The sequence below is a fragment of the Bufo gargarizans genome, chromosome 6 (genome assembly GCF_014858855.1).
Source record: "Bufo gargarizans isolate SCDJY-AF-19 chromosome 6, ASM1485885v1, whole genome shotgun sequence".
NCBI classification, from domain to species: domain Eukaryota; kingdom Metazoa; phylum Chordata; class Amphibia; order Anura; family Bufonidae; genus Bufo; species Bufo gargarizans.
The window spans coordinates 238,362,086-238,434,174 of record NC_058085.1 but is presented as its reverse complement, the minus strand read 5'-3'; the positions used below and the strand labels follow the sequence as shown (position 1 = coordinate 238,434,174).

The window sequence follows — 72,089 nt, the reverse complement described above, 5'->3', positions numbered from 1 at the left end:
ATAGAAAACTTGTGGGGTGACATAAAAAAATGCAGTGTCTTAGGCAAAACCAAGAAATAGAGAAGAACTGTGGAATGCAGTCCAATCATCCTGGGTTGGAATACCTGTTTACAGGTGCCATGGTTCCAGGTTGACTCCATGCAACACAGATGTACAGCAGTTCTCAGAAACAGTGGTTATACAACTAAATATTGGTTAAGTGATTCAAAGGAAAGCAAAATCTTCTAAATTTTTCAGTTCATATAGTGAATGTTTGAGTTTGTAAAGAAGAATACAAACACTGCTTTTTTTGAACAGTCTAATATTCACTTTTCTTCAATTATTGTAGAGGAACAACACAAATTTGATATATTTTTCTTCATGTTTTGATTTTGAATAGAATGTGTAGTGTTCCTAATGCATTTGTGTGTATGGAAATAAAAGATATTAGAAGGATTTTGAGCTTTATTCACTTTTTTAAACACACTGCTATTATTTTGAACACAACTGTACCTTATGGGAATAAAAGGTTAAGGGAAAAGAAGAAACCAATGTGGATGAATAGAACTGTAAAGAAAGCAATAAATGACAAAAAAAAATCATTTAAATCACTAAAACAGGAGTGTAGTGAGGAAGCACTGAAAAACTAGAATATGTAAAAAACAAATAAAAGCAGCCAAACTAGAGACCGAGATATTAATTTCCAAAGAGAGCAAAACTAACCCTAAAATGTTCTTCAATTATATAAATGGTAAAAACTATAAATCTGAAGGTGTTGCCCTATACAGAGTGATGAGGGGGGAGTTGCAGAGAGTGATGAGGAGGAAAATAAACTGTAAGATGAAATGCAGAATGTAAAGGTTAATTCCCCATTAAAAGTGCCCTGTCTGACCCAGGAAGAAGTACAGCGGCGTCTCAAATAGATTAAAATAGACAAATCGCCAGGACCGGATGGCATACACCCCCGTATCCTAAGAGAATTAAGTGATGTCATAGCCAGACCCTTATTTCTGATATTTAAGGACTCTATACTGACAGGGAGTGTTCCACAGGATTGGTGCATAGCAAATGTGGTGCCAATATTCAAAAAGGGTCCAAAAACAGAGCCCAGAAACTATAGGCCGGTAAGTTTAACATCTGTCGTGGGTAAACTGTTTGAAGGTTTTCTAAGAAATGCTATCTTAGAGTACCTCAGTAAAAATAAGCAAATAACGCCATATCAGCATGGCTTCATGAGGGATCGGTCATGTCAAACTATTTTAATCAGTTTCTATGAGGACACTTGACAGCAGTGAATATGTCATGCACATAGGAAGGAATAATGCAAATCACCCATACATACTAAATGGTAAAACACTGGGTAACACTGACATGGAAAAGGACCTAGGAATTTTAGTGAACAGCAAACTAAGCTGTAAAAACCAGTGTCAGGTAGCTGCTGCCAAGGCCAATAAGATGAGGCCAATAACATAGATGCCTGTGATGAGAACATAGTCCTACCACTTTACAAATCACTAGTCAGACCACACATTGAGTACTGTGCACAGTTCTGGGCTCCTGTGAACAAGGCAGACATAGCAGAGCTGGAGAGGTTACAGAGGAGGGCAACTAAAGTAATAACTGAAATGGGGGGACTACAATACCCTGAAAGATTATCAACATTAGGGTTATTCAATTTAAAAAAGAGATGACTGAGGGGAGATCTAATAACTATGTATAAATATATCAGGGGTCAGTACAGAGATCTCTTCCATCCTCTATTTATCCACAGGACTGTGACAAGGGGACATCCTCTGCGTCTGGAGGAAAGAAGGTTTGTACACAAACATAGAAGAGTATTCTTTACGGTAAAAGCAGTGAGACTATGGAACTTTCGGCCTGAGGAGGTGGTGATGGTGAGTTCACTAAAAGAGTTCTGGGACACAGCAAGATATAGGTGAAAGTTGGGAGTGAGGCAGGCTCTCTCTCTTCCTGCCAGCCACTGGAACAACAGCACTTCAGGAGCAAGCTAAGTTATATGTGTGCGTATGTGGGTATGTATATAAGTATAATATCCCAGTAGACTTTATATGTGTACATATAGATATTTGTAGTCGGCAATTGCATTACCAGTTAGATTATATATGCTGTTTATGCAGGAGTCTCTATATGTACATGTACTAATGGTCAGGTATTGGATGTGAAGAATAGATCCAGTAGACTGTATATTGATGGACTCTGGATATACTGTATATACATATACATTATTAGCCACATTTGCTTAGTATCCGGGGTGGGCAGGAACTGAGGTGGCTGTGTGTGGTGGTGTCCTCTATGTATTGTGTTATCTGTATCTCTATGTATAATGTCCATCGCTTTGTCATCTTTATGTTATCAGTAAACTATTTTTATATATAAGTATCTGCGAGGGTTGTGTGTTGCTCCTGGGGTATATGAAGGACTGGAGGAGGTGTAATTATACACAGGATATTCGGGTTGTATGGGAAACAACTGCAACATGCTAGGAATAGAATAGAAGGGATGGAAAACGGAGATATACATAAATCTCCATTTTCCAAGAAGCAAAAATCCCCTCTTCAATTTGTATAATGAATCTCAGCAACAAAGTACACTAGGTGAATATAGTGAGGAAGCTCTGAGGAAACTGAGGGGAAACATGTCTGAATTGTTCTGGTACAGTTGAAGAGCAATGGGGAATAATTTTAGTATACTCGAAGGTTATAAGACAGCCAAAACATTGGTGAAGGAAAGAGGAGGTAAAGAGGGTCTGAAGAATGTGGACAGTGTTGGAGAAGGCAGGGATGAAGTATGGGAATCTTAACCCTAGGAGTACTAGTACGGTGGCCCCCTGATTTAGGGAGGAAGATTCAAAAGGACACTTTATGGTTGGATAAAGGATCGTGGATGTGAAGAAGTTGTTGATATATGGATAAAAGTAGCTTGCAAGGTTGAAACTGAGGGATGGAGAGGAGAGGTTGTGCGAGGTACATTGTTGTATACTCAGAAACAGAAAGGCAGTACCATTCCTGGTTGACACGGGGGCAGCCACAACAGCAGTAGACCAGAGTTTCTTGCGGCCACATCAGTTAACCTAACGGCACTACATGTGCAGATTTTGGGGCCCAGAGGAAATATTATGTCCCTTAATAGCGACACTGGCCCTGCCTGAGACTGAACCATCAGAATTAACCCTTGTAGACCAGGCTGTTCTTGAGGGGGTACCGAAGGATTTATGGGCAACATAAAAAACAGACATAGGGAAATTCCCTGTGTCTCCGGTCACTGTGCATCTTAAGCCAGGATGTCAGCCCCCTGAAGTAAAGCAGTACCCCCTCAGTCATTCCCAGGAGATAGCAGTGGCCAGTCAAATTGATGCTTTTCTCCAGGCCGATGTATTGATAAAAACAGTATCTCCCGCTAATACCCCGCTGTTCCCAATAAAGAAGAAACCAGTTAAAGGACAGCCTGTCAGTTACAGGATGGTTCATGATCTTAGAAAAGTTAACAGGGGCACAACCCTCTTTAAAGTGCGTTTCCTGGAAACAAACAATGTGTACCTTCTGATGATGGAGGTGGTGCAGTACCTGAGTTCTTTTTTCATGGGTGTTGAGGCCCTTCACATTGAAAGATGCTATCTTGAGTGACGTCATATCTGTAGGGAGGGAAGAACACAAGGAACACGGGGAAGGGTGACGTCCGGAAAGCAAGAAGAGAGTAAAGAAAAATAGGAAGAGGAAGAGCAAAAGAAGGACTTCTGGACTGTGGGTCCATGTAGGCTGCTCTGCAGGAGCAGGCAAGGAGGTCACTGAGGTGTATTGGCGTCTGCCCGCTTGCAAAGGAAGGCTGTCGGGCACTGCAGGGAGCGCTTCTGATGTCCACGTGGCGTAAGTGCCTGCGCCATTTTATGAGCTCATGGTGTGGCCATTAAGAGCAGTAAACTACTGCATGGGCACACGGCAGGGCGCAGAAGGAAAGGAACGCCATATGGTTTTTGGAAGGCAGATTTTGCTGGACAAATTTTTTGACACCAATGTCCCATTTGAAGTAGAAACTTAAAAAAAGTGACCCCATTTCGTAAAGTACGGGATAAGGTGGCAGTTTTGTTGGTACTATTTTAGGGTACATATGATTTTTAGTTGCTCTATATTGCACTTTTTGTGTGCACCGTTTTTATTTTTTGTTATTTACAACATTCATCTGAGAGGTTAGATCAGGGATAGGTAAACTGCAGCTCTCCAGCTGTTGTAAAACTACAAATCCCATCATACCCTGCTGTAGGCTGATAGCTGTAGGCAGACTGGGCATGATGGGATTTGTAGTTTTACAACAGCTGGAGAGCAGCAGTTTGCCCATCCCTGGGTTAGATCATGTGGTATTTTGATCAGGTTGTTACGGATGCGACAATACCAAATATAACTTTTTTTTGGCTGTTTGTTTCAGTTTTACATAAAAAAGCATTTTTGAAAATAAATTATTTTTAGTGTCTCCACAATCTGAAAGCAGTCTTATATAGGGGCTCACTTTTTTCGGTATGAGATGACTGACTGGTATTATTGTGGGGTGCATATGACTTTTTGATCGCTTGCTATTACACTTTTTGTGATGTAAGGTGACAAAAAATGGCTTTTGACACCGTTTTAATTTTTTTATGGTGTTCACCTGAGGGGTTAGGTCATGTAATATTTTATAGACCCGGTCATTACGGACAAAATCTATTATGCATACTTGTTTACATTTATTTAAAGGGAATCTGTCACCTGCTTTTACCATTTTAAGCTGTCACCATTGCTATGTTCACTAAAGTACCTTATTTCCAGCAGTTCTTCTTTTTACTTTATTTCGTTTTGTCCTTTTGATATCAAATATATCCTTCTTCCTGTCGGCGGCCAGAAAACCCGCGCAGGCGCAGTACCGCCTGCGGGATCAAAAGTCTGCATGCGCTGAGCCCAGTGATGTAACCTGAGCGCTGTTGCCCTGAGGAGGTTGATGATCGCGCAGGCCGCAGGTGGTACTGCGCCTGCGCGAGTTTTCTGGCCGCCGACAGGAAGAAGGATGGGGCATTTCTAGAAGGTAGACTATGACGTGGGGAGGGGCGGAACCGTTTGCCGGGGCTGTGGGAGGTTATTTGAGGATCAGGATCAGGAGGCGTTCTTGGGCACTGCAGGTGGGCGTCACTGGGCACCGGAGAAGGAAAAAAACGCCCCGCTGAGCACCTTGGAGTCTCATTAGCATATCATAAAAAGCACTTTTATATCAAAAGGACAAAACGAAATAAAGTAAAAAGAAGACCGCTGGAAATAAGGTACTTTAGTGAACATAGCGATGGTGACGGCTTAAAATGGTAAAACCAGGTGACAGATTCCCTTTAAGTTTTTACACAAAAATATTTTTGAAACAAAACAAAATTATGTTTTATTGTCTCCATATTACTAAAGCCATAGTTTTTTTATGTTTTGGGTGATTGTTTTTTGCGGGATGAGGTGACGGTTAGATTGGCACTATTTTGGGGGGCATATTACTTTTTGATCGCTTGCTATTACACTTTTTGTGATGTAAGGTGACACTGTTTTTTTTTTTTTTTTACGGTTCACTTGAGGGGTTAGGTCATGTGGCATTTTTATAGAGCAGGTTGTTACAGATGCGGCGTTACCTAATATGTATACTTTTTTTATTTACTTAAGTTTTAAACAATAACAGCATTTTTTAAACCAAAGTATGTTTTAGCCTGAGAGCCAAAGTTTTTAATTTTTTGGTCGATTGTCTTAGGTAGGGTATCATTTTTAGCTGGATGAGGTGACGGTTAGATTGATACTATTTTGGGGGGCATACACCTTTTTGATCGCTTGGTGTTGCACTTTTAGTGATGTAAGGTGACAAAAAAAACTTTTTTTGACGGTGTTCATTTGAGGGGTTAGGTCATGTGATATTTTTATAGAGCCGGTTGACACAGACGCGGTAATACCCAATATGTCTACTTTTACAAAAAAAAGTTACTGTATTTTGGGAAAAGAACGCATTTTTTTCGTTACGTGAAACTTTTTATTTTTTTTCAAAACCTTTATTTTTTTACTTTTTTTTTACTTTATTTTTTGTTGGGACTTCAACGTTTGGGGGTCTGATCCCCTTTACAATGCATCACAATACTTCTGTATTTTGATGCATTAGCTGTAAGTGTATTACAGACTGTACGGCGCAGTCCTTAAGTCACGGACATCTGCGCCATACATGTACGGCGCAGGTCTTTAAGGGGTTAAGGGTAACCTGTATACTTAGACTGTCCTACCTCAGGTTGCTCAAAACTCCCCGACCATGTATACACAGGCTCTTCAATCTGTCCTTACAAACTGGGCCACGCCCGGCACAATAGTCCTGTTATAATACGTGGATGATTTGCTCCCGTGTGCTGAAACCAATTAAATTTGCTCCAAGGCAACTATATCTCTTTTAATTTTCCTATACCAGAATGGGTGTAAAGCCTCAAAACAGAAGTTGCAGTTTTGTAAAAACAAGGTTGTATTTCTAGGACACTGTCTCTCCCTTGGAGCTCTAACTCCAGATAGAAAGGAGGCTGTTGAAAGGATACAAGTGCCCAAAGGAGCACAAAGCCTAAGGGTGTTTTGGGGTCTGGTGTCATACTGTCGCCCCTGGATTAGAAATGCCTCCCTGTTAATGCAGCCTCTGTATGATTGGCTGTCATCTGACCCATTTCACCTTACAGAAGAGGTAGTTTATAATTTTCATACATTGAAGCTGTGCAGAACCTCGGCCCCAGCCCTGGGTATTCCAAAATATGATGAGGAATTTCACCTGTTCTGTTCAGAAATGCAAGGTCACAGCATGGCTGTACTGACTGAGAAACATGGTGACCGCCAGCAGCGTACTTTTCAGCTAGATTAGATCCCGTCACCAGAGGTGCCCCCTCCTGTGTCAGGGCGGTTGTGGCAGTGCAGGCAATGATACAAAAAGCCTCTGAAATTATGTTAGACTACCCGTTGATTGTACAAACACCTCATGACATACAGAGAATATTTCTATGGCTAGGCAACTCAGACTCCAGTGTGCACTCCTCATGCCACTAACATTTCTTTCAAAAGATGTGCTACTTTGAATCCTGCTACTTTGTTACCAATCACAGATTCAGAAATGGGGGAAGGGGGCATAGAAGGTACAGGCAGCCTCCTAAATGTCATGATGGAACATAACCCCCATGACTGTGTACAATTAATGTAACAAGAACCCCTGATAACCCTGATTTTGAGTATTTTGTAGATGGAAGCAGGTTGGTGGGAGAGGACAGCTGGTTCCACACTGGATATGCAGTGGTCACACAGCATGAGGTAGGGATAGCTGAACCACTGCCACCTCACATGTCAGCGCAAGAGGCAGAGCTGAAGGCACTCACTGAGGCATGTAAATTGTCAAAGGGGAATAAGGTGAACATCTACACGGACTCAAGGTATGCTTATGGTATTGCACATGACTACGGACCCATATGGCAGGCTAGAGAATTTCTAACATCAGCAGGTCAGCCAATTAAAAATAAAGACTCTGTACTTGAACTTATGAAGTCTCTGTCATTACCAAAGGAGGTTGCTATTATTAAGGTAAAGACTCATACAAGATGTACCACGGTGGAAGCAAAAGACAATGATCGAGCAGACAAGGCAGCCAAACGAGCTGCACTCCAGCCACTAAATGCTGACGCCACCCTGGTGAGAGCCTTGGGACCTGAGGACATTTCAGTAAGTACATTTCAAATATTGCTCGAACAAGCCCCTCCTGAGAAAAAAGAACTTGGGGTAAAACAAGGGGCCAAACCTGATGAACAGGGAATTTGGAGAAACAAGGACAAAACCACGATCTCTATACCCAGCTATGGCTCACGGGCCCACTCACCTATCAAAAGGTGCCATGGTAAATGTGGTTAATGCAGGGTGGATTTATCCAGGATTTTCTACAGTAGCCCCTCGGTTTGTACAAGGATGTATGGTGTAGGAGAGTCCCTGGGATAATAATGGACGGACGATACATGGCGCAGCGTGTCTGGGCCGGTTCTTACTGGGAACAGGTAAAGAGCTGGGGGGTGCCTGTTCCCCACGGCCAGCCCAGGTTTTTGGTGGATCTGGGCCTTTTAAAGAACCCAGCCTGCTGAAGATGGGGGTGGGGTGTGTCTTGCTGTGCTGGAGATTTCCACAGACAGAGTCAGTGCTGGTGAAGGAAAGTCTGGGCCCAGACTGGGGGTGGGGCTAGAGAAGGTGTGTCGGTGATTAATGGCGTTGTCCAGCGTCCAGGCGCCGATACCGTATTTCCTCACTTGGCCTATAATCAGGACCTGTTATACAGGGTAGACAAGGTGAGGCAGGAGGTGGTGGAACAACTGGTGGTGCCTCAGCCTTACCGGCGAATGGTCTTGGATTTAGCGCATGCGCATGTGTTGGGTGGTCATCTGGGGGTTAAGAAAACGCTGGAGCGAATTCTACAATGGTTCTATTGGCCTGGGATATATGAGGAAGCCCGGAGGTTCTGTTAGTCCTGTCCAGTGTGTCAGGTGACTAGCCCCCAACCTCAGTATCGCAGTCCACTGGTACCTATGCCCATTATAGAGGTGCCCTTCGAAAGGATCGCCATGGATCTGGTAGGCCCCATTATTAAATCAGCCCAAGGTCACCAACACATCCTGGTAGTGTTAGACTATGCCACTCGGTATCTGGAGGTGGTCCCATTGCGCCATACGTCGGCCAAGGTAATAGCTAAAGAGCTCATGAGTATGTTCGCCCGAGTGGGTATACCAAAGGAGATTCTGACGGACCAGGGGACACCCTTTATGTCCAAAATAACAAAGCAATTGTGTAAGCTATTACATATTAAACACCTGCACGCGTCCGTCTACCATCCCCAAACCGATGGGTTAGTAGAACGGTTTAATAAGACCCTGAAGTCCATGCTAAAAAGAGTCGTGGCTAAGGACGGGAGAGATTGAGACTTACTGTTGCCCTATGTTTTGTTTGCGGTACGGGAAGTGCCACAGGCGTCCACAGGGTTCTCGCCCTTTGAGTTGTTATATGGGCGACATCCCCGTGGGCTACTGGATATCGCTAAGGAGGCATGGGAGCAACAGCCTACGCCTCATAAAAGTGTGATAGAGCACATAGGAAAAATGCAGGACCGGATAGGGGTCGTGTTGCCGATCGTCCATGAGCAGATGGAAGCGGCACAACTGGCCCAGAGTCGGGTATATAACCGATCCGCCCAGGTAAGGACATTTCTCCCGGGTGACCGAGTTCTTGTACTCGTGCCCACAGTCGAGAGTAAATTCTTGTCCCGGTGGCAAGGACCCTATGAAGTTAAGGAGAAAGTGGGCCCAGTTGATTACAGGATATACCAGCCAGGGCGGCGAACAGGTATATCATGTTAATCTACTAAGACCTTGGAGAGACAGAGAGAATTTGTTTGGAGACGGCCCGCCCTCTGTCTGGACAGCAGGGAGTGACCCGTGGTCACCAGGGGTTCCGGAGAACGCCGCTGGGGTGACAATAGGGGACGGACTGTCGACCAAACAGGCACAAGAGGTGAGAGAATTTGTTAGTCGGAATAGGGACGTATTCTCTGACCTTCCTGGACGTACCACCTTGATCGAGCATGACATTGTCACCGAGCCCCGGGTGAAAGTCCGGGAACAGGTAAAGAGCTGGGGGGGTGCCTGTTCCCCACGGCCAGCCCAGGTTTTTGGTGGAGCTGGGCCTTTTAAAGAACCCAGCCTGCTGAAGATAGGGGTGGGGTGCGTCTTGCTGTGCTGGAGATTTCCACAGACAGAGTCAGTGCTGGTGAAGGAGAGTCTGGGCGCAGCATCGTTGAAGGATAGCCCTGGGACCTGTGGTACTACTAGCCAAAGGGACTCTGTCCTGAGGGAGACAAAGGAAGGTAGCTTACAAGCCTGCAGGACCGCTGTGGTCTGTCCAAAACAAGGTGACTCAAACCTGCTGTTTATTTTCTATGGAAGAACTTTTGTTCTATGCACTATGTGGATATGCACCTGTGTGGTCTGCACATTGCCTGTTATGCCTTTGGTGTGAATAGGTGTGAAAAAGTCCCGGTGTATCACAAAGACTGTCGGTGATTGCCTCAATACTGCCGCCGCTACTGTAGCCTACCACGAGCACATCCTCACAATGGTCTGTACTTTGAACAATCCCGGTCAAGTGGTGTGAATTGAACAATCCCGGTCAAGTGGTGAAGACTCCAGGCAAGCACGCCCCCAGGCCCCTTTACCCTTTCCAGAGACTGCAGATAGATTATATACAACTGCCTAAGGTAGGAGTATATGAATTTGTCCTTGTGTGTGTTGATCTCTTTTCAGGGTGGCCGGAAGCCTTCCCAGTAGCAAAGGCAAATGCAAAGAACACAGCAAAGAAGCTAGTCAGTGAACTGGTGTGCAGGTATGGTGTCCCTGAAATTATTGAATTAGACAGAATTATTCCTATTTGAGATTCTGTTTGGGAGCGCCCGCAGATTAGGATTGTATTTTCCACAACAGTTGCAAATGAACAATGATAGCCTAACAAGCTACATGCGAGCCCTCACAAAGAGGCTTGAGCACACCCATAAACAAGTGCTTGCTTCCCTTTCAGATTCAGTAGAAGGAACACACAATCTGCAACCAGGAAGACTGGGTGGTGATAAAAAGATGTGAAAAATGGCCTTAATCCCAGATTTGATGGTCCTTTCCAAGTCTTGTTGACTACTCATACAGCAGTAAAGGTTGACAGAAAGCCTAACTGGATACACGCTTCTTACTGCAACAAAGTTCCGAAGCCCAAGGATGAGGATCCTCTTTCTGATGGCCATCCTAATCCTGAGAACAATGGCCCTGTTTCAACTGAGGGATGATTGGGACAATGCACTTATCTGACACCCCCAGGTGCTGTTTAGAGGACTCAATGACATCAGGTTCTGTACCAAAAGGAGAAACTAACAAGATTATTGAGAGGTCTTGGGAACTGCATCAATACCTGAGAGGGAATCTGGCAGCTGGACCTAACCTAACTGAAGTACTTCCGGCTTAAGATGTCAGTTCCAAAATATCTCAAATGGGGGAATTGTGAGAGATGAGAATCCATTTTGTATAAATGTTGTATAATGTTGTGAAGGATGAGGGGGTTTTCTGTGAATAAACCAAATGTTCTAGCTACAAGGCCAAGGTAAGCAGCTCCCTAGCTCCCCAGCTCCCCTTATGTTCAAAAAAGTTAAAGAAAGTTATGTTTTCTCAGTTTCAGGATGTACTGATGAAGAATGTTAACTTTGATATAAGATACAGCAGAAACTTTTTAATTGTTAGAATTTTGTTAGTATAGTGCGGAAGTATTACCTTTCATGAATAACGAATCAAATCATTAGTTTCAATTTCCACTCTCTTTGTGGTGTGCCAGATTTGTCTATGATTATCTGTACTGTTATAAAGATGTATACTTGTATGTAATAAAGTATAGAGAATCTGATGCAGCAGTGTGTCTGTGTCAGCATGCTAAGCGCTCATAAAAAAAATTCAATTGGGACCCCGACAATTATAGAGGTGGCGGTTTTGCCACAACAGCTGCAAACAGTCCAATTTTATTATTTTTAAATTATTTTAAAAACCTTTATGCCTTGATCTCAGGTTAGGATAGGACACTCCTATTCTCATCATCCAAAGAAAATAGGAACTTTTGTTCCCTATGACATTTTATTATTGTCAGGATTTTGTTCATGACATGTTTCATACTGGTTTACTGTTCACAGATGGTGTTATATACCACACCTTTTCTTTAAGCTTCAGAAGAGTTAAAGGGGTTGTCCAGGTTCAGAGCTGAACCTGGACAGCCCTCCATTTTCACCCAGGCAGCCCCCCTCACATGAGCATCGGAGCATTTCATGCTCCGATGCTCTCCTTTGCCCTGCGCTAAATTGCACAGGGCAAAGGCATTTTTCTGAGTTCCGGTGACGTACCGGGCTCTCTATGGGGCTGACAGGAACCCCGGTGACGTCACCGGCACTGATGGGCGGGATTTGGCTCTGCCCTAGCCCGTAAAACGGCTAGGGCAGAGCTAAAGCCCGCCCCTCAGAGCCGGTGACGTCACCGAACACACTGCTGGGCGGAAGTTACCGCCCGGCAGTGTGTTATTGAAAAAACAAGAGCCCGTGCCCTGCGCGATCTAGCGCAGGGCACTGGAGCGCATCGGAGCATGAGATGCTCCGATGCTAGGCTCAGGGGGGCTGCCGGGGTGAAAATAAGGGTATGTCCTGGTTCAGCTCTGAACCCGGACAACCCCTTTAAATAGTTGCCCCAAGTGAAATACTCCAAGATACATCTCTAATGAAGTGAAGTGACGGCTTTAGATGTTTGTTGGATGAACACGTTAAGTTTGACCGAACTGATCAACTCTCTTGCATATTGGTTTCAAAAGCCCTGGCCTTTTGTTCTCTCTCAGTTTCGGGATGTACTGCTGAAGAATGTTAACTTTGATATAAGGTATTTCATGATGGGCATAGTGAGTTCATGGAAGTTTTTATTTTTTGTCACAAGTTAGTGGAATATGAGACTTTGTAAGAAAAATAAATCATAATTTTCCGCTAACTTGTGACAAAAAAAAAAAATTCTAGGAACTCGCCATGCCCCTCACGGAATACCTTGGGGTGTCTTCTTTCCAAAATGGGGTCACTTGTGGGGTAGTTATACTGCCCTGGCATTTTAGGGGCCCTAATGCGTGAGAAGTAGTTTGAAATCAAAATGTGTAAAAAATGCCCTGTGAAATCCTAAAGGTGCTCTTTGGAATGTGGGCTCCTTTGCCCACCTAGGCTGCAAAAAAGTGTCACATGTGGTATCACTGTACTCAGAAGAAGTAGGGCAATGTAGTTTGGGGTGTCTTTTTACATATACCCATGCTGGGTGAGAGAAATATCTCGGCAAAAAACAACTTTTCACTTTTTTTTTTATACAAAGTTGGCATTTGACCAAGATATTTATCTCACCCAGCATGGGTATATGTAAAATGACACACCAAAACACATTCCCCAACTTCTCCTGAGTATGGCGATACCACATGTGTAACACTTTTTTGCAGCCTAGATGCGCAAAGGGGCCCAAATTCCTTTTAGGAGGGCATTTTTAGACATTTGGATCCCAGACTTCTCACGCTTTAGGGACCCTAAAATGCCAGGGCAGTATAAATACCCCAAATGTGACCCCATTTTGGAAAGAAGACACCCCAAGGTATTCAATGATGGGCATGGCGAGTTCATAGATTTTTTTTTATTTTTTTGGCACAAGTTAGCGGAAATTGTTTTTTTTTTTTTTCACAAAGTCTCCCTTTCCGCTAACTTGGGACAAAAATTTCAATCTTTCATGGACTCAATATGCCCCTCAGCGAATTCCTTGGGGTGTCTTCTTTCAAAGTGGGGTCATTTGTGGGGTGTTTGTACTGCCCTGGCATTTGAGGGTCTCCGCAATCATTACATGTATGGCCAGCATTAGGAGTTTCTGCTATTCTCCTTATATTGAGCATACGGGTAATGAGATTTTTTTTTTATGTTCAGCCTCTGGGCTGAAAGAAAAAATGAACGGCACAGATTTCTTCATTCGCATCGATCAATGTGGATGAAAAAATCTCTGCCCAAAAAAAAAAAAGGAGGGGAAAGGCGTCTGCCAGGACATAGGAGCTCCGCCCAACATCCATACCCATTTAGCTCGTATGCCCTGGCAAACCTGATTTCTCCATTCACATCAATCGATGTGGATGAATAAATCATTGCCGGGATTTTATTTTTATTTTTTATATACAAAGTGTTTGCCAAAGCATATGAACACCGCCACCCCCTCAGCTCATATGCCTCAGCAAACGTATCTTTTACTGCAGAGGAGAACTCTCGTCTTGCAGTGCCGCATACACCGACTTTTGTGTAATCTGACAGCAGCGCAATGCTTCTGTCAGAATGCACATCAGTGCTGCAGCTAGTCGATCGGTTGGTCCACCTGGAAGGTAAAAAAAACAGGCCACAACGCAATAAATGTATTAACTTTATAATAACATTTGAACTGAACATACAGTACAGACCAAAAGTTTGGACACACCTTCTCATTCAAAGAGTTTTCTTTATGTTCATGACTATGAAAATTGTAGATTCACACTGAAGGCATCAAAACTATGAATTAACACATGTGGAATTATATACATAACAAAAAGGTGTGAAACAACTGAAAATATGTCATATTCTAGGTTCTTCAAAGTAGCCACCTTTTGCTTAGATTACTGCTTTGCACACTCTTGGCATTCTCTTGATGAGCTTCAACAGGTAGTCACCTGAAATGGTTTTCACTTCACAGGTTTAATAAGTGGGATTTCTTGCCTTATAAATGGGGTTGGGACCATCAGTTGCGTTGTGGAGAAGTCAGGTGGATTCACAGCTGATAGTCCTACTGAATAGAAAAAAGCAGCTAAGTAAAGAAAAACGAGTGGCCATCATTACTTAAAGAAATGAAGGTCAGTCAGTCCGAAAAATTGGGAAAACTTTGAAAGTGTCCCGAAGTGCAGTCACAAAAACCATCAAGCGCTACAAAGAAACTGGTCACATGCGGACCGCCCCAGGAAAGGAAGACCAAGAGTCACCTCTGCTGCGGAGGATAAGTTCATCCGAGTCACCAGCCTCAGAAATCGCAGGTTAACAGCAGCTCAGATTAGAGACCAGGTCAATTCCACACAGAGTTCTAGCAGCAGACACATCTCTAGAACAACTGTTAAGAGGAGACTGTGTGAATCAGGCCTTCATGGCAGAATATCTGCTAGGAACCCACTGCTAAGGACAGGCAACAAGCAGAAGAGACTTGTTTGGGCTAAAGAACACAAGGAATGGACATTAGACCAGTGGAAATCTGTGCTTTGGTCTGATGAGTCCAAATTTGAGATCTTTGGTTCCAACCACCGTGTCTTTGTGCAACGCAGAAAAGATGAACGGATGGACTCTACATGCCTGGTTCCCACAGTAAAGCATGGAGGAGGAGGTGTGATGCTGTGGAGGTGCTTTGCTGGTGACACTGTTGGGGATTTATTCAAAATTGAAGGCATACTGAACCAGCATGGCTACCACAGCATCTTGCAGCGGCATGCTATTCCATCCGGTTTGCGTTTAGTTGGACCATCATTTATTTTTCAACAGGACAATGACCCCAAACACACCTCCAGGCTGTGTAAGGGCTATTTGACCCTGAAGGAGAGTGATGGGGTGCTGCGCGAGATGACCTGGCTTCCACAGTCACTGGACCTGAACCCAATCGAGATGGTTTGGGGCAAGCTGGACCGCAGAGTGAAGGCAAAAGGGCCAACAAGTGCTAAGCATCTCTGGGAACTCCTTCAAGACTGTTGGAAGACCATTTCAGGTGACTACCTCTTGAAGCTCATCAAGAGAATGCCAAGAGTGTGCAAAGCAGTAATCAAAGCAAAAGGTGGCTACATTGAGGAACCTAGAATATGACATATTTTTAGTTGTTTCACACTTTTTTGTTATGTATATAATTCCACATGTGTTAATTCATAGTTTTGATGCCTTCAGTGTGAATCTACAATTTTCATAGTCATTAAAATAAAGAAAACTCTTTGAATGAGAAGGTGTGTCCAAACTTTTGGTCTGTACTGTATAAACTTTATTAAACGTTTTGAACAGAACGTTAACTTTTTTGCTTACCAGTGATTTTTTTTTACCTTTATAGGACAAATCTCTCCTTCCCCATAGGACAATGTGCAAAGTGCAAATCGCCCAAAGATGTGGCGAAGTACATTATGCACATTGTCCCAGGTGAAAGGAGAGGTTTGCAGCAGCTGTGAGTGAAAGGGCCCTAATAGCCCTGTGTGCCTGTCCTGTGTAACGCAATCCCTATGCTAAGTGTACCTGTGTGTGGTACTTCCGGAAACATTCCCCAAAGCATAGGGCAGGGTGGTCAGGACAGAAATAGCGGGAGTCACGCCTAATTCTACTCCTGCTACAGACACAACATCTTTTTTGGGGGTACGCTTGGGTTGAGGTACCAGCAACGACACTGGGGAAATGTCGCTCGTGTAGACGGCTCGCTACACTGGTGGATGGGGCCACGGAACCTCCTGGATACAGGAGGTTCTCGATGATCTCTTCCTGAAATTTGAGGAAGGATCCTGTTCTCCCAGCCTTACTGTAGAGAACAAAACTATTATATGCAGCCAATTGAATCAAATATACTGACACCTTCTCATACCAGCGTCTGGTGCGTCGGGAAACTAAATAAGGAGCCAACATCTGGTCATTGAAGTCCACCCCTCCCATGAGCGAATGGGACACAGAGGGGCTTTTCAATGACATTGGTTGTTTGTTCTATTTGTATTGTCGTGTCTGCGTGAATGGAGGAGAGCATGTAAACGTCACGTTTGTCTCTCCATTTCACCGCGAGCAGTTCTTCGTTACACGAGGCAGCCCTCTCCCCCCTTGCAAGACGGGTGGGGTAACGAGCCATTGGGGGAAGCCCCTGCGACTAGGTAGCGCGGTGCCACAGCAGCCAATCTGTTCTAGGAACAAATGCCTGAAGAGGGCCACACTTGTGTAGAAATTGTCCACATAAATATGGTACCCCTTGCCAAATGAGGGTGACACCAAGTCCCAGACTTAAGTAAAAATTGTAGTGTAGAAGCAGCACCGTGCGGTCTCAGGATAATGCGTTTGTCAATGCAGCAGCCTAGCCGTAGGCCCTTGATCCATCAAGCCTTAAAGTACATACGTGGAAAAGAAGATGGCTTCGGCAGCATATCGCAATATCAAAAATTCTTTTATTCGTACCTCCAGACACAATTGGCAACGTTTCGACTGTTCACCAGTCTTTATCAAGCCTAATGACAACAATGCTGGTAGGCATATATATACCCCCCAGATAAAATACACACCCCACATTACATCATCAAAGCCAATCAATATATAATAGAGTACATCTGTTCATGTTGCCACTTACTACTATTGACATGTCCGCTGCATTCGTATTGTGCGCCTCGGCGTACCATCATCTGTAATGCGCAGCCGCGTCTCACCATATTTGCATACCGGAAGTATCACCCGTCGTCATGGTGCCCGGCGGCGTCCATGTCTCCAACCAATGAGCTGCTGAAAGCAACCCTTTACGTCATGGCCTGTGCGACTATCACGTGACACCCAACACGGTGCGCACATCCGTGCGTCAATCTCGTGGGTCACATGGGAAACACAGCCAATGAAGACATAGCGTAAACATCGGCGTCATGACAACGGTGACGCTACGGTCAGCGCTACTTACTATGGAAGAATGCGTATAGTCCATGTCAAAGGTGGGCAGATCAACATTGTATAGGGTCACAGACCACAATAATGATCACCCTATTGTCAAAGGACAACCGGAGTGTACACATTCGCATATATACAGAGATGAAAACAGTACATGTCATAGTACGTAACAATCATATAAAATCATCATATGAACAATGTATCCCCCATACATATCACATGTAAAACAATATCAAAGGCATTTTGACATATCCATTGGAAACTATTTCTACAGGGATGTGTAACACATACTAAAAACATGATGTCCCTATACTTAAGAGGACAATACAGTGGCAAATATCAATCGATGGATGCAACATTAAACTCTAAATTTAAACCAAAAGGTTGAAGGGACCTAAGGGTGTGGATCCACTTGAGTTCCTTTTTCCTAAGGATTCCTTTCCTGTCCCCACCCCTTCTCAGATACCCTACGCTATCGATTGCTCGAAATCTTAATTGATTGATGGAATGTTTACAGTCGATGAAGTGTTTTGCAACCGGTTTGTCAAGTGCTCCTGTTCTTATTGTGCTTTTGTGTTTGTTAATTCTTTCCCTCAGTTCCATCGTGGTCTCTCCCACATAGATCAAACTGCATGGACATTGTATCATGTAAACCACGTCTGTGGATTTACATGTATAATGCCCCTTGATCTTGAACCGTTTGCCACTGTATGGATGAGTAAAACCGTCACCTTTCATGATGCAACCGCAGTTGCAACAGGAAAGGCAAGGGAAATTACCATTCCTAAGTGGTGCTAATCTTTTCTGTTTGTCAATATCCTTACCCCCTATATCCGCTTTCACCAATCTATCACGTAGGTTGGGGCTCCGTTTGTATGCCATCATTGGGGGAACAGAAAATTCAGTGACTGCCGGTAATCCTTTCTGTAGGATCTGCCAATCCTGTCGTAAGATGGTGGCTATGTTACCGCTATCGTTCCCAAAAATGGATACAAATGGAATTCGGGGGGTCTCCTGTTTCTGTGGTTTCCTTACCAAAGTGGAACTACATTTCATAGATGCAATCCTATGTTTAGTATGGTTAATCAATTTAGTGGGATAGCCTCTCTTGGAAAATTTCTTACACATCTCATCTATCCTAAGTTAAAACTGCGTGTCATCGGATACGATGCGACGTACTCTGAGTAGTTGACTCCACGGGAGAGAACTCACCATAGTCTGAGGGTGACTACTATCATACATTAACAGGGTGTTCCTGTCTGTAGGTTTTTGGAATAGATCAGTACTGATCCTTCCATTGTGCACCTGAATTCGGACGTCAAGGAACTGCAGCTCACGAGCAGAATGCATCACGGTGAACTGCAGGTCCCGGACCCCAGAATTCAGGTGCACATGAAACTCATCTAGCTCAGGTATAGTGCCTGTCCATATCAGGAAAATGTCGTCGATGTAGCGCCACCAACACAGAACTCTCTCAAAAAATGTGGAGCGATACACCAGCCGATCCTCAACCTCCGCCATAAAGATGTTTGCGTAGGTGGGGGCCACATTGGACCCCATCGCCACACCCCGCTTTTGTTGGTAGAAGGTGTCCCCAAAGAGAAAGTCATTTCTCCTCAGGACCACCTCCAGGAGGGCGAGGATCAGCCGGCGCGCTCCAGGAGAGAGCTCTGTGCCGGCCAGGGCCACCTCGACGACATTTAAACCATAAGAGTGGTCAATGGATGTATACAGTGATACATCAAAACTGGAGGTACGAATAAAATAATTTTTTATATTGCGATATGCTGCCGAAGCCATCTTCTTTTCCACCAAGTCCCAGACTGTCTTCCCACTGCTCCCCAGGTAGTCAGGGCAACCGACCGGCTCCAGGGTCTGATCTTTACCCTCATAGATCCAAAATTTGAGGGTATAGCCTGTGGCCCTTTCACAGAGCTTATACAATTTGACCCCATACCGGGCGCGCTTGCTTGGGATGTATTGTTTGAAGCCAAAGCTCCCGGTAAAATGTATAAGGGACTCATCTACGCAGATGTTTTGCTCAGGGGTATACAAATCTGCAAATTTGTTGTTGAAGTGGTCTATGAGGGGCCGAATTTTGTGGAGCCGGTCAAAAGCTGGGTGGCCTCTGGGTTGGGAGGTGGTGTTGTCGCTAAAGTGCAGGAAACGCAGGATGGCCTCAAATCGTGCTCTGGACATGGCAGCAGAGAACATGGGCATGTGATGAATTGGGTTCGTGGACCAATATGACCGCAATTCATGCTTTCTGGTTAGGCCCATGTTGAGGAGAAGGCCCAGAAAAGTTATAATTTCGGAAACTTGGACGGGTTTCCACCGGAAAGACTGGGCATAAATTGGTGGCTATAAATTGAGTGGCATATCGATTTGTTTCTGCCACAACTAAGTCCAACAGCTCCGCAGTCAAGAACAACTAAAAAAAAAAACAGTGCCGAACCAATCTGAGCTGTCTCAACCTGAACTCCAGACTGGGCGGTAAAAGGGGGAACTACTTGTGCGGCTGAAGTTGGGGGCTGCCAATCAGGGTTTGCCAACACCTCAGGGACTCTAGCGGCTCTACGGGCCTGTCTGTGTGGTGGCTGCGACGGGGGAACTACTGCACGTGCCACCGTACCAGCTTCAACTGCCCTTCTGGTGCTCGCCACTTCACCATGTTGTACGGAAGTGCTGGTACTAGGTCCAGGGTGGGCTGCGCTGCTGGTGTATGCATCACCACGTAATCCGACAGCGCTACCCCACTCTGCTGCCCTTGAAGCGGATCCTGCGCAACCTGTGGTCTAGCAACACGGGGCCGGGTACGCCTGGTGGTATCAGGGACCTCAACCTCCTCGTCCGAACTTTGGGTCAGACTTCCACTGCTTTCTACAGGTTCATATTCTGACCTGCTGGATTCCTCAGATGAGGGTTCCCATTCCTCATCCGACTGGGTCAGAAGCCTGTAGGCCTCTTTTCAGAAGAATACCCCTTATTTGCCATTTGGACTACTAAATTTAGGGGGTATTCCCTGAGACTACCCAAGAAAAAAAGCAAGCCTGTCTTACAAATGGGAGGCTAGCGAAGTACCAGAGGCCGCTGCGATTGATAAAAATATCAAAACTGATTTTTTTTTTTATTGCCGCAGCGCTTGTAAAGTGATTATGCAGTGATCAAAAAATATATATTTTTTGTCACTGCGGCAGGGCGGGCGTGGGTGAACGCACGTGTGGGCGACCGATCAGGCCTGATCGGGCAAACACTGCGTTTTGGGTGGAGGGCGAGCTAAGGTGACACTAATACTATTACTGGCTTCTGATTAGTTTTTTTGAAAATCATCAGCCTGCCAGCGACGATCATTGGCTGGCAGGCTGATGACGAACTTGTCCTTTAACTTTTGCAGGCCCGCGTCTCGCGAGATGACACATAGATGCGTGACTGCCTGAGTTTGCCACCTCCGGAACGCGATCCTGCGTTAAGCGTCCGGAGGCTGTTAAAGTGTGGAGGACAATAATTTATTGAATGTGTTTTTCTGTCCTCAATTGACAAAAGGTAGAGTCTATTATGTTGTGAGGAGCATACTCATTTATTGTTATATGAAGAAAAGGAGTTTGTTCAGCTCGTCTTGATGGTAATCCAAAAGCACTTTATTCAATATTCAGTGTAAAAACATCCAGGTACAGAGTGCAAAGTCTACGCGTTTCGGGCAGAAAACAGTTTCAGCCCTTCCTCATGACTGCTTCAAATACACTGAGAGATTTACCTTTATAGGGGGAAGGGGGAATCACACCTGAGATAATCAGGTGTGAGAGAGCCCCTCCCTCCTATATCGGTGCACAGAGGTAAAAACATACTAAAATTAACATATGTAAATAATTTAGGTAACTTCAAGAAGGAGGGATAATTTATTGTTATGTGACTGTGTATCTTTTTTGGATATATGTCAATTTGTCGTATCGCAATGGCCAGCAAATCTGTGAAACCTAATTTAGGCAAAAAAAATTAAATCAGTAATCTTCATGGCATAGGTTCCCCAAATAAATATAGAGCACGGAAAGCCAACTCAAATACTAGGTAACCAGGATTTATTAAAATCTGCGTTTTATATGCCAATCTTAAGTTAAAGTGCATCAGAGTAGGATAGGCCAAATTTAGGAATGAGAAAAATAAAAATACTGAAAAACATGTCATTACAAATAAACTCCTAAATACCTTTATTTATAATGGCTCATTTTGTCTAGAGGACAATCAGTGTGTAACAGTGTCCTCTGTGCGACGCTGTTCCCCTGCTTACCGCCGCGGTTCCATGCACTGTGCTCATCTGTGATCGTGGTCTGTGCTTTCCTGTCTCGGCTGCAGCCTTGGCTCTGCCTGTGTGGTTAGTATTACCTTTGAAGATTCCGCTCCACAACTTCCATTCAACCTGAACACTGCTTGAACTCAACTTCGGTTGTGGCATCACTCCCTCGGCGGGGCTGATTTGTGTCAGGTGACCTCGTTAACATATCCTGGCTCTCCTGTAGGTACTTTAGTAGCTTAGCCCTCTAGCCAGACGCCTGAGTGTCAAGGTCCTAATCGTGTGCTAAAGAGCTTGCTTACCACTCGTGTTCCTGACTTCGTGCTTCGTTCCTGGACTTCGTTTATCTCCTATTCTAGCCTGCTTGCATCGCCTCTCCTGTTGCCGACCCGGATTGTCTGACCTTGCTCCTGTGCCGCCTGCCTTCACCCTTTGCTCGTCCTGACTACATCTCTGCATCATCCTCCAGTTCCTGTCTTGTTGCTCTTGGTCATGATCCTGCCTGGTTTACTTTGTCTGTAGGTATCTCCTGGTCTGCCTGGACCAGCTGTCACTGACTGGTTTACGCTCCAAAGTAGCCCCTGGCAACTACCGACGGTCAAGCCTATCCTCACCATCTGAGGCTCCAGTGAAATCAGGGTAGTTGCTTAGTCATGCCCTTTTGGAGTATTGCTAGTCAGTGGCACAGTGGGTTCACATCTGCTGTTCCGTGATAGTACACTCAGGCCATGGACCCCGCTGGTCATCCCAAGGCTGTCGTTCATAACCTGTTACAAGAATTAAAGCGCCAGAGTGAACGACAAGACGTATTGATGCACTTCATGCAGAATGTTGCTGCTTGCCTGGATGCAGTCTCTCTTCCTGCCACTGCAGGGTTGTCAGTCGCTCCTGCCCCTGCTATGACTTCACAAGTGATTCCGGATCAGTGTGCTGCTGGTGTGCAACTCTTGCTGCCTACTCGCTACGGTGGTGATCCAAAAACGTGTTGTGGATTCCTTAATCAGTGCTTGATCCACTTCGAGTTACATGGGCAGAGGTTTCCAGTCTTTCCTGACTACCTTCCAGATGGTCTTTGAGGAGCCGGGTCGCACGTCCTCCGCTGCCTCAGCACTGCTGCATCTTAGACAAGCTTCCGCGTCTGTTGGTCAGGACGTCATCCAGTTTCGTAACTTAGCCGCCGAACTCACATGGAATGATGAGGCTCAACTGGCGGTATTCTGGGAAGGACTTTCTGACCGCATCAAGGACGGATTAGCCGTCCGCGACCGCCCTTCCACTCTGAATGATCTGATCACATTGGCTACTAGGATCGATGTGCGTTTCAGGGAACGCTCTAAGCAGGTCGCATACGCCAGAAGACCACCTTGTCTGGCTCCATCCTTCCAGAGGCCAGTCAGTCCTCTGGTGTCTACCCCATCTGAGGAGCCCATGCAAATTGAACGCCTTCGTCTGACTGACCAAGAACGTGTATGTCGCAAGGCGGAGAATCTATGTCTATATTGTGGAAGCAAGGGCCATTTTGTGCTTCACTGCTTCCAGAGGCCAGGAAACGCTACTGTCTAGGATCAGTTGGAGAGGTGGTCCTAGACCAGGAGAAGTACTCTCTGAAACTTTCACTTCCAGTGACACTTTTTCCCTTTATCAAGTTATCTGTGCCGGCATTCATGGACTCTGGGTCAGCCAGTAACTTCATTCAACAAACGCTGGTCCATCAGTATCGGCTTCCCACCATCTGACTGGAGATGCCTTTGTCTGTGGCCTCCGTAATCGCACTACCGCTTCCTGAACCAGTACTCATGGTAACTGTGCTCTTTCTATGTGCTGCCAGTCTCTGTGAATCTGATTATTCTTGGACTACCCTGGCTACATCTTCATTCGCCAATTGTGGACTTGCTGTCAGATCCTGCGATGAAGATCATCTTGTCGCTCCACCTGCCTAGTGGAGGTCTGACCGGCTTCTTCGCCTACAGTACCTGTAGACCTGCCTGGACTTCTGCAGCAATATGCTAATTACGCGGACGTCTTTAGTAAAAAAAAGACGCCGAGACTCTGCCTCCTCATCGTCCCTATGACCTTCTGTCTGGTGCCACATATCCTCGTGGTCGAGTCTACCCACTCTCACTTCCAGATACTCAGGCAATGACTGACTACATCAAAGAGAATCTTGAAAGGGGGTTTATTCGGAAATCCACTTCACCAGCCGGGGCCGGGTTCTTCTTCGTGCAGACGAAAGATGGATCCTTGCTGCCCTGCATCGATTATTGAGGTCTAAATAAGATCACGCTTAAAAAACGATACCCTCTTCCGGTGATCTCCGAACTCTTTGACAGAATTCGAGGGGCTAAAGTGTTCACCAAACTCGACCTGCACGCTGCATATAATCTTATCCGCATTCGAAAAGGTGATGAGTGGAAGACTGCTTTCAACACTCGTGATGGACACTACGAGTATCTCGTCAAGCCATTCAGTCTATGCAATGCTCCTGCAGTATTCCAAGAGCTAGTTAAGGATGTCTTCCGGGACCTGCTCTATACCTGAGTGATTGTGTATCTGGATGATATACTGGTCTTATCTCCAGACTTGACCACTCACCAAAGGGATGTACGACTAGTCTTATAGAGCTTGAGGGAAAATAGACTCTATGCCAAACTCGGGAAATGCACCTTTGAAAGAACGACGTACCATTTCTTGGATACATCATCTCAGATGCTGGATTACAGATGGATCTTGAAAAACTGAATGCGGTAAAGAAGTAGACTCTTCCTATAGAGATTTTTTGAAGATTTGGAGCAACACAAAGGTCTGTATCGACAAAGTGGTGATCCGCATGAAGACCAATGTAGACAAGAGAAGAAGGAGACCACCCCAGTTCTCATCTGGGGAGAAGGTATGGCTTTCCTCCAAAAACATCTGCTTAAGAGTCCCCAGTTTTAAGTTTGATCCTAGATTCCTTGGACCCTTTGAAGTGTTGAAGAGGATCAACGAAGTGACGTACAAGTGACGTCTGCCTTCATCTCTGCGCATTCCCAATGCCTTCCACGTATCTTAACTTAAACCAGTGGTCCTTAACCATTTCTCAAAGGTTCTACTCCTACTCCAGTGTCTGAAAATACTGACGAGGTCTTTGAAGTCAAGGACATCCTGGATGTCAAGAAGTGGGGCAATAAGACCTATTATCTTGTGGACTGGAAAGGATTTGGTCCGGAATAGAGGTCCTGGGAGCCACAGGAGAACATTCATGCTCCGGATCTTATCAAGCGCTTTCTGTCTCGCCATGGACTCAAGAAGAGGGAGTGTAAGGGGGTACTGTAACAATGTCCTCTGTGCGACGCTGTCCCCCTGCTTACCTCTGCGGTTCCGGTCACCGTGCTCATCTGTGGTCTGTGCTTTCCTGTCTCTGCTGCAGCTTTGGGTTCTGCCTGTGTGGTTAGTATTACCTTTGAAGATTCCGCTCTACAACTTCCATTCACTCCCTGGGCGGGGCTAAATTGTGTCAGGTGATCTCGTTAACCTATCCTGGTTTTCCTGCAGGTACTTTAGTAGCTCAGCCCTCTAGCCAGACGCCTGAGTGTCAAGGTCCTAATCTTGTGCTAAAGAGCTTGCTTACCACTCGTGTTCCTGACTTCATGCTTTGTTCCTGGACTTCATTTATCTCCTATCCTATCCTGCTTGCATTGCCTCTCCTGTTGCCGACCCGGATTGTCTGACCTTGCTCCTGTGCCGCCTGCTTTGACCCTTTGCTCATCCTGACTACATCTCTGCATCAGCCTCTGGTTCCTGTCTTGTTGCTCCTGGTCACGACCCTGCCGGGTTTACTTCATCTGTACTGTCGGTACCTTCGCAGGTACCTCCTGGTCTGCCTGGACCAGCTGTCACTGACTGGTTTACACTCCAGAGTAGTCCCTGGCAACTACCGACGGTCAAGCCTCCATCTAAGGCTCTAGTAAAATCCGGGTAGTTGCTTAGTCAAGCCCCTCTGGAGTATTGCTAGTCAGTGGCTCAGTGGGTTCACATCCGCTGTCCCGTGATACAGTGGAGAAGTTAAAATGGTCACTGTCAGATTCCTGGACATGGAATCCGTCATCCTAATGACACTGCAGGAAAGCCTATGTGAGAAAGCAGAGCAGGAGCCCTTTGCAAGCTTCATTCTCTGCCTACATGCGCACTGTGAAACATGAAATTATGTGCAGACAGATGAGATAAGTGCCTATTTGTCCGCTTCAGAAGAGAGCTGAAGTCACCTCACCTCGAACACACACGCTGAAGTGTTTTCTAATGACACTCCTCCCCCACAGCAGTGTGTCTAGTCATCATTCCTACACTTGAGCTTGCGAATATGAGGTGAGGAGAGCTCTGAGGCATAGGGTTCCTGCTCTGTACTCTGCATGTTCTCACAAGCTGTCCTGCAATGTCATTAGGAGGATGGATTCCATGCTCATAAATCTGAGAGCGGCCATTTTAACTACTTCACTGATTATTCCCTAGACAAAATAAGCCATTATAAATAATTTAAGACATTCAGGAGTTTATTTATAATAAGATGTTTTTTTCAGTATTTTCATTTTTAGCTTTCCTGGAGAACCCCATTAAGAGGAGCAGTCTTCTTAATACATTTGAAACATCTTTTAGCAGTCTGTATGCTATAAATCAATAAAACCTATGCCAGTTCATAGCTGAGAATTTATGGCATAAACCAGGCTGTGTCCCACCCTTTTTTTTTAAGTGTCTAGAGCAATGTAAAATGGCAAAAAGTTACACATTTCTGTGTAAAATACCACTGGTGAACATGCAATAACTGCCCCTCCATGTGAGCTAAACAGTTTTTAGTCTGAACTTTATGACTTCCTCACTGTGTGAGGTCTATGTTGTTCAGCAAAATCTCATTTCTGATTAAAAACTGTTTCTCAATTTTAAATATTAAATATCTACTGTATGTGAGTTCTGATATGTCTCTCAAGGAGCCATTTCCTGGTGAACGATCTCCCACATGCTGAACATGAAAATGGCTTCTCTCCTGTGTGAGTTATTTGATGTCTCTCAAGATGATGTTTGGCCATAAAACATTTCTTACATTCTGGACATGAAAACGGCTTCTTCCCTGTATGAATTCGTTGATGTTCAACCAGAATAGATTTCCTAGAAAAACATTTCCCACATTCCAAACATGAAAATGGCCTTTCTCCGGTGTGACTTCTCTGGTGTTCAACAACAGCTGATTTCTTGGTAAAACATTTTCCACATTCTGAACATGAAAACGGCTTCTCACCTGTGTGAACTTTGTGATGATCAACAAGAATTGATTTCTTGGTAAAACATTTCCCACATTCTGAACATGCAAATGGTCTTTCATTTCTGTGCATTCTCATGTGCACAGAAAGATTAGAGATAGTTTTATAATGTCTCCCACATTCACAACATGTAAATATTTTACCCCCTCTATGACTTGCATTCTGCTTAGAAATCTGAGATTGATCAGATGAAGGTTCCTTGTGATTAGTTGAATCAGACGACAGCTCCCCGCTGTGAAGGACCATGGTTATATCTGGAGCAATGGAGTTTTCAGAAAAAGGTTGGTGAGGGATATATTTAGGTTCTGCTTCATAATATGGAAATAAGAGATATCCTTCTGATAGTTCATGACAACCATCTGCTGGAAGTAGAATCACATGTTAGGATAACAGAACAAATTTTACCACTACTAAATAACTGATAAACAGCTAAGCAACTAGAGAGTGTTGGTAGATGGCAAGATGAATTTTGGCAGACAAAAAGACAGTGCCAGGCAGCTGATGCCAAGCCACATAAAAGTCCCTACGCGAGAATAGTGGCACCAAAAAGTAGCATATTTTTGCACATGCCCCACTTTGCACAAACAACTGTGACTTTTTGCCCACTCACGCCACACTCGCCCTCTGAAAAGTGGCGTGAAGGGACATGGTCTAAGCAGGCTAACTAATTTACATATATTTATGTCAGAAAACTAGCATAAATTAAATCTGAAATCTACCCCAGTTCCTAGCAGTATCCGTGCCATATCCATAACTGCAGTGGGGGTGGACAACCCTTTTAAAGTTACAAACAGGCACTGCCAAGATAATATGGCAACATGGCAAGACCTCCAGCTTTTATACCACAATCACAAGGTGGAACTCTATAGAATATTGACACTTTTCTGTACATTCTTTTAAGAAGGCTGAAACTGTTGTACCCCCCCCCCCCCTCCTACAAGAAAAGTAATCCTTTGAATGTCTTGCTCAGTTCATGCACCACTGTTATGGGTTACAGTTGACCCTGTTATGGTGGCTATTAGAGATGAGCAAATTTTCTTAAAAATTTGATTCGCCTGGTCGCCGGATTTTTGGGGAAAAATTCAGTTCGAAACTCAGCGGCGCATTACGTAAAAAAATTGCTATTTCCTGGCTGCAGAGAGCCTTTATAGTGGTGTAGAACACTGTGCCTTGCAGTGCTTTGGTAGTGAAATAATGCTGTGAGTCTGTAGGACATGCAGATGACAGGCGTTGCTCTTAGAATCACTGCACACTTCACTTATTTGGGCAGTTATGGGGCCAAAACTGACCAAATAACTCAAGTGTGAACTCAGCCTTACAGGTCGATGTTAGCGTCAAGAAGAAGTGCACTCCTTTTACACCGTCATCAGCTTATTGCACATAGATGTCTACAGAACCTGTTCTATTAAATGCTTGTACAGGGAGTGCAGAATTATTAGGCAAGTTGTATTTTTGTGAATTAATTATTTTATTGAACGACAACCATGTTCTCAATGAACCCAAAAAACTCATTAATATCAAAGCTGAATATTTTTGGAAGTAGTTTTTAGTTTGTTTTTAGTTTTAGCTATTTTAGGGGGATATCTGTGTGTGCAGGTGACTATTACTGTACATAATTATTAGGCAACTTAACAAAAAACAAATATATACCCATTTCAATTATTTATTTTTACCAGTGAAACCAATATAACATCTCAACATTCACAAATATACATTTCTGACATTCAAAAACAAAACAAAAACAAATCAGTGACCAATATAGCCACCTTTCTTTGCATGGACACTCAAAGCCTGCCATCCATGGATTCTGTAAGTGTTTTGATCTGTTCACCATCAACATTGCGTGCAGCAGCAACCACAGCCTCCCAGACACTGTTCAGAGAGGTGTACTGTTTTCCCTCCTTGTAAATCTCACATTTGATGATGGAACACAGGTTCTCAATGGGGTTCAGATCAGGTGAACAAGGAGGCCATGTCATTAGATTTTCTTCTTTTATACCCTTTCTTGCCAGCCACGTTGTGGAGTACTTGGACGCGTGTGATGGAGCATTGTCCTGCATGAAAATCATGTTTTTCTTACCTTGCAGACTTCTTCCTGTACCACTGCTTGAAGAAGGTGTCTACCAGAAACTGGCAGTAGGACTGGGAGTTGAGCTTGACTCCATCCTCAACCCAAAAAGGCCCCACAAGCTCATCTTTGATGATACCAGCCCAAACCAGTACTCCACCTCCACCTTGCTGGCGTCTGAGTCGGACTGGAGCTCTCTGCCCTTTACCAATCCAGCCATCTGGCCCATCAAGACTCACTCTCATTTCATCAGTCCATAAAACCTTCGAAAAATCAGTCTTGAGATATTTCTTGGCCCAGTCTTGACGTTTCAGCTTGTGTGTCTTGTTCAGCGGTGGTCGTCTTTCAGCCTTTCTTACCTTGGCCATGTCTCTGAGTATTGCACACCTTGTGCTTTTGGGCACTCCAGTGATGTTGCAGCTCTGAAATATGGCCAAACTGGTGGCAAGTGGCATCTTGGCAGCTGCACGCTTGACTTTTCTCAGTTCATGGGCAGTTATTTTGCGCCTTGGTTTTTCCACACGCTTCTTGCGACCCTGTTGACTATTTTGAATGAAACGCTTGATTGTTCGATGATCACGCTTCAGAAGCTTTGCAATTTTAAGAGTGCTGCATCCCTCTGCAAGATATCTCACTATTTTTGACTTTTCTGAGCCTGTCAAGTCCTTCTTTTGACCCATTTTGCCAAAGGAAAGGAAGTTGCCTAATAATTATGCACACCTGATATAGGGTGTTGATGTCATTAGACCACACCCCTTCTCATTACAGAGATGCACATCACCTAATATGCTTAATTGGTAGTAGGCTTTCGAGCCTATACAGCTTGGAGTAAGACAACATGCATAAAGAGGATGATGTGGTCAAAATACTCATTTGCCTAATAATTCTGCACGTAGTGTATAAGTAGAGCCCTCTGACAGCATGGAGAGGGTGTCAGCAGTAAGTTTGTGTTGACGTCACTGATTATTTTGCCCTTCCTCTGATCCGTCAATAATAACCGAATGAACCGAATTCCATTATCCTTTCATTGTTTAATTTTTTTTGGGTGAAACAGGCTTTTTTCTGGAAAATTGATGGGTGATTGTAGACCTCCTTTTGCTGTATGGACCGAATTACGCTGTCGCGGGTCCAGCAGCCGACATAATGAAGATGCTGATGACAACACACCAGCAGACTTTGCCTTTACCATCTATTCACAATTAAATCAAGCAGCTTCAGTAAGTTGAAAATATTCATGTTATCAGTGACTTCCGGACCCCTGTGCTGATCTGGTGGGCGCAGTTCCTGCACCTGCCTGATCAGCCCGCAGTACATGTATGGCACTGGTCGTTAAAGGGTTAAATCAAGCAGCTTCAGTAAGCTGAAAATATTCATGTGCATTCGATCTCCACAGCACACAAGACATGACAGGAGAGCCTATGCTTTGGAGTCCAAGTCCAGTTTCTTAAGATCAGGAGTTCCATCAGAATTGTGCGTAACATTCTTGCTCGCTGTGCAAAGCCATAATAAAGGACTCCGTAGGCATACACATCAGAGAAAGCTGAAGCTGGTTGCCTTAATTTTAATTCAGAAGCAGTAAACAGCGGGAAGCAAATAGAGGTGGCTGAACTCTGTATCTCTTGTCAAGTCAATGTCTCCAACTATGCCCCTCTCACGATTTACAGCAAATACTTTATTTTCATGTAGAGATCCAAGAATTATGTTGGAGGCATGTAGTGTATGCAAGCCATGTGCGACCCCTCTCATCACTCTCACACTAAAGGCTACACTACACTAAAGGCTTTTCAACATATAACATCGGTTCATACACAACAAAGTCTGCAATCACCCATCAATTTTCCCCCAAAAAGCCTGTTTCACATAAAAAAATTCACCTCTACATAATTCGGCCCATACCACAAAAAGGGCTTTAGAATATATAACTGCACCGCTGAACGGCAATTGGGCCCTAATTTTTTATACCTTTACACAACAAAAAAGGCTTTTCAACAGATAAGTGTAATGCTGAACAGCGAATATATTTTTATTTCGCCAGTAATACACTGCAAACTGGGCTTTAGAATATTTCACCGCACTGCAGAACGGCAATTAGGCCCTCAGTTTTTTCTATTTTGACACAAAAGGCTTTTCAACAGATAAGTGCAACGCTGAACGGTGAACATATTTTAATTTCGCCACTAATACATTGCAAACTGGGCTTTAGAATATATTACTGCACCGCTGACTGGCAAAAATATTTTTCCGTTTTCCACTAATACATGCAAAAAAGGGTTTTCAAACAGATAACTGCACCGCCAAGCGGCAAATATATATATATTTTTTTGCGCTAATACATGTACAAAAGGCTTTACAAGAAATAACTGCACCACTGAGCGGCAAATATATTTTTTCTTTTTACGCTAAAACACCCCACAAAAGGCTTTACAAAAGATAACTGTACCGCGCAATCCTATTGCCCAGGCTGTACACTCCCCTACTAAACCCTGTTCAACATGAATGCTGTGGAATGATTCCTCCATATTCTTTCCCTACACCTTGAATAATCTTTCCCTGCACTTGTAAATAGTTTTTTTTTTATAACACTGTCTCCCTCTGCACTAAGTACACTGGTAAATGGCAGAATCTTAGATGGCTGCACTATTTAAAGAGCTGTGACATCACAGGGGCTGGCTGCTGATTGGCTGCATGCATGGCATTATGGGTGATCCCGCCTTCCCAGAGTTCCTTCCTCCATGTCCTCACATGTGCAGCAGCAATTTTAGGAAATAATGTGATTCGTTACCACAAAGCTAAATGAAATTCACATTCGGTGCGAATCTAATTTTTCCTGAAATTCAGAATGAATTCCATTTCATCAGCTTTGATTTGCTCATCTCTAGTGGCTATATCACTCATGTTGAACTGTTGAGACTGTTTAAAGGGTTCTCCATGTTTTAAGAACTGATGACCTATCCTTAGAATAGGTCATGAAGATCAGATCGACAGGTATCTGACACTTTGCACCCCCGATGATCAGCTGTTCAGGAGTAGATACAGCATTGGAAATAGGCACCGGAACTGCACAGCTCAGTGCACTATACAACAGAAGCCCCCACCAATCTGACATTGATGACCTATTCTACAGGCAGGTTAACCTCTGGAGAATCCCATTACAGTGAGAACGCAAGTAATGTGATAGTTATGCGACATGCTATTTCATGTAAATGTGAAACAGTTTTATATGTGAAAAACCATGCAATGTGTCTTAACTAATATATGCACCATTGTGGGTTATACGTCCTAAGTATCTGTGCTGTGTGTAGGATGTATACTGTGACTGGTGAGATCACAAGTGGCCTGTGAAAGGGGGATAATGTCATGTGAGCCATATACCCTCAGACAAGATTTTGGTATCAAGTCAGTTGCTTCTTAACCACTTCAGCCCCGCTAGCTGAAACCCCCTTCATGACCAGAGCACTTTTTACACTTCGGCAAAGTGTAAATAAAAAACTCTAGGAACTCGCCGTGCCCCTCACGGAATACCTTGGGGTGTCTTCTTTCCAAAAGGGGGTCACTTGTGGCGTAGTTATACTGCCCTGGCAATTTAGGGGCCCAAATGTGTAAGAAGTACCTTGCAATCAAAATCTGTAAAAAATGGCCTGTGAAATCCGAAAGGTGCTCTTTGGAATATGTGCCCCTTTGCCCACCTTGGCTGCAAAAAAGTGTCACACATCTGGTATCGCCATACTCAGGAGAAGTTGGGGAATGTGTTTTGGGGTGTCATTTTACATATAACCATGCTGGGTGAGAGAAATATCTTGGCAAAAGATAACTTTTCCCATTTTTTTATACAAAGTTGGCATTTGACCAAGATATTTTTCTCACCCAGCATGGGTATATGTAAAATGACACCCCAAAACACATTGCCCAACTTCTCCTGAGTACGGCGATACCAGATGTGTGACACTTTTTTGCAGCCTAGATGCGCAAAAGGGGCCCAAATTCCTTTTAGGAGGGCATTTTTAGACATTTGGATCCCAGACTTCTTCTCACACTTTCGGGCCCCTAAAAAGCCAGGGCAGTATAAATACGCCACATGTGACCCCACTTTGGAAAGAAGACACCCCAAGGTATTCAATGAGGGGCATGGCGAGTTCCTAGAAATTTTAATTTTTTTGCATAAGTTAGCAGATATTGATTTTTTTTGTTTTTTTCTCACAAAGTCTCACTTTCCGCTAACTTAGGACAAATTTCAATCTTTCATGGACTCAATATGCCCCTCACGGAATACCTTGGGGTGTCTTCTTTCCGAAATGGGGTCACATGTGGGGTATTTATACTGCCCTGGCTTTTTAGGGGCCCTAAAGCGTGAGAAGAAGTCTGGAATATAAATGTCTAAAAATGTTTACGCATTTGGATTCCGTGAGGGGTATGGTGAATTCATGTGAGATTTTATTTTTTGACACAAGTTAGTGGAATATGAGACTTAGTAAGAAAAAACAAAAACAAACAAAAAATTTCCGCTAACTTGGGCCAAAAAAATGTCTGAATGGAGCCTTACAGGGGGGTGATCAATGACAGGGGGGTGATCAATGACAGCGGGGTGATCACCCATATAGACTCCCGGATCACCCCCCTGTCATTGATCACCCCCCTGGTAAGGCTCCATTCAGACGTCCGTATAATTTTTACGGATCCATGGATCGGATCCGCAAAACACATGCGGACGTCTGAATGGAGCCTTACAGGGGGGTGATCAATGACAGGGGGGTGATCAGGGTGATCACCCCCCTGTCACTGATCACCCCCCCTGTAAGGCTCCATTCAGACGTCCGTATGATTTTTACGGATCCAAGGATACATGGATCGGATCCGCAAAACACATGCGGACGTCTGAATGGAGCCTTACAGGGGGGTTATCAATGACAGGGGGTGATCAGGGTGATCACCCCCCTGTCACTGATCACCCCCCTGTAAGGCTCCATTCAGACGTCCGTATGATTTTTACGGATCCATGGATACATGGATCGGATCCGTAAAACACATGCGGACGTCTGAATGGAGCCTTACAGGGGGGTTATCAATGACAGGGGGGTGATCAGGGAGTGTATATGGGTGATCACCCGCCTGTCATTGATCACCCCCCTGTAAGGCTCCATTCAGACGTCCGCATGTGTTTTGCGGATCCGATCCATGTATCCATGGATTCGTAAAAATCATGCGGACGTCTGAATGGAGCCTTACAGGGGGGTGATCAATGACAGGGGGTGATCAGGGAGTGTATATGGGTGATCACCCGCCTGTCATTGATCACCCCCCTGTAAGGCTCCATTCAGACGTCCGCATGTGTTTTGCGGATCCGATCCATGGATCCGTAAAAATCATACGGACGTCTGAATGGAGCCTTACAGGGGGGTGATCAATGACAGGGGGTGATCAGGGAGTGTATATGGGTGATCACCCGCCTGTAAGGCTCCATTGAGACGTCCGCATGTGTTTTGCGGATCCGATCCATGTATCCGTGGATCCGTAAAAATCATACGGACGTCTGAACGGAGCCTGACAGGGGGGTGATCAATGACAGGGGGGTGATCAATGACAGGGGGGTGATCAGGGAGTTTATATGGGGTGATCAGGGGTTCATAAAGGGTTAATAAGTGACTGGGTGTGTGTAGTGTAGTGTTTGGTGCGACTTTACTAACCTACCTGTGTCCTCTGGTGGTCGATCCTAACAAAAGGGACCACCAGAGGACCAGGTAGCAGGTATATTAGACGCTGTTATCAAAACAGCGTCTAATATACCTGTTAGGGGTTAAAAAAAATCAGATCTGCAGCCTGCCAGCGAGCGATCGCCGCTGGCAGGCTGGAGATCCACTCGCTTACCTTCCGTTCCTGTGAGCGCGCGCGCCTGTGTGCGAGCGTTCACAGGAAATCCCGGCCCTCGCGAGATGACGCGTATATGCGTCACTCTGCGCAGGGCTGCCGCCTCCGGACCGCACATCTGCGTTAGGCGGTCCGGAGGCGGTTAAGAGGCTCATGTAACCACTAAGCTTGTTGCTCCATGCGAATTCAGTAAAGCCACTGGTTCCAAGTTACAACTTAACCTTCAGTTTCTTAAAGGGAACCTGTCACCAGTTTTATGGTGTCCTAACTAAGGGCAACATAAATAAGTGGCTGATTGTCTTAGCAAAATGCTGGGTCACTTTCTTTAATTGACCCAGTCAATCTGCCAACATCTTGTATTGAAAAGCTCCAGCTGATAATGATGAGTCATGAATATTCATGAGCTCCTGACTCTCCCCGCCCACCTGCTGCTGAGTGACAGTTTGTTGCCATATGACTCAGCAGCAGGTGGGCAGGGGAGTGGCTATAGCTCTGAATTAAATATATGCCGGACTCAATGACCTCATGCAAATCAGCTCATTAGCAATTGGCATCTTTGAGTGTATATTATGAGATAACCATCTGTCACACCAGTAAGTGTCTAAGGCACTTTTTAGTAGTTAATGATTGTATATAATTAGTTAGATTATAATCAAATATCCACATGACAGGTTCCCTTTAACTACTTTAGTTAAAGGTGTTGTCCACTCCTTTACAAGTGATGGCCTATCCTAAGGACAGGCCATCACTATGCGATCTTTGGGAGTCTGACGCGTCATACCCTGCCGATTAGCTGTTCTTCAATAGAAGCACAACAGCACAACACAGCTCCATCCATTGTGCAGTGGTCAAAACTGGTTACCGCAGCGCGTCTCCCACTGAAGTGACTGAGAGCAGTGCTTCAGTAACCAGCTCTGTCCACTGTACAATGAATGTAGATGTTCAGATCAGTGGAGGTGCCAGATGTCAGACCCTCGCTAATCAGATAGTGATGGCCTCTGCTGAGGATAGGCCATCACTTGTAAAAGAGAGCTCAACCCCTGTAACTGCAGGTCAAGATTTGTAAAATAGCCAATGGAAAGGACTAGGCATGAGCGAACTTGTGTGTACAAGGTTTCGGGTTATCTAAGAATTACGTTATGGATTCCACTACCACGGACCATAAGTTATGGTCCATGGTAGAGGAATCCATAACAGAATTCTTAGAAATCCCGAATCTGAACCTTGTATGCTGAACTTGAAACACAAGTTCGCTCATCACTAGAAAGAACGTTTGTCAATCTCTGCTGTGCTGAATAAAATCATATTAATCGTGAAACACTAATGAAATTCTGAAAACAGGATTTGTTTGGGGTAGCAGAGGACTGAAACTGAAAAATAATAGACTAGTCTAGGTTTTTTGGTGCAGTTTTTAAAGCACAAATCAGGTGTGGATCAAAATCTTAGTTTTTGAAGCCACTCCGCTGCAGTTTCCTGGAAACGAGCAGTGTATAAATGGTACAGAAAAATGAATCAAGCCAGCAAAAGAAGCAGTATGGACAATCACAATACATTAGTAAGTGTCTTATATTAACTTTGTCTACATGATAGATGCCATTTGTTGAAGTGAGAGAACCCCTTTAAGGAATTAATAGACTCTCTGTGGTATGTGATGGAGGCACTGGGCTCGTGCAGATGGGGGCACTATAGCTGACACCACAGCTGATTTAATTCCTTTGTATCCAAAGAATCAAAAGGTCTTTACTGAGTGATAATTACTCACCATGCATTTCTTCCTGCTTACACTGTTGGCGTCCCCTCGTATACATCTCCTCCTCAGCTTTAATATTAATCAGGTCTTCACTCTGATTCAACATGTGGAACAAATACAAATCACTGACAAGACTATGGAGAAAGCTAGTCAAATCTTTCATCTTTAATGAATATTACACTTATATACGGTAATACACAGTAAACCTCAATTTCCCCTACCGAATGATCCAGTGAGACATAAGGATTTTCTGCTGGATAATCCTGTGAACGGAGAGGACTGGCACATCTTACCGGTAGGTTTTTCTTACTGGGGTCATCTATAGGAGGAGACATACAGTAGCCGAATACTCTGTAAGTATGAGATGATGGTTGACAATCAAAAATGATCTACCCTTTACAATAGATAAAAGCCTCTTACCTAGTGATATGACGGGCTGGTGATTCTCCATTGTGATGTCCTTGTACAGATCCCTGTGTTCTTCTATATACTCCCACTCCTCCATGGACAGATAGACAGCGACATCCTGACTCCTTAGAGGGACCTGAAACACAACATTTTAGTCATCATGCAGCATAATTGCCAATGGCTTGCAATGGGGTGAGGTTTCTTATAATATATTCTCACTGAGAACAGTATAGAGAGAGGTATATAACGAGAATAAATTAAAAAGCTATATCAGCATTATTACATTCGCCTTATAAATAAGATAAAGAATGTCCATGACAGGCCATCACAGTCTATTAATAATGATAAACAATGGCGTGCCTAGGGTCTTTGGCACCCGGGGCGGGTACTTTCTCTGGCACCCCTCTTCCCCCGAAGAAATAAAAAAAATGTATCGCTAGTAAACAAAAAATGAGCTTGTAATTGAAAATTTTAAGGTAATCTGTCACCATGAAAATACAATGTAAGCTTGGTATTACACATTTTGTGAGGGAAGGTGAAGAAAAAACGGCTGTTTTTGCACAGCGTTTATATATATATTTTCTTACAGTTTTACCTGAAGGGGCGGATCATGTTATATTTTTAGAGAGCGGGCTGGAGTTTTCCCTGATGCCGATGCACCCTGCCCTGGTAGCAGGGGCTCAGATGTCAGTGACAGCCGGACCTGTGCCACTGATCGGACGGCACAGCTCCTGCACCTGCCTGATCAGCCTGCCATACCTGTACAGCGCTGAGACTCAAGTCATGTCCTGCAGCACTGTATAGGTACGGCACTAGTATCCTACAGGTTAATAAGGCTGGTCCTTTCCCTATCATATTTGGGCCCCTTGTATATTTCTGCCCTGGCACTGGCTGGCAGCAGCCTTGTGACTCCTCAACACCCCTCCTTCCCCATTGAACCGTTTACCCATCTTGGGCCTCCTCTGTCCATTTGTCTTTCGCGTTGTGCCCCATGTTTATTTTTTTCTGGTAAATATGAAAGAAAACTATGCCACGTATAAAGTGTTGTTGCCCATTACACCTGAGGATGCCAGGGATCTGGCATACATTATGGGGCAGCGTCTGAAGCGATTTTAGAGGATGGCTATCGTCAATGCTGAACCTAAACCATATAATCAATGTGAATAATTAATGAAAAGGAAGCAATAGAGGGACGAGTGATGCACAGAACCGCATCCCTGGTGCAGGAGTGAACGCAGAATAATACACTACAATAGCTCGCCGGTGTTTAGTGGTCGGAGGACTTTTAATGAAATAGAGTGGAATTATTAGGATAAATGTAAATTGGGGGCTATCAGCCGTAGGGGGGACAGTTTTTTATTTAGAACCTAATACCCTTCATTTATCTAGGTCAGATTTGTTGAATTGACGTCTATCGTATAACACCACCAGCCCCTCATAGTGTATAGCGTACAACACTCTGCAGTATACAGTGTAATACCCTACAGTATACAATACATAGTATACAGCACCCCACAGTATGCAATATAGCACCCTATAGTATACAGTACCCCCACAGTATGCAGTATAGCACCCTATAATATACAGCACCCCACAGTATGCAGTAAAGCACACTATAGTATACAGTACCCCACAGTATGCAATATATAGTATAGCACCCCACAGTATGCAATACATAGTATAACACCCCACAGTATGCAATATAGCATACAGTATAGCACCCCACAGTATACAGAAGAGCAGTATAGCACCTCCACAGTATACAGCACCCACAGTATACAGTAGAGCAGTATAGCAATGCACAATATACAGCACCCCACAGTATAGAGTAGAGCAGTATAGCACCCGACAGTATACAGCACCCCTCGCTATACAGTAGCTTACAGTATAACAGCACAACAGCCCCTGTCAACTTTTCCTAATTGAATCTTCACAAATAAAAGGTCCACAATTATGTCCATAGAGTATAATGGGAAGAAAGATGGGCCGTGGAGACGAGAACCATATGACACATTAAATAAATCTTTAGCAGGCATACTCTGCCAGAACAGGAGCATTGATCTAAATTGAGATTAGGTGGGATTATCATTATTTTCTATGGAATGACAAGTGTGAATGACACAATGGAATGCCCATAGACTATAATGGGAAGTAAAATATGATTTTATTTGTAGGTTAATCTGTGTTATTTAGCAATATTATGCCCAAAGACTATAATGCAGGCATCCTCAAACTGCGGCCCTCCAGCTGTTGCAAAACTACAACTCCCAGCATGCCCGAACAACCTACAGGTATCAGCCTACAGCAGGACATTGTGGAAGTTGTAGTTTTAAAACAGCTGGAGGGCCGCAGTTTGAGGATACCTGCTATAATGGGAAGTAAAACGTGACTTTGTGTTTGAACCATTCAACATATCAAATAAATCTTTAGCAGACATACTCTTCAAGTTCAGTGGGATTATTTAAAATTGAGATTAAGTGGGATTATCATTGGTTTCTATGAAATGACAAGGGGAATAACACTATAGAATGGCCATAGACTATAATGGGAAGGAAAATATGAGCTCATTTGCAGGTAAATCTGTGTTATGTAGGACATTAACCTTTACCGCAAATGTTCCATGGGTAGGGTAGCATATTGTAAAATGAAAATTACCTTGGATTATAACTGTTTTCTATAGAATGCAAAGGTGAGTGACATAATAGAATGCCCATAGACCATAATGGATAGTAAAACGTGACTTGGTGTCTGAACTATTTAACATATCAAGTAAATCTTTGGCAGGCTTACTCTTCAAATTCTGTGGGATTATTAAAATTGAAATTAAGTGGGATTACCATTGGTTTCTATGGAATGACACAATAGAATGACCATAGACTACAATGGGAAGTAAACTATGAGCTCATTTGCAGGTAAATCTGTGTTATGTAGGAAATTAACCTTTACCGCAAGTGTTCCCTGGGTAGAGTAGCACATTGTAAATTTAAAACTATCTGGGATTAAAGCTGTTTTCTATGGAATAACATGTGAATGGAATGCCCATACAGTATAATGGGAAGTAAAATGTGATTTGGAGTGTGAACCATTCAACATATCAAATAAATCTTTAGGAGACATTATCTCCAAGTTCAGTGGCAAATAATAAAGTGGAGATGAAAGGGGATTCAAAGGGTATAATGGGAGGTGGAATAACCCTAGAGAATAATGGAAATTAAATTTTTGAACTAAAGACACAACAGCTTTCCTCCTCCTCACCAACTACAGGCCCAGGACTAGGAATGGGCTCTGATTTTGGGGTGGAGGATACATGGGGGGCAACTACCGGTCCATGCACACTATGGAATTTTCAAGCTGAGAAATTCAGTTTGTAAATTCCAAATGCGCCCCGCCCCAACTGATTTCGTCGGTGCTTGGGCAACGCAGCCATTGCCGTTCCCTATAGCTGGCAGTGCATTCCGCTCAATATTCTGCTAAAAGAATGAACATGTTCCTTCTTTCGACAGAGATATTTCAGTGGAAAGCTTCACCGCTGGAATTCTGTAGTGTGCACTGTGCAGCGGAATCCCATTGATTGCAATAGGACTCTGCTGCATCAAAATTTCCAAGTGTAATTCCTGAGCAGAATTGTACTCGGAAAATGGTAAAATGTAGGGGGGAACTGAAGAAACTCCTTTAGCATGTTGGCAATACTGAGAATGAAAACCGAGAAGTTTATAGAAAATGTGTAAATACTTATTTCATTTAAAACTTTTCTTATTTAAAGGGGTTATCCAGGATTAGAAAAACTACAGTTTTCTTCCAAAAACAGCACCACACCTGTCCTCAGGTTGTGTGTGGTATTGCAGCTCTGCCAAGTGAATACCACCCACAACCTGAGGACAGGTGTGGTGCTGTTTTTGGAAGAAATAAGCTCTGTTTTTTTTTTTAATTCCTGAATAACCTTCTTTAATTTTTTTTGCACTCAACAGAACTTTTATTGAATGTTTTTTTTTTTGTTTTTTTTTGTAGACCAGGAATGAAAAATAGGAGGGAGACAAAAGCAAAGAAGGGATGGGAAGTGTGGAGGGGTCAAAATAAAAAGTATACAAATGAACATCGACATTTCTATCCCAGCAGGAAAAACATGAGACTCCGAGACAAAAATGAACGCCGTGGTAAACAATGGCAGTGCCATAGGGGAGTGTATGAAGTAGCAAAGGACATGGTCAGAGAAAAGGGTGAACGAACCAAGAACAATGTTACAACAAACTGATAAACCTAAAAACATAGGGGGAGATTTATCAAAATGTGTACAGAGGGACAGCTGACAGTTGCCCATAGCAACCAAACAGATTGCTTCGTTAATTTTTCAGAGTCTTTTTTTTTTTTACAAATTAAGGGTAGGGTCACACTGAGGGCAAATGCATCTGACGCTGCGAGAAATGTGCCAAGCAGTAGAAAATACGCTGTGTACCCGCTAGGAGCAGACACACAGGGCTTTTCTCCGCTGTGTCTGCAGTGAGGTTTGGAGGTGGCCCCGTGCATCACAGTTACGTCGGTGCGCTCGGCCCGCCTCCGAACCTTACTGCACACACAGGGCCGCAGAGGGAAAGCCCTGTGTGTCTGCTCCTGGCGCATACGCAGTGTATTTCCCACTGTCCGGCACATTTCTCGCCGCCTCAAATACGCTGCGTATGCGCTCAGTGTGACCCTACCCTAAGGGTGTATTTAAACGTACTGTATCCTGCACATATTTGATGCTGTAGATTTGACGTTTCGTTCAGTCATTCTATAGAAAACAGGTATATTTAATTTTATAATGTGCTCCTCTACCCAGGGAACACTTGCGGTAAAGGTTAATGTCCTACATAACGCAGAGTTACCTGCTCATAGTTTACTTCCCATTATAGTCTATGGCCATTCCATTATGTCATTCCCCTGGTCATTTCATAGAAACCAATGATAATCCCACTTAATCTCAATTTTAAATAATCACACTGAATTTGAAGAGTAAGCCTGCTAAAGATTTACTTGATATGTTAAATGGTTCAGGCTCCAAATCAAATTTTGCCTCCCATTATAGTCTATGGGCATTCCATTATGTCATTCACCTTTGCGTTTTATAGAAAACGATTATAATCCAAGGTAATTTTCATTTTACAATGTGCTACTCTACCCAGGGAACACTTGCGGTAAAGGTTAATTTCCTACATAACACAGATTTACCTGCAAATCAGCTCATAGTTTACTTCCCATTATAGTCTATGGGCATTCCATTGTGTCATTCACCCTCGTCATTCTGCAGAAAACAGTGATAATTCCACTTAATCTGAACATTAAATAATCCCACTGAATTTGGAGAGTATGTCTGCTAAATAATTATTAGATATGTCAAATGGTTTTGTCTCTAATTCAAATATTACATTTCCATTATTCTCTATGGGTATTCCACTCTGGTCCATTATTCTCTATGGGCATTCCACTCTGGTCCATTATTCTCTATGGGCATTACACTCTGGTCCATTATTCTCTATAGGCACTATCCTGTTAAAGTCTATGGGCATTCCACTCTGTCATTCTTTTAATTATGCGCCCCTTATGCAGAACTTTCCACTCTTGATGCATAGAAAAAATATCAAAACCATAAATAAATGTATATGGGGAGACAAAGTACCTATGAAATGTGAGGGGGACTTAGCTGTCCCAATCATTCAGGCATATAACATGGCTCGTATGAGGAGACATACGTGTAAAATGGTGATAGGTATGTGATCAAGAAGGAAGAGCAAAATCTAATATAGCCTAATACATTAAAGGGGTTTTCCGAGACTTTCCGAAGGACACAGATCATTTCAAACAGGGGAACGCAGCCCCCATTCTCGTGACTTTTGCTGATCAGACAATTATCACCTATCCTGTGGACAGCGGATACGTTGTTATAATGGGAGAACCCTTTTAAAATTGCATATGCTACTTTGCTAAATATTTACATTTCAGAGGCCTTCCTAGATTACGACCAACCGTCCCAGCACAGATCAGAAAAGTCTGGGAGCAAAACTGACTAGAACAAATTTATAAATTATATAGCTATGAAAATGGCAATATACTACCCTAAGATGACCTGTTGAAGACGTATAAACTCCTTTAGGCCTCATTCACAGGTCACTGAATCATGTATCCATTGATTTGAATGTGTTTATTTACACATCAGGAGTTTTCCACTGACCAAAGGCCAGTGGAAAAAAAAAATGGAGACAGGCACTAACTTTGGTTCTTCATGTGGCCCAAACAATACCACTGAAGTCTGTGGGTCTGTGAAAACTACTGCCACACCACAAATGGCATCCATGTTCTGTCGCTGACCATTGGTAGGAGATGCTCTGGAAATGACTTTTTTCAGTCTAGCAATTGACAAATATTTGCCAGGATTACCCTAGACAATCCTGACAAATCAGGGGTTGTTGGAAACTATCCAGGCAGACACCTTGATTTACAATGGCCCAGCAGTGCTTACTTCTCCAGTCAACAATTGAATAATCTTCTTGGTAAGTTCAAGGATGTTCTGGTGATTGTTCCTCTCAGCTATCAGTGAGTAACATGTCGACTCCATAAAAAGGTTTTGGGTCCTGCTCCATACGTCTGACACATAGGGGTCCCTCGTGCAGGTCGCACACTCACCAGATGTCTTCTTCACTACTGTGTAATCCTGTGTATAAAAAGATATTAATATACTATAAATATCATATACACCTTTCACCCCTTCTATCAATACAGATAAGAAATCACCTCTCCAGTCAGCAGGTGGATAAGCTCCAGAGTGAGGCCTAATATGTTCTCAGTCATTGCGTCTCTTCTTTTAAGTGGCTTATTACCATTGTCTTGTAAAGGAGACATATTCTTGGAGAAGAAAAAAAAATCATATCATGCCACCATGGCCTGTGAAAAACAGCTTTTTTTCCCCCTTTTTTACAGACGTTTTTTCAGTTTTTTTTTGTTATGTGAATGTACCTTAAATGCTTATCTTCTAAGTTCTGTAGTAGATCCCTCTCCCCAAAAGCCACTTGAATGGGGCCTGAGCTGCTCCAAGGCCATGTGACTGATGGACGTGGCGACACTGGCCTAGGAAAAGCAGAGAGAAGGCCGCGGTGCTCACAGGAGCGTAAATGCCTTCCCAAACAGCTTATTGGCGGGGGTCCCAGGTGGCCGAGCCCTACCGATCAGATACTGATGACCTATCCTGAGGCTAAAGAGGGGCAGGGTGCTGTGGAGGTCTCTGTAAAGGGTGCGAGCCACTATGCTGGTCATTGTTAAGGGGGTGGCGCGCTATGGAGGTCACTGGCCAGGTGCTATGAAGCAGGAAGGGGTTAATATCCTCCATGACATCAGGGAGAGATATGAAGGCAAAGTAGTTTTCTTTATAAACGATTTTGATCTTGTTTCTTTTCATTATTATCTGTTTCATTGTAACTGATTTTTAGAACTTGTCCTGCAAGCAATGGATCCTTTTAGAGGACATTGTTTTTCCCAGTACATGTTTTCCCTGTAACTGGAATGGTCACAGCTGCCTCCATTACAGCAGAAAATGGCAGTCACAATTAGGGCGACACCTATGACACACCTTACATAATTATCACAACCGCAGAGTACTACACTGAGAAAATATCTGCTCCGAGACTCCTCCCACACGTGACTGATCACATGACCATGACATCATCAAAGGTCCTGCAACCATTGCACACAAAAGGTACTACAACACCTTAGCATGCAGCATAACAGCGAAGCGCCCCTTTCCCAATTACAAGGGCAGGAAGATAGCAATGTACTCCAAAACTATAGCTGCTTTTCAGGAGATATCACATGGTTAAGACTAGAACAGAGTACTTAGAAGGAGGTCCTCCTCCTGGACGTCATAATCTAGTCACGTGACGTCGGACAGGTCAGGTCACCTGACCTGTGACGCCCACGAGTGTTGTAGAGGCTGCAGAGAAGCAGTGTGCACCACATCTGCGCCTCATAGCTTTGTAGTGTATGCAGGGGCAGGTCCAGGGTTTTAATCTGGGGTCAGTGGAAACATTGTGGTGTGCCAAGGTTTCCAAAGTGTCTGCTAGTTGTAGAAGCCCATCAGGGTCTCGGGAACTGTCATTGTAAAACTGACAGGTTCAGTGTACTGTAATCCATTGTACCACTAATAGACCAATGGGACTAAAATAACAAGTAAAAAAATTTGAGTTTTAGGAAAAAAGGAAATAAAGTTTCAAATAAAAAAAAACTTTCCTCTCATTAACCACTTCAACCCCGCTAGCTGAAACCCCCTTAATGACCAGACCACTTTTTACAATTCTGCACTACACTACTTTCACCGTTTATCGCTCGGTCATGCAACTTACCACCCAAATGAATTTTACCTCCTTTTCTTCTCACTAATAGAGCTTTCATTTGGTGGTATTTAATTGCTGCTGACATTTTAACTTTTTTTTATTAATCGAAATTTAACGATTTTTTTGGCAAAAAAATGACATTCTTCACTTTCAGTTGTAAAATTTTGCAAAAAAAACGACATCCATATATAATTTTTTCACTAAATTTATTGTTCTACATGTCTTTGAATAAAAAAAATGTTTGGGCAAAAAAAAATGGTTTGGGTAAAAGTTATAGCGTTTACAAAAACTATGGTACAAAAATGTGAATTTCCGCTTTTTGAAGCAGCTCTGACTTTCTGAGCAACTATCATGTTTCCTGAGGTTCTACAATGCCCAGACAGTAGAAAAACCCCACTAATGACCCCATTTCGGAAAGTATACACCCTAAGGTATTCGCTGATGGGCATAGTGAGTTCATGGAAATTTTTATTTTTTGTCACAAGTTAGCGGAAAATGATGATTTATTTTTATTTATTTTTTTCTTACAAAGTCTCATATTCCACTAACTTGGGACAAAAAATAAAAACTTCTAGGAACTCGCCATGCCCCTCACAGAATACCTTGCGGTGTCTTCTTTCCAAAATGGGGTCACTTGTGGGGTAGTTATACTGCCCTGGCATTTTAGGGGCCCAAATGTGTGAGAAGTAGTTTGAAATCAAAATCTGTAAAAAATGATTGGTGAAATCCGAAAGGTGCTCTTTGGAATGTGTGCCCCTTTGTCCACCTAGGCTGCAAAAAAGTGCCACACATGTGGTATCGCCGTACTCAGGAGAAGTTGGGGAATGTGTTTTGGGGTGTCATTTTACATATACCCATACTGGGTGAGAGAAATATCTTGGCAAAAGACATTTCCCATTTTTTTTATACAAAGTTGGCATTTGACCAAGATATTTCTCTCACCCAGCATGGGTATATGTAAAATGACACCCCAAAACACATTCCCCAACTTCTCCTGAGTATGGCGATACCACATGTGTGACACTTTTTTGCAGCCTAGATGCGCAAAGGTGCCCAAATTCCTTTTAGGGCATTTTTAGACATTTGGATCCCAGACTTCTTCTCATGCTTTAGGGCCCCTAAAAAGCCAGGGCAGTATAACTATGTTGTGACCCCATTTTGGAAAGAAGACACCCCAAGGTATTCAATGAGGGGCCTGGCGAGTTCATAGAAATACGGAGCCAACATCTGGTCATTGAAGTCCACCCCTCCCATGTGAAGGTTATAGTCGTGGACTGAGAGGGGCTTTTCAATGACACGGGTTGCCCGTTCAATTTGGATTGTCGTCTCTGCGTGAATGGAGGAGAGCCTGTAAACGTCACGCTTGTCTCTCCATTTCACCGCGAGCAGTTCTTCGTTACACAAGGCAGCCCTCTCCCCCCTTGCAAGACGGGTGGTAACGAGCCGTTGGGGGAAGCCCGCGCAACTAGTTCGCGCAGTGCCACAGCAGCCAATCTGTTCTAGAAACAAATGCCTGAAGAGGGCCACACTTGTCCACATAAAGATGGTACCCCTTGCCAAATAAGGGTGACACCAAGTCCCAGACTGTCTTCCCACTGCTCCCCAGGTAGTCAGGGCAACCAACCGGCTCCAGGGTCTGATCTTTTCCCTCATAGATCCGAAATTTGTGGGTATAGCCTGTGGCCCTTTCACAGAGCTTATACAATTTGACCCCATACCGGGCGCGCTTGCTTGGGATGTATTGTTTGAAGCCAAGGCGCCCGGTAAAATCTATAAGGGACTCGTCTACGCAGATGTTTTGCTCAGGGGTATACAAATCTTCAAATTTCTGGTTGAAGTGGTCTATGAGGGGCCGAATTTTGTGGAGCCGGTTAGGGATGAGCGAACTCGAACTGTATAGTTCGGGTTCGTACCGAATTTTGGGGTGTCCGTGACACGGACCCGAACCCGGACATTTTCGTAAAAGTCCGGGTTCGGGTTCGGTGTTCGTCGCTTTCTTCGCGCTTTTGTGACGCTTTCTTGGCGCTTTTTGAAAGGCTGCAAAGCAGCCAATCAACAAGCGTCATACTACTTGCCCCAAGAGGCCATCACAGCCATGCCTACTATTGGCATGGCTGTGATTGGCCAGAGCACCATGTGACCCAGCCTCTATTTAAGCTGGAGTCACATAGCGCCGCCCGTCACTCTGCTCTGATTAGCGTAGGGAGAGGTTGCGGCTGCGACAGTAGGGCGAGATTAGGCAGATTAACTCCTCCAAAGGACTTGATTAACTGATCGATCTGCAGCTGTGGATCATTGAGCTGCTGATCCTCAATTGCTCACTGTTTTTAGGCTGCACAGACCGTTTGTCAGTCTCATTTTTCTGGGGTGATCGGCGGCCATTTTGTGTCTTGTGGTGCGCCAGCACAAGCTGCGACCAAGTGCATTTAACCCTCAATGGTGTGGTTGTTTTTTGGCTAAAGCCTACATCAGGGTGAAGCTGTCACACCAAGTGCATTTAACCAGCAATAGTCTGTTCATTTTTTGGCCATATACAAAATCAGGGGCAAGCTGCGCCTGTCACCAAGTGCATTTAACCCTCAATGGTGTGGTTGTTTTTTGGCTAAAGCCTACATCAGGGTGAAGCTGTCACACCAAGTGCATTTAACCAGCAATAGTCTGTTCATTTTTTGGCCATATACAAAATCAGGGGCAAGCTGCGCCTGTCACCAAGTGCATTTAACCCTCAATGGTGTGGTTGTTTTTTGGCTAAAGCCTACATCAGGGTGAAGCTGTCACACCAAGTGCATTTAACCAGCAATAGTCTGTTCATTTTTTGGCCATATACAAAATCAGGGGCAAGCTGCGCCTGTCACCAAGTGCATTTAACCCTCAATGGTGTGGTTGTTTTTTGGCTAAAGCCTACATCAGGGTGAAGCTGTCACACCAAGTGCATTTAACCAGCAATAGTCTGTTCATTTTTTGGCCATATCCCAGTCTAATTCTGTCACTAAATCCATACCGGTCACCCAGCGCCTAAATACTAGGCCTCAAATTTATATCCAGCTAAATCTGTCCCTAGTGCTGTAGCTGGGCGAGTTATTTAGTGTCCGTTCAAGCACATTTCTTGTTCTGGGTTGAAATACAATTCCCAATTTAGCAATTTCATAATTTAGTGGTTCCTGCTATATCAGAGCTCTTTGAAATCTATCCCAAAAAGGGTATATAATATTGAAGGTGCACATAGGGTCATTCAGAGTAACTTCACACACACCCGCTACTGTGTATTTCCAAGTCTAATTCTGTCACTAAATCCATACCGGTGACCCAGCGCCTAAATACTAGGCCTCAAATTTAATTCCCTCTAAATCTCTCGTTACCCACCGCTGTACTGTTGTTGCTGGGCAAGATATTTAGTGTCCGTCAAAGCACATTTTTTGTTCTGGGTTGAAGTACAATTCCCAATTTAGCAATTTCATAATTTAGTGGTTTCTGCTATATCAGAGCTATTTGAAATCTATCCCAAAAAGGGTATATAATATTGAAGGTGCACATAGGGTCATTCAGAATAACTTCACACACACCCGCTACTGTGTATTTCCAAGTCTAATTCTGTCACTAAACCCATACCTGTCACCCAGCGCCTAAATACTAGGCCTCAAATTTAAATCCCTCTAAATCTCTCGTTACCGTTGTCCTGTTGTAGCTGGGAAAGTTATTTAGTGCCCGTCAAAGCACATTTTTTGTTCTGGGTTGAAGTACAATTCCCAATTTAGCAATTTCATAATTTAGTGGTTCCTGCTATATCAGAGCTATTTGAAATCTATCCCAAAAAGGGTATATAATATTGAAGGTGCACATAGGGTCATTCAGAATAACTTCACACACACCCGCTACTGTGTATTTCCAAGTCTAATTCTGTCACTAAATCCATACCGGTGACCCAGCGCCTAAATACTAGGCCTCAAATTTAATTCCCTCTAAATCTCTCGTTACCCACCGCTGTACTGTTGTTGCTGGGCAAGATATTTAGTGTCCGTCAAAGCACATTTTTTGTTCTGGGTTGAAGTACAATTCCCAATTTAGCAATTTCATAATTTAGTGGTTTCTGCTATATCAGAGCTATTTGAAATCTATCCCTAAAAGGGTATATAATATTGAAGGTGCACATAGGGTCATTCAGAATAACTTCACACACACGCTTCTGTGCATTTCCAAGTCTAATTCTGTCACTAAATCCATACCGGTGACCCAGCGCCTAAATACTAGGCCTCAAATTTAAATCCCTCTAAATCTCTCGTTACCCACCGCTGTACTGTTGTTGCTGGGCAAGATATTTAGTGTCCGTCAAAGCACATTTTTTGTTCTGGGTTGAAGTACAATTCCCAATTTAGCAATTTCATAATTTAGTGGTTTCTGCTATATCAGAGCTATTTGAAATCTATCCCTAAAAGGGTATATAATATTGAAGGTGCACATAGGGTCATTCAGAATAACTTCACACACACGCTTCTGTGCATTTCCAAGTCTAATTCTGTCACTAAATCCATACCGGTGACCCAGCGCCTAAATACTAGGCCTCAAATTTAAATCCCTCTAAATCTCTCGTTACCCACCGCTGTACTGTTGTTGCTGGGCAAGATATTTAGTGTCCGTCAAAGCACATTTTTTGTTCTGGGTTGAAGTACAATTCCCAATTTAGCAATTTCATAATTTAGTGGTTCCTGCTATATCAGAGCTATTTGAAATCTATCCCAAAAAGGGTATATAATATTGAAGGTGCACATTGGGTCATTCAGAATAACTTCACACACACCCGCTACTGTGTATTTTCAAGTCTAATTCTGTCACTAAACCCATACCTGTCACCCAGCGCCTAAATACTAGGCCTCAAATTTAAATCCCTCTAAATCTCTCGTTACCCACCGCTGTACTGTTGTTGCTGGGCAAGATATTTAGTGTCCGTCAAAGCACATTTTTTGTTCTGGGTTGAAGTACAATTCCCAATTTAGCAATTTCATAATTTAGTGGTTTCTGCTATATCAGAGCTATTTGAAATCTATCCCTAAAAGGGTATATAATATTGAAGGTGCACATAGGGTCATTCAGAATAACTTCACACACACGCTTCTGTGCATTTCCAAGTCTAATTCTGTCACTAAATCCATACCGGTGACCCAGCGCCTAAATACTAGGCCTCAAATTTAAATCCCTCTAAATCTCTCGTTACCCACCGCTGTACTGTTGTTGCTGGGCAAGATATTTAGTGTCCGTCAAAGCACATTTTTTGTTCTGGGTTGAAGTACAATTCCCAATTTAGCAATTTCATAATTTAGTGGTTTCTGCTATATCAGAGCTATTTGAAATCTATCCCTAAAAGGGTATATAATATTGAAGGTGCACATAGGGTCATTCAGAATAACTTCACACACACGCTTCTGTGCATTTCCAAGTCTAATTCTGTCACTAAATCCATACCGGTGACCCAGCGCCTAAATACTAGGCCTCAAATTTAAATCCCTCTAAATCTCTCGTTACCCACCGCTGTACTGTTGTTGCTGGGCAAGATATTTAGTGTCCGTCAAAGCACATTTTTTGTTCTGGGTTGAAGTACAATTCCCAATTTAGCAATTTCATAATTTAGTGGTTCCTGCTATATCAGAGCTATTTGAAATCTATCCCAAAAAGGGTATATAATATTGAAGGTGCACATTGGGTCATTCAGAATAACTTCACACACACCCGCTACTGTGTATTTTCAAGTCTAATTCTGTCACTAAACCCATACCTGTCACCCAGCGCCTAAATACTAGGCCTCAAATTTAAATCCCTCTAAATCTCTCGTTACCCACCGCTGTACTGTTGTTGCTGGGCAAGATATTTAGTGTCCGTCAAAGCACATTTTTTGTTCTGGGTTGAAGTACAATTCCCAATTTAGCAATTTCATAATTTAGTGGTTTCTGCTATATCAGAGCTATTTGAAATCTATCCCTAAAAGGGTATATAATATTGAAGGTGCACATAGGGTCATTCAGAATAACTTCACACACACGCTTCTGTGCATTTCCAAGTCTAATTCTGTCACTAAATCCATACCGGTGACCCAGCGCCTAAATACTAGGCCTCAAATTTAAATCCCTCTAAATCTCTCGTTACCCACCGCTGTACTGTTGTTGCTGGGCAAGATATTTAGTGTCCGTCAAAGCACATTTTTTGTTCTGGGTTGAAGTACAATTCCCAATTTAGCAATTTCATAATTTAGTGGTTTCTGCTATATCAGAGCTATTTGAAATCTATCCCTAAAAGGGTATATAATATTGAAGGTGCACATAGGGTCATTCAGAATAACTTCACACACACGCTTCTGTGCATTTCCAAGTCTAATTCTGTCACTAAATCCATACCGGTCACCCAGCGCCTAAATACTAGGCCTCAAATTTATATCCCGCTGAATTTGAATACAATACATTGGGCCAAATAATATATTTGTTGTTGTGGTGAACCATAACAATGAGAAAAACATCTAGTAAGGGACGCGGACGTGGACATGGTCGTGGTGGTGTTAGTGGACCCTCTGGTGCTGGGAGAGGACGTGGCCGTTCTGCCACATCCACACGTCCTAGTGTACCAACTACCTCAGGTCCCAGTAGCCGCCAGAATTTACAGCGATATATGGTGGGGCCCAATGCCGTTCTAAGGATGGTAAGGCCTGAGCAGGTACAGGCATTAGTCAATTGGGTGGCCGACAGTGGATCCAGCACGTTCACATTATCTCCCACCCAGTCTTCTGCAGAAAGCGCACAGATGGCGCCTGAAAACCAACCCCATCAGTCTGTCACATCACCCCCATGCATACCAGGGAAACTGTCTCAGCCTCAAGTTATGCAGCAGTCTCTTATGCTGTTTGAAGACTCCGCTGGCAGGGTTTCCCAAGGGCATCCACCTAGCCCTTCCCCAGCGGTGAAAGACATAGAATGCACTGACGCACAACCACTTATGTTTCCTGATGATGAGGACATGGGAATACCACCTCAGCATGTCTCTGATGATGACGAAACACAGGTGCCAACTGCTGCGTCTTTCTGCAGTGTGCAGACTGAACAGGAGGTCAGGGATCAAGACTGGGTGGAAGACGATGCAGGGGACGATGAGGTCCTAGACCCCACATGGAATGAAGGTCGTGCCACTGACTTTCACAGTTCGGAGGAAGAGGCAGTGGTGAGACCGAGCCAACAGCGTAGCAAAAGAGGGAGCAGTGGGCAAAAGCAGAACACCCGCCGCCAAGAGACTCCGCCTGCTACTGACCGCCGCCATCTGGGACCGAGCACCCCAAAGGCAGCTTCAAGGAGTTCCCTGGCATGGCACTTCTTCAAACAATGTGCTGACGACAAGACCCGAGTGGTTTGCACGCTGTGCCATCAGAGCCTGAAGCGAGGCATTAACGTTCTGAACCTGAGCACAACCTGCATGACCAGGCACCTGCATGCAAAGCATGAACTGCAGTGGAGTAAACACCTTAAAACCAAGGAAGTCACTCAGGCTCCCCCTGCTACCTCTTCTGCTGCTGCCGCCTCGGCCTATTCTGCTGCTGCCGCCTCGGCCTCTTCCTCCGCCTCTGGAGGAACGTTGGCACCTGCCGCCCAGCAAACAGGGGATGTACCACCAACACCACCACCACCACCTCCGTCACCAAGCGTCTCAACCATGTCACACGCCAGCGTTCAGCTCTCCATCTCACAAACATTTGATAGAAAGCGTAAATTCCCACCTAGCCACCCTCGATCCCTGGCCCTGAATGCCAGCATTTCTAAACTACTGGCCTATGAAATGCTGTCATTTAGGCTGGTGGACACAGACAGCTTCAAACAGCTCATGTCGCTTGCTGTCCCACAGTATGTTGTTCCCAGCCGGCACTACTTCTCCAAGAGAGCCGTGCCTTCCCTGCACAACCAAGTATCCCATAAAATCAAGTGTGCACTGCGCAACGCCATCTGTAGCAAGGTCCACCTAACCACAGATACGTGGACCAGTAAGCACGGCCAGGGACGCTATATCTCCCTAACTGCACACTGGGTAAATGTAGTGGCAGCTGGGCCCCAGGCGGAGAGCTGTTTGGCGCACGTCCTGCCGCCGCCAAGGATCGCAGGGCAACATTCTTTGCCTCCTGTTGCCACCTCCTCCTTCTCGGCTTCCTCCTCCTCTTCTTCCACCTGCTCATCCAGTCAGCCACACACCTTCACCACCAACTTCAGCACAGCCCGGGGTAAACGTCAGCAGGCCATTCTGAAACTCATATGTTTGGGGGACAGGCCCCACACCGCACAGGAGTTGTGGCGGGGTATTGAACAACAGACCGACGAGTGGTTGCTGCCGGTGAGCCTCAAGCCCGGCCTGGTGGTGTGTGATAATGGGCGAAATCTCGTTGCAGCTCTGGGACTAGCCAATTTGACGCACATCCCTTGCTTGGCGCATGTGCTGAATTTGGTGGTGCAGAAGTTCATTCACAACTACCCCGACATGTCAGAGCTGCTGCATAAAGTGCGGGCCGTCTGTTCGCGCTTCCGGCGTTCACATCCTGCCGCTGCTCGCCTGTCTGCGCTACAGCGTAACTTCGGCCTTCCCGCTCACCGCCTCATATGCGACGTGCCCACCAGGTGGAACTCCACCTTGCACATGCTGGACAGACTGTGCGAGCAGCAGCAGGCCATAGTGGAGTTTCAGCTGCAGCACGCACGGGTCAGTCGCACTACAGAACAGCACCACTTCACCACCAATGACTGGGCCTCCATGCGAGACCTGTGTGCCCTGTTGCGCTGTTTCGAGTACTCCACCAACATGGCCAGTGGCGATGACACCGTTATCAGCGTTACAATACCACTTCTATGTCTCCTTGAGAAAACACTTAGGGCGATGATGGAACAGGAGGTGGCCCAGGAGGAGGAGGAGGAGGATGAGGAAGAGGGGTCATTTTTAGCACTTTCAGGCCAGTCTCTTCGAAGTGACTCAGAGGGAGGTTTTTTGCAACAGCAGAGGCCAGGTACAAATGTGGCCAGCCAGGGCCCACTACTGGAGGACGAGGAGGACGAGGATGAGGAGGAGGTGGAGGAGGATGAGGATGAAGCATGGTCACAGCGGGGTGGCACCCAACGCAGCTCGGGTCCATCACTGGTGCGTGGCTGGGGGGAAAGGCAGGACGATGACGATACGCCTCCCACAGAGGACAGCTTGTCCTTACCCCTGGGCAGCCTGGCACACATGAGCGACTACATGCTGCAGTGCCTGCGCAACGACAGCAGAGTTGCCCACATTTTAACCTGTGCGGACTACTGGGTTGCCACCCTGCTGGATCCACGCTACAAAGACAATGTGCCCACCTTACTTCCTGCACTGGAGCGTGATAGGAAGATGCGCGAGTACAAGCGCACGTTGGTAGACGCGCTACTGAGAGCATTCCCAAATGTCACAGGGGAACAAGTGGAAGCCCAAGGCCAAGGCAGAGGAGGAGCAAGAGGTCGCCAAGGCAGCTGTGTCACGGCCAGCTCCTCTGAGGGCAGGGTTAGCATGGCAGAGATGTGGAAAACTTTTGTCAACACGCCACAGCTAACTGCACCACCACCTGATACGCAACGTGTTAGCAGGAGGCAACATTTCACTAACATGGTGGAACAGTACGTGTGCACACCCCTCCACGTACTGACTGATGGTTCGGCCCCATTCAACTTCTGGGTCTCTAAATTGTCCACGTGGCCAGAGCTAGCCTTTTATGCCTTGGAGGTGCTGGCCTGCCCGGCAGCCAGCGTTTTGTCTGAACGTGTATTCAGCACGGCAGGGGGCGTCATTACAGACAAACGCAGCCGCCTGTCTACAGCCAATGTGGACAAGCTGACGTTCATAAAAATGAACCAGGCATGGATCCCACAGGACCTGTCCGTCCCTTGTCCAGATTAGACATTAACTACCTCCCCATAACCATATATTATTGGACTCCAGGGCACTTCCTCATTCAATCCTATTTTTATTTTCATTTTACCATTATATTGCGATGCTACCCAAAGTTGAATGAACCTCTCCTCTGCCTGTGTGCTAGGCCTAAATATATGCCAATGGACTGTTGCAGTGGTGGCTGACATGAAGCCTGATTCTCTGCTATGACATGCAGACTAATTCTCTGCTGACATGAAGCCAGATTGTCTGTTACGGGACCTCTCTCCTCTGCCTGGGTGCTGGGCCTAAATTTATGACCATGGACTGTTGCAGTGGTGGCTGACGTGAAGCCTGATTCTCTGCTATGACATGCAGACTGATTCTCTGCTGTCATGAAGCCAGATTGTCTGTTACGGGACCTCTCTGCTCTGCCTGTGTGCTAGGCCTAAATATATGCCAATGGACTGTTGCAGTGGTGGCTGACGTGAAGCCTCATTCTCTGCTATGACATGCAGACTGATTCTCTGCTGACATGAAGCCAGATTCTCTGTTACGGGACCTCTCTCCTCTGCCTGTGTGTGTGCTGGGCCTAAATATATGCCAATGGACTGTTGCAGTGGTGGCTGACGTGAAGCCTCATTCTCTGCTATGACATGCAGACTAATTCTCTGCTGACATGAAGACAGATTCTCTGTTACGGGACCTCTCTCCTCTGCCTGGGTGCCGGGGCCTAAATATCTGAGAATGGACTGTTCCAGTGGTGGGTGACAGGGAAGCCAGATTCTCTGCTATGGAACCTCTCTCCAATTGATTTTGGTTAATTTTTATTTATTTAATTTTTATTTTAATTCATTTCCCTATCCACATTTGTTTGCAGGGGATTTACCTACATGTTGCTGCCTTTTGCAGCCCTCTAGCTCTTTCCTGGGCTGTTTTACAGCCTTTTTAGTGCCGAAAAGTTCGGGTCCCCATTGACTTCAATGGGGTTCGGGTTCGGGACGAAGTTCGGATCGGGTTCGGATCCCGAACCCGAACATTTCCGGGATGTTCGGCCGAACTTCTCGAACCCGAACATCCAGGTGTTCGCTCAACTCTAGAGCCGGTCAAAAGCTGGGTGGCCTCTGGGACGGGAGGTGGTGTTATCACTAAAGTGCAGGAAACGCAGGATGGTCTCAAATCGTGTCCTGGACATAGCAGCAGAGAACATGGGCATGTGATGAATTGGGTTGCGGCTGAAGTTGGGGACTGCCAATCAGGGTTTGCCAGCACCTCAGGGATTCTAGGGGGTCTACGGGCCCATATTTGCGCTGGCTGCGACGGGGTAACTATTGCACGTGCCACCGTACCAGCTTCAACTGCCCTTCTGGTGCTCGCCACTTCACCATGTGGTACGGCAATGCTGGTACTAGGTCCAGGATGGGCTGTGCTGCTGGTGTATGCCTCACCACGTAATCCGACAGCACCAGCCCCACTCTGCTGCCCTTGAAACGGATCCTGCGCAACCTGTGGTCTAGCGACACGGGGCCGGGTACGCCTGGTGCTATCAGGGACCTCAACCTCCTCGTCCGAACTTTGGGTCAGACTGCCACTGCTTTCTACAGGTTCATATTCTGACCAGCTGGATTCATCAGATGAGGGTTCCCATTCCTCATCCGACTGGGTCAGAAGCCTGTAGGCCTCTTCAGAAGAATACATTTGGGCAACAAAATTTAGGGGTATTCCCTGAGACTACCCAAGAAAAAAAGCAAGCCTGTCTTACAAATGGGAGGCTAGCGAAGTACCGGAGGCCACTGCGGTTGATAAAAAATATCAAAACAGTTTTTTTATCGCCGCAGTGCTTGTAAAGTGAATGTGCAGTGATCAAAAAAATATATATTTTTTGTCACTGCGGTGGGGCGGGCGTGGGTGAACGCACGTGTGGGGGCCGATCAGGGCTTTTTATTGTTGGTCAGTTAGATTACAGGCCCCAAAAATTATGCATTCAACGTACATAAAAGATCAAGTGATTATGTGGCTGGAGGTATATTAGACCAGTGTTTCCCAACCAGTGTGCCTCCAGCTGTTGCAAAACTACAACTCCCAGCATGCCCGCACAGCCAAAGGCTGTCTAGGCATCCTGGGAGTTGTAGTTTTGCAACAGCTGGAGGCACACTGGTTGGGAAACACTGTATTAGACGGTCGATGGATATCAATTTTAATGCAGGCCAGTGTAGTACAGGCCCAAAAAAATCATCATTCAATGTACAGAAAAGAACCAGTGATTATGTTGCTGGAGGTATGTTAGACGGTCATTGGATATCAATTTTACTGCAGGCCAGTACAAATACATATGTTTAAAAGAGCAAAAAATATAAAATTGGATTAAAAACATGGCTAACGAAATCCCCCCTCTTGAAAAAGCCCCAAATGATAATAGTTGAAATTCGATTGAATGTGGTCGTCACAGGTGTTGAATTCCTCCATTGCCCCAAACATTAGGCATTCACCAGACAGAAAAGTACTTTTATGCCGCTGTATTTACATAAGACAGGGACCATTATTTGTTCTGGGTGGTGGCAGATATGTGTAGGCTGGCATGAGGAAATTCAATTAAACGTGGTCGTCATAGGTGTTGAATTCCTCCGAGATCCATGCCTTTTGGACAGGAAACTCGACGAGAGGCAAGCCAAGAGGCCCATGGCAAATTGTGCCAGCTCTGGCCACAGGTCAAGCATGCACACCCAGTAGTCAAGGGGTTCAGAGCGTTCACATCGGCCGTTAACCCAATGTAGTCGGACACCTGTCGGTCTAGGAATTCCCTGAGGCTGGATCCGGAGAGCGGCTGTCGATGGGTTGACTGCAAGAATGATCTCATATCCGAAGTGACCAACACATCTTCAAACCGCCCTCTTCTTGCATGCGCTGTAGGATTGGTACCCGCAACTGTTTCTCTGTGGGTGGAAATTCCTCTGCCAGCGTCCACAACAGCAGAATGCAGCATTTCTCAAAGCAAGGCCTGGAAGAGCTGCATTCTGACAGCCCTCTATCACAGACGGTAACATGTCCGCCATTTTGTGTTTGTACCGGGGGTCTAAGTACGTTTCCACCCAGTACTGGTCCCTTGCCCTTTATGCTTTTTATACGGGGATCCCTCTTCAAACACTGGAGCATGAAGGCCCCCATTTGCACTAAATTGGAAGCGGTGGAGCGGTCTGGCTCCTGCTCATCGCCCAGGAGAATGTTGTCCTCGGTCTCCCCCCCCCCCCCCCATCCACAGACAACACCAGAGATCCCAGAAAAGTTTAAAGCCTGCTCTTTATGCTCCTCCTCCTCCCCGACACCATCCTCCTCTGACTCCTGCTGACTTGTCTCAGATGGAGTAGCCCCCCCCTGGGAATTCATTCAGCATTGAGACTTCCTCATCTTCCTTCTCCTCGACGGCTTGATCAATGACACGACGCAATGCACACTCCAGAAAGAAGGCGTAAGGGAAGATGTCACTGATGGCGCCCTGGCTGCGACTGACCAGTTTGATGATCTCATCAAATGACTGCAGAAGTCTGCATGCGTCGCGCATGGGCAGCCACTGGCGCAGTGAAAAAAAAACAAGCTCTCCAAAACCTGTCCTGCCACAGAGTTAATACAGGTAGTCGTTAACGACACATTTCTGCTGGAGCAGCCTATCAAGCATATACAAGGTGGAGTTCCAGCGCGTCGGGCAGTCACAAATCAGACGTCTGACGGGCAAGTGGTGTCGCCGCTGAACGTCAGCAAGGTGACCCATGGCCGTGTAAGATCTTCTAAAATGACTAGAGATTTTCCTGGCCTGCCGCAAGAGGTCCTGGACCCTGGGGTATTTGGCAACGAATTGCTGCACGACTAAGTTCAGGATGTGTGCCATGCACGGCACGTGTGTCAATTTGCCCTATTTCAGCGAGCTCAGCAGATTGGCACCGTTGTCGCACACCACTTTACCCACTGTCAAATTGAGCGGGTTTAGCCACTGATCGGCCTATGACCGCAGAGCTGAAAGGAATGCAGGACTGGTGTGGCTATTGGCTTGCAGGCACAACAGCTGTAGCACAGCATGGCAACGTCTCACCTGGCACGTTGAATAACAATACCAATTGAGGTGGTAGCAGTGGAAAAGGAGGAGTCAGCCGAGGAGGAGACGGAGGATGGAGGGGAAGAAGAGGCAGGCCTGCATGCAATCCGTGGCGGTAACACTAAATCCACACGGGTGCCACAGGTTGCATGCTTGACAGCCATCAGATGGTTCACCCAGTGGGCAGTAAAAGTTATGTACCTTCCCTGCCCGTGTTTCCTAGACCACATGTCTTTGGTCAGATGTATCTTGGCACCGACACTGTTTGCCAGAGATACATTCACTTGCTGCTGAATATGGCCATATAGCTCTGGGATGCCCTTCTGGGAGAAATTTTTCCTTCCGCGGACCTTCCATTGCGGTGTGCCAATGGCCACAAATTTTCTAAAGGCCACCGAGTCCAGTAGTTGGCGGGCTAGCAGTTCCGACAAGCCGGCGGTCAGCCGTTGGGCCAAAGGGTTATCCAGCGTCATCAACTTTATACGATCAAACATTTGGGCCACGGAAGCTTACCTTTTGCCAGATTAACGTGATGACAGCACGTTGGAAGGTGTTGCTCCCACTGGGCTAGGTGATGGGAGGCCAGGTGCCTTCTTAAGGTGGTCGTCCCTTGGTGAGTGTGGGGCTTACCATGACTTATGTGTTGACAGCACAGGCTGCAGATGGCAACACTATTGTCAGCAGCTGACACAGTAAAAAAAGCCCACACTGTGGAGCCATGTGACGGCGTCCTGGGAGCGCCAGATGTGAGCGTGCATCGTGGATGGCTCGCTCCAGATACATTTGCAGTCTGCTTTTTGACTCCTGTGCACTGTAAGTTCTGCCTGCTTCTCCTCCTTCTCCTCCCTATCTGCTACTCTGTCTCTCCCTCTGAACTCCCCTCCTCTTCCTCTCTTGTGGTCAGCGACATGACATCCATCGACACGTCATTATCGTCACTTTCACCACCACTGACATTAGAGTCATACACAGCACCAGTGCTTTTCTAATCCCCTAGTGTGTACAGCAGTCTGCATAGACTTACATCTCTAACCTCCTGTAGTACAGCTAAAAAGAAGCGCAGTACACAATGCCTGCTCCCTGCACATAAGTGCAAGTTTACAAGCAGAAAATCCACACAGATCCATGTGGGTTTCTGTACATTTCTAAAACAAGGCCAGGTTCACATCACTGTTTACTTTTCTGTTCTTCTTAGGGCTGCAAAAAAAAAAAGGAAAGGCCTCTGTGTGCATTCGATTTCTGTATGTCCGCAAATATGTGCTGCAAAAAAACTAGAACATGTCCTATTGTTACAAAGGATCCACAAAAAAACGGATGCAATACAGATGTGACATGGCCGTCATCAGTATATTTTGCGGATCTGTGTTTCGCAGACTGCTAAATGCACACTTATCTGGCAGAAAAACACATCCTTTATTTTGAATCCGTTTTAGTTAGTTTTGTCTGAGATCCGTTATTTTTGACAAGAGTAAAAGTCCTCCTCGAAGGAATATTTCTCCTGTCAAAAATAACAGATCTCAGAGAAAACTAACAAAACGGATGCAAAAAAGGCACAATATATGTTCAAAATAAAGGATCCATTTTATTATTTATTTTCTGTTCTTCTGATGTTAACCCGACCTTACTTCTTTTGGATTTGATGCAGATTTGTTGTGAAATCCACAAAAACTGCACAAATAATTGACATGCTGCAGATCTTCAAATCCGCACAGCAGGTCAGTTTCCGCACACACAAAAATATGCAAAGTGCACATGAGATTTTTCTAATCTCATTCACTTTGCTGCTACTGTATTATGCGTCATCTACACGTCCGTGATGAAATCAGTGATAAGGTGGTCAGTGATTCATCCATGAAGAATCTGTCTTTTGCCCTCCGTGTGTCATTCGTGTTTCACGGACACTGCATAGATGAAAATACGTTTTCATGGCATCTCCTCCTAATGGTCCATGATACACAAATTGCATCAATGTTCATGGACCTATAGACTATAATGAAAAAAGTAGATTGTCCAGCTTCAATGAAATGAGCCTGATGTTTGGTTTTTAGGCACGTTTCCTAATAAAATACGCACAGCGAGGTGAAGCTGGACAATCTACTTTTTTCGCTATTTCTCAGCCTTAGTTCCGGTTCTGTGTCCGTGCTCCTCGGTGGTGTATGGTGAGGTGAGCTCCAACTTGGTGTTTTTACGTTTAAGTACCATAATGGACGGGATGGGAGCACAGACACAATAGAACATGCTTCTGTGCTGAAATCACAGACCCATAGACCATGGTAAAACACAGATGTGTGAATACATGCGTTAAAATGAATGGGTACGTGTGCTGTCTGTGGAGATCACGTACAGCACACATCCGTGAATAACTGACGCGTGAATGAGGCATTACGGTGCGGTTTTTCCTAACAAAATTGGTGCAGAAAAACTGTGCATAATCGGCATTGTGTGCAGCAACCCTCTTTCACACGAGCGTTGCGGGAACATGCACGATCTTTCCGCTCGAGTGCAAAACATTGTAATGCACGCGCGTGAGAAAAATCTGCATGTTTGGTATCCAAACCCGAACTTCTTCGCAGAAGTTCGGGCTTGGGATCGGTGTTCTGTAGATTGTATTATTTTCCCTTATAACATGGTTATAAAGGAAAATAATAGCATTCTGAATACAGAATGCATAGTACAATAGCGCTGGAGGGGTTAATATTTTTTTTTTTAACTCACCTTAATCCACTTGCTCGCGCAGCCCGGCTCTTCTTTGCTGTGTACGGGAAAAGGACCTGTGGTGACGTCACTCCGGCCATCACATGATCTTTTACCATGGTGATGGATCATGTGATGGACCACATGATGACTGGAGTGACGTCACCACAGGTCCTTTTCCTCTACACAGCAAAGAAGAAGACAGAAGAGATGCCGGCTGCGCGAGCAAGGGGATTAAGGTGAGTTAAATTATTATTATAATTTTTTTAACCCCTCCAGCGCTATTGTACTATGCATTCTGTATTGAGAATGCTATTATTTTGCCTTATAACCATGTTATAAGGGAAACTAATAATTATCGGGTCTCCATCCCGATCGTCTCCTAGCAACCGCGTGTGAAAATCACACCGCATCCGCACTTGCTTGCGGCTGCTTGCGATTTTCACGCAGCCCCATTCACTTCTATGGGACCTTCGTTGCCTGAAAAACGCACAAAATAGAGCTTGCTGAGATTTTCATGCAACGCACAAGTGATGCGTGAAAATCACCGCTCATGTGAACAGCCCCATAGAAATGAATAGGTCCTGATTCAGTGCGGGTGCAATGCGTTCAACTCACGCATTGCCCCCGCGTGGAAAACTCGCCCGTGTGAAAGGAACCTAAGGTTCGGCTACAAGAAAGTCCAAAGACATTTCATGTAATGTTTGTCATGTGACATGCTGTTACTGCAACACGGCAGTTGCAAAAATCCAGACATGTCAGATTTTGTGTCGCACATGCCATGCAACTTTTCCTCCATTGACTATAATGTAAGTGGTGTGCGACATGCGACTCACCTATGACTTAGCGGTGTTTTCACAGCGAAATCACGGTTCTAAAGTGGTCACGCTGCAGCAAGTCACACATATTTCTGTGATGCGACCTTTTAGTGTCTTGCTGTTGCGCGAGACACGTCACAGTGTAGCCGTACCCTTAGACCATAAGCATGCAGCTATATTTTGGATCCATATCCGACGTACATTTTTGAGGATTGCACAAGGACTCATTCATTTCTAATGGTCCACAGATAAAAAGGATGCCATCCATGAGCATCCCGCAAATTACAGAACATGTCCTCTTCTTGTCCATTTTGCAGACAAGAATAGTCTTTTCTATAAATGGGACTGAGAATAATGCGGATGGCACACTGAAAGTATCTGTATTTGGCAGATGTGTCGTTTGCAGGCCTCAAAATGGAACCGATCATGTGCAGAAGGCCTTAGTGTTTACACCATATGGCTGGCAAACGAGCACTGGCATCCCATAGTATATAATTATGAATTGTGTATTCCAACATCCCCCATTCCATTTATAGGCCTATGGACTGGCATCCATGGATTGAAGTATCAGATTTAGGCCCCATGCACACGGCCGTGTTTCACGGCCGTGTGCGGGCCGTGGAACCGCGGCCTGGATCCCTCCTGAGAGCAGGAGCACACGGCGTCACTGGTTGCTATGACGCCGTGCGCTCCCTGCTGCCGGCACAGTACTGTAATACACTGGTGTGATCTATACCAGTGTATTACTGTACTGTGCCGGCAGCAGGGAGCGCACAGCGTCATAGCAACCAGTGACGCCGTGCGCTCCTGCTCTCAGGAGGGATCCAGGCCGCGGTTCCACGGCCCGCACACGGCCGTGAAACACGGCCGTGTGCATGGGGCCTTAGGCCTCATGCACACGGCTGTTGTTTTGCCCGCATCCGAGCCACAGTTTTGGAGGCTTGGATGCGGACCCATTCACTTCAATGGGACCACAAAAGATGCGGACAGCACTCCGTGTGCTGTCCGCATCCATTGCTCCGTTCCGTGGCCCCTCCAAAAAAATAAACCCGGGCCTATTGTTGTCTGTTTTGCAGACAAGAATAGGCGGTTATATCAATGGCTGGCCGTGTGCATGGAGCCTTAGGATGGGGCCACACATGACTGATTAGCTGCAGATTTGCCGTCTTGGATTTTTGTGCGGCAAATCTGTATAGAATCAGCATAGTGGATGAGAATTTTGGGGGGAAAAACACAGCAGAAAAGCTGCCGAACTGCATATCTGAAATCAGCAGCATGTCAATTTTTACAGTGGATTTTTCTTGAGAATTTCACCCTTCTTATGCTTCTTTCACAATGGCGTTTGGTGCGGATCCGTCATGGATCTGCACAAACGCATCCATTCAGATAATACAACCGCATGCATTCGTTCAGAACCGATCCGTTTGTATTATCTTTAATATAGCCAAAACGGATCCGTCTTGAACACCATTCAAAGTCAATGGGGGAGGGATCTGTTTATATTGTGCTATATTATGTCAGTGAAAACGGATCCATCCCCATTGACTTACATTGTGTGTCAGGACGGATCCGTTTGTATTATCTTTAATATAGCCAAAACGGCTCTGTCTTGAACACCATGGAAAGTGAATGGGGGAGGGATCCGTTTTATATTGTGCTATTTTGTGTCAGTAAAAACGGATCCGTCCCCATTGACTTACATTGTGTGTCAGGACGGATCCGTTTGGCTCAGTTTTGTCAAACTGAGGCATTCTGAGCGGATCCTTATCCATTCAGAATGCATTAGGGCAAAATGATCCGTTTCGGACCGCTTGTGAGAGCCCTAAACGGATCTCACAAACGGAAACCAAAATGCCAGTGTGAAAGTAGACTTAATGGAGAGGGTGAAATTTGCTGGCTTTTCCACAGCAAAAAATGAATGCTAAATGTGCAGTTTTGTTGTGGTTTTCGTCTTGAGTAGTGTTGAGTAAATCGGGTTTGCATTGCTGTATCCGAACCCGATTCATTTCAAAACTTCGTTAAGGCTACTTTCACATTAGCGTTCGGGCTCCGCTTGTCAGTTCCGTTTGAAGGCTCTCACAAGCGGCCCCGAACGGATCCGTACTGCCCTAATGCATTCTGAGTGGATGCGGATCCGCTCAGAATGCATCAGTCTGGCAGCGTTTGGCCTCCGTTCCGCTCAGCAGGCGGACACTTGAACGCTGCTTGCAGAGGCAAACGGATCTGTCCAGACTTACAATGTAAGTCAATGGGGACGGATCCGTTTGAAGTTGACACAATATGGCTCAATTTTCAAACTGATCCGTTAAAACATCCATTCATAGATGAATCCAGACCCCCAGGACTTTTATAGTCTATAGGCGGTTGGGAAGAGGTTAAAACCAATCAGTAGAGTTAAGGCTCATGCACACAAACGTATTTTCTTTCCGAGTCCGCTCCGTTTTTTTGCTGACAGCATACGGAACCATTCATTTCAATGGGTCTACAAAAAAACAGAAGTTACTCCGTATGCCTTCTGTTTCCGCATAACGGACAAGGATAGTACTGTTCTATCAGGGGCCAGCTGTTCCGTTCCGAAAAAAACGGAATGCACACGGACGTAATCCGTATTTTTTGTGGATCCGTTTTTTGCAGACCGCAAAATACTGAAAAAGTCATACGGTCGTGTGCAAGAGGCCTTATGGACACCGCTCGGTTCGCAGAAGCGCATGGTATTATACTGATTTAGTAGATCACGCAGAGGCACATAGCATTATCAATCAGTATAATGCCGTGGGCTACTGCGCAAAGAGCAGCATCGATAATGGAAGATCACGCTCATATATGGAGAATTATTTCCACACTGGATACGCTCATCTGAAACAGCCCTTATACTGTCAGAGATGACTGGACGCTGTCAGACTGTGCAGAGACAATGGTATCAACCAGTTGTCAGTTTATTCATACATTTCTAAGAGGAATAACTGAGGAATAGCACAATGCAGAGTGTTCCAGTATTTAGTAATACAGACATGTAGACATGTCAGGAGAGGTGTAAGGTCCTCTGAGGTGTCAGTATTGTGACCGGTTCTGTATTTCCTGGGTGGTCTACAGCGACACTGCGTGCTATGCTTTTATGGAGTGCAGTTTTCTAATAGGAATTGTATTAGAACAGAGCACTATATTAAAAGCGTGCTCCATCCGTAAAGTTAACAAATGCTACTTTGGGGGATATTGTATTTCCCTTTTCGTCCTATGGCAGCACATCATAGGTTAAGCTTGTCTTCATACATTTCCTAGGACCGCCCAACTAGACAAAATAGATAATTAATTAATTAGCTAAATACTATATAAGGACATCCCCCAAAATGCATCTCTGTGTTTTTTTTATTGTCATCATCCATGAGGACAAAGAACACCTAGTATTGTCGGCCGTGTATACCTTGTTTTTCCAGGTTTTAAGGCCCAAGAGTGGTTATAGCCATGTATGGTCCCTGGCCCCACTCTTATCCGCTCAAGAGGGTCTTCAGAACGGGAGGAAAACTCTTTTGAGGCTGGCGTGCGATCTTTACTTGCGGCCGGAAGTTAGAAGTCCCGAACTTCAGGTTTTTCGTGCGGTGGAAGGCACTGTGGAACGCAAGCGCAGGGCGTCTGACATCACACGCACGCCGCCTCTCACTTCCGTTTGCACGCATAAGTTAAGTATTTATTACGGATTACTACAGAGCTCGGTGCCCGTTGTACCTGGCAGACAAGCTCTAGCAAAATAAGGTACTTAAGCCTGTCTTTGGTCAGGCAAACCTTCTCTCATGTTATACATATTGTTTTTTGACTGGTTCTTATCTGTGTTTGTTTCTTCAGATGTCCAGTTCATGCAGCAAAGGAGGCAAAAGATCCTGTGAAAATAGAAAACTAAACAGGCCCTGTGTGTCTCATGTATACAGCCCTTACCCAAAAATTGCTCTTCTAATATATGTGAAAACTGCTCTCATCCTGAGGAAATATCGGATACAGAGAGAAGAAGATTGATGTCTCTCTTCAAATCCTTTTTGTCCCAGTCTAAAAAGAAGATGAGTGTCAAAAAGAAGCATTTCCCATCTCCGCCCTCTGAACAATCCTTGCGTTCCGAGGGAGAAATTTCTTCATATTCTGAATCAGATCTTCCTATTTTAGAAGATAATTTTCTATTTAATAAAAATGATGCTAATCATTTAATTAAAGAAGTAAAACATATTATGGAATCTAAGAAGGAGAAAGCATCCGATCAGGGTGAAGAGAATCTCTTTTATTGTCCCAAAAATAAATCTTCTGTGTTTCCTAGTCATCCGGTGTTAAACACCATCATGCATAAAGAATAGGAACAATCAGTTGGGAAAATAAATTTAGGATCCAATTTAGGGCCACATACAAGACGGATCCTTCCAAATCCACTAGCTGGGAAGCTCCTGCCAGGGTAGATCCTGCAGTCGCCAGACTGGCTAAGAAATCCCTTTTTCCCAGTGATGATTCTTCCTTGCTCAAGGATCCCATGGAGAAGAAGGCTGATAGTCTCCTGAAAAGATTACATACATACCGATCCTCTCTGAATAAGGCTGCTATGGTGACAGTTCCAGTAGCCCGTGCACTAAGAGTCTGGCTAAGTCATTTCAGCAGAGATACTCCAACAGTTACCAACCAGCCTCAAAGAGTAATCTGTGCTCACTGCCATTTGAACCCAGAAGATTATTTGGATCCCATTTAGACAAACTGCTTAAATCTAACACGGAAGAGAAAGTATTAAACTTCCCTCAGTTTAAACACAAAGCTAAAACAAAGCTAAAACAAGGTTTTTTCATCCCTATAGAGGACAAGACTATAGAAGATCTACAAACCGGATTCCAAAAAAGTTGGGACACTAAACAAATTGTGAATAAAACCTGAATGCAATGATGTGGAGATGGCAAATGTCAATATTTTATTTGTAATAGAACGTAGATGACAGATCAAACGTTTAATCCGAGTAAATATATAATTTTAAAGGAAAAATACGTTGATTCAAATTTTCACGGTGTCAACAAATCCCCAAAAAGTTGGGACAAGTAGCAATAAGAGACTGGAAAAAGTAAATTTGAGCATAACGAAGAGCTGGAAGACCAATTAACACTAATTAGATCAATTGGCAACATGATTGGGTATAAAAAGAGCTTCTCAGAGTGGCAGTGTCTCTCAGAAGCCAAGATGGGTAGAGGATCACCAATTCCCACAATGTTGCGCAGAAAGATAGTGGAGCAATATCAGAAAGGTGTTAACCAGTGAAAAATTGCAAAGACTTTGCATCTATCATCATTAACTGTGCATAACATCATCCGAAGATTCAGAGAATCTGGAACAATCTCTGTGCGTAAGGGTCAAGGCCGTAAAACCATACTGGATGCCCGTGATCTCCGGGCCCTTAAACGACACTGCACCACAAACAGGAATGCTACTGTAAAGGAAATCACAGAATGGGCTCAGGAATACTTCCAGAAACCATTGTCAGTGAACACAATCCACCGTGCCATCTTCCGTTGCCAGCTGAAACTCTTCAGTGCAAAGAAGAAGCCATTTCTAAGCAAGATCCACAAGCTCAGGCGTTTTCACTGAGCCAGGGATCATTTAAAATGGAGTGTGGCAAAATGGAAGACTGTTCTGTGGTCAGACGAGTCACGATTCAAAGTTCTTTTTGGAAATCTGGGACGCCATGTCATCCGGACCAAAGAGGACAAGGACAACCCAAGTTGTTATCAACGCTCAGTTCAGAAACCTGCATCTCTGATGGTATGGGGTTGCATGAGTGCGTGTGGCATGGGCAGCTTGCATGTCTGGAAAGGCACCATCAATGCAGAAAAATATATTCAGGTTCTAGAACAACATATGCTCCCATCCAGACGTCATCTCTTTCGGGGAAGACCCTGCATTTTTCAACAAGATAATGCCAGACCACATTCTGCATCAATCACAACATCATGGCTGCGTAGGAGAAGGATCTGGGTACTGAAATGGCCAGTCTGCAGTCCAGATCTTTCACCTATAGAGAACATTTGGCGCATCATAAAGAGGAAGGTGCAACAAAGAAGGCCCAAGACGATTGAACAGTTAGAGGCCTGTATTAGACAAGAATGGGAGAGCATTCCTATTTCTAAACTTGAGAAACTGGTCTCCTCGGTCCCCAGACGTCTGTTGAGTGTTGTAAGAAGAAGGGGAGATGCCACACAGTGGTGAAAATGGCCTTGTCCCAACTTTTTGGGGATTTGTTGACACCATGAAATTCTGATTCAACATATTTTTCCCTTAAAATGGTACATTTTCTCAGTTTAAACTTTTGTTCCGTTATTTATGTTCTATTCTGAATAAAATATTAGAAGTTGGCACCTCCACGTCATTGCATTCAGTTTTTATTCATGATTTGTATAGTGTCCCAACTTTTTTGGAATCCGGTTTGTAGTTTTAGAGGACGCCCCAACAGGGGAAGATCTGACCATAGATTCGGGACAGCTTCAGAGAGATCGAGGAAGAAGTCTGACGATGCTAAACCACCGAACACAGAGTTCTGACGCCAGAAGTAAAAAAGTAGCAGGTCGTCTCGCACATTACTATTCAGAATGGCAGCAAATCACTACAGACAGATGGGCTCTAGAGATCATAAAAGGCTATACACTGGAGTTCGACCATTTTCCAAGAGACAGATTCTTTTTAAATAAGAAAAAAGATCTACAAGTAGTCCAGCTTCTAGAAGAGTTTCTAGAAAAAGGTGCTCTAGAGCTTCAAATGGGACATGGTGTCAAGAAAAATGTCCAGCAAAATCTGGCTTCCAAAAACCATACGGCGCAGATGGAGTATTGCTGCGAACCATGCCGTCTTTTCTGCCCAAAGTTCCTTCTTTGGCCAACATAAACAGAAAATCTTTTCTTCCGTTTTTTTTCCCTGAACCTAGTGACAAGCAGCAAAATCTCTTACATACACTGGATGTCAAAAGAGTAATCAAAATCTATCTTCAAAGAATCGAAGAGTTCAGAACTGCGGAAAGTCTATTTGGATTATTTGCTGGACCAAGAAAAGGACTAGAACCATCCAAAGATACTCTTGCGAGATGGATAAAAGCTACAATTATGGAAGCCTATTACTTAGAAAGAGTGCCTTCTCCTTTTCCTACTCCAACCTTCTGGGCGGAGCAAGCGCAAGTATCTATAGAAGACATCTGCAATGCAGCCTCCTGGTCCTCATCCCTAACCTTCGTGAAACATTACCGGCTTGACATCAATGCTAAGAGCTCAGCCTTTGGTGCTGGGGTATTAAGCGCAGTACTTGATGTAGACACCACCCCTTTGTGATCTATACAAATCCTATGATGTGCTGCTGTAGGAAGTATGTGTTTTGAAACAATAAACAGACTACTTGATTCAGCCATTTTGTCTGTGTCAGTTTTCTCTGTGCGCACATAAAACCTCACTGGATTTGGACCCCGATAATCATAGAGGAAGGGGTAATTGCCCCAACATTATCTAGGGCAGGGATGCTCAAGCTGCGCCCTCCAGCTGTTGCAAAACTACAACTCCCAGCATGCTTGGCATGCTGGGAGTTGTAGTTTTGCAATAACTGGAGGACCCAAGTAAGGCTGGGATCACATAGCCTCAGAGCGGTATTATCTCATGTAGTGGTTAGACATGAGACGCCAAGAGTCCTGTCCCTGAACAGAGTGCTCTAAACCAGCGGTCCCCAACCGCCGTGCCACGGCCCAGGACCGGGCCCTGGGATATAGTGTGCCCGACATGTACATCTTGCCAAAGTCAGTGGAGAAGGAGCGAGGGACGGAGGGAGGGAATCCCTCCCTCCCATGACGCGGCCGCTGCAGAGGCAAATACAATGAGCGAGCTCTGAGGCGCCGCACCACTGCCACCAATGAATGTGTCTAATATTAAAGTAGGGGAGGGTTTACCACAGCCTCCTCCTCCTCCTCCTGACTCTTGTGTTCTCAGACCAGTCCCCAGCCATTAGTGATCTGAAAAGCGCAGGTACCCACACACTGTCCCACAGATGGGGTCACCTATTATTATTCTGAGGTACATGGTGCTATTACATTAGTACCCCCATGTACCTCAAATTAAAAGTAAGTGGCCCCAAAGCACCTCATCAAATAATGGGCAACATTGGGTTAACCATTAAAGTGAGGTACACATAATGAGGTTTCTTACTATTAATGTGAGGCACATGCAGGTCCAAATTGATAAAACAATGTGCCTCATATTAACAGCATGTACCTGAAGCCATTAACCCCATGTTGTCCATTGTGCTAAGCAGGGTACTTGACAAGGTTGCTATTAATATGTGGCACATGGTTTAATCAATTTAGACTCCACGTGCCTCACATTAATAGCCAGTAACCTTATCATACTGTAGTACCCAACACCAACCCACACATTAACCCCATGCTGCTCAATGTCCATTATGTCAGGAAGTACTTGTTGGTGTTACTATTAATATGAGGCACATGGCTTTATTAATTTAGACCTCTATTTGCTTCACATTTAATAGTAAGTGACCCCATCAAGTACCTCCTCACATAATGGGCAAAATTATAAAAATAAAATAAAAATCATGACCTGCTAAATTATAGACAACTTAATTGATACAATTCACATCTGAGTCCGACTATTTCCTCAGATAAATAAGTTCTTTTTGACGTGAGATGACGTTAATGATAAAACATGTAGTTCTGCATTATACAATAATACACAGGTTTATTGGTCACAAGGTTATAAACATATATAAGTAAATAAACACAATGATACATGCAAATGAATATATATAGCGTTAATATAAAGCATTACAAGCTTAACAATACATGTGAGTGGAAATAACTTCTCACATTATAACCAAGCTATTATTAGCTTAGGATATCAAATAGGAACATAATTTATATACATTACTTCTGTTCAGAGAAAACCTCATGATATCAGGATGGGCATGTCTAATCCTAGACAGCAATATGGAATGCTAAATAAATTCCACCCCCCTCTAACCAACTACACGTCACATGACTTCAAGATGGGCAAATCCATCCAAGAATATAACTTAGAAGAGATAACTGTATCCTTCCACCCCATCCTGGACTATTTTCACACATATGACTTTGGTAAGCCTATTAAGACAAATAACAGGGATCTAGGATCTTTGCTAGACCATATCTTAAATGGGAAGGACTTTAACCCCTTAAGGACTCAGGGCGTACCGGTACGTCCTAACTTTAAATAGGCATTCCGGCGCCGCGGGGGTTAATTGCAACGGGATG

The 72,089-nt window shown here is 44.6% G+C and overlaps 1 protein-coding gene across 1 annotated transcript; it reads right to left on the bottom strand.

Annotated features, from left to right (window-relative positions):
* Positions 1 to 26,496: 26,496 nt before the first annotated feature.
* On the bottom strand, positions 26,497 to 59,904 carry LOC122942103 (oocyte zinc finger protein XlCOF6.1-like). The gene is made up of 6 exons (XM_044299599.1): positions 59,805 to 59,904; positions 43,441 to 43,632; positions 36,960 to 37,083; positions 36,761 to 36,858; positions 36,552 to 36,633; positions 26,497 to 27,221 (listed from the first exon to the last, which is right to left on the bottom strand). The coding sequence occupies exons 2-6, from the start codon at positions 43,534 to 43,536 to the stop codon at positions 26,497 to 26,499; spliced, it is 1,125 nt and encodes a 374-aa protein (XP_044155534.1). The 5' UTR covers positions 43,537 to 43,632; positions 59,805 to 59,904.
* Between the last annotated feature and the right edge of the window lie 12,185 nt (positions 59,905 to 72,089).

Bases quoted from the DNA above. Each gene is read 5' to 3' on its own strand.
- LOC122942103 (XM_044299599.1), bottom strand. From the start codon at position 43,536: ATGGAGTCGACATGTTACTCACTGATAGCTGAGAGGAACAATCACCAG. The intron at 36,859-36,959 runs GTAAGAGGCTTT...CTCCTCCTATAG, and splicing joins CCAGCCCGTCATATCACTAG to ATGACCCCAGTAAGAAAAAC. The intron at 27,222-36,551 runs GTGAGTAATTAT...TTCTACTTCCAG, and splicing joins TAAGCAGGAAGAAATGCATG to CAGATGGTTGTCATGAACTA.